The sequence below is a fragment of the Thamnophis elegans genome, chromosome 13 (assembly GCF_009769535.1).
Source record: "Thamnophis elegans isolate rThaEle1 chromosome 13, rThaEle1.pri, whole genome shotgun sequence".
In the NCBI taxonomy this organism is placed as follows: domain Eukaryota; kingdom Metazoa; phylum Chordata; class Lepidosauria; order Squamata; family Colubridae; genus Thamnophis; species Thamnophis elegans.
Window position 1 is genome coordinate 46,233,998 of NC_045553.1, and position 60,948 is coordinate 46,294,945.

General features: G+C 46.3%; 1 protein-coding gene across 1 annotated transcript; it reads right to left on the minus strand.

Moving 5' to 3' along the window:
- Positions 1-26,603: 26,603 nt before the first annotated feature.
- OAF (out at first homolog) lies at positions 26,604-58,641 on the minus strand. The gene is made up of 4 exons (XM_032229308.1): positions 58,008-58,641; positions 35,400-35,534; positions 30,680-30,860; positions 26,604-27,805 (listed from the first exon to the last, which is right to left on the minus strand). The coding sequence occupies exons 1-4, from the start codon at positions 58,251-58,253 to the stop codon at positions 27,531-27,533; spliced, it is 837 nt and encodes a 278-aa protein (XP_032085199.1). The 5' UTR covers positions 58,254-58,641; the 3' UTR covers positions 26,604-27,530.
- Between the last annotated feature and the right edge of the window lie 2,307 nt (positions 58,642-60,948).

Consider the following 60,948-nt stretch of genomic DNA (forward strand, 5'->3'; position numbering starts at 1 on the left):
ATATACCGCTTCATAGGGCTTTCAGCCCTCTCTAAGCGGTTTACAGAGTCAGCATATCGCCCCCAACAACAATCCGGGTCCTCATTTCACCCACCTCGGAAGGATGGAAGGCTGAGTCAACCTTTGAGCCGGTGAGATTTGAACAGCCGAACTGCTGAACTGCAGTCAGCTGAAGTAGCCTGCAGTGCTGCATTTAACCACTGCGCCACTTCGGCTGCAGCACCATCTTAAAAGCTATAATAGACCAGACACCCATGTCATAAGTGAGGGGCAAACTCCCACCAACTCTTTTTCTGTAGCCTCTTTCTTTGTGAAGTCCTTGATGCTCTCTGAGACGAGGTGGCGCAGTGGTTAGGGTGCAGTACTGCAGGCCACTTCAGCTGTTATCCGCAGTTCAGCAGTTCTAATCTCACCGGCTCAAGGTTGACTCAGCCTTCCATCCTTCCGAGGTGGGTGAAATGAGGACCCGGATTGTTGGGGGCGATATGCTGACTCTGTAAACCGCTTAGAGAGGGCTGAAAGCCCTATGAAGCAGTATATAAATCTAACTGCTATTGCTATTGCTATTATTTTGTTGTAGATGTCTCTTTACCCGACTTCGTAACATCATCAGTGTTCCTTGGTTAGAGAATTGTCTGCTCCAACGTCCTACCTGCCAATGACTACTTCAGCTTCAACCACAATAATAGACAGGCAAGCAATAGATACAAACTCAAGGTAAACTGCTCCAAACTTGATTGCAAAAATTACGACTTCAGCAACAGAGTGGTCAACGCCTGGAATGCTCTACCTGACTCTGTTGTTACATCCTCAAACCCCCCACAGCTTCAACCTCAAACTGTCTAGTGTGGACCTCACCCCATTCCTAAGAGGTCCGTAAAGGGGGCGTGCATAAGCGCACCAGCGTGCCCACCATCCCGGTCCTATTGTCCCCATTTATTCATACCCATTTCCTTTCTTCGTGTCCATGTTCATACTCATACCTGTTTTCTTGTACATGTTTGGCAAACTAAATAAAATAAAATAAAATAAACATCTGCAAGTTTCCAGAGAAGTTCAGAGAGCATCAAGGACTCCATAGTTCAACCCTGATCTACCAAAATTCTTTTCTATTAGTAAATTCTGTTTTTTTAAAATATTTGGTCACCAAAGCCATAGTTATCCTAGTAAATTCAAGAGGACGAAGAAGCAATTAAAAAAAAGATTCAAAGGAGAATTTGAATTTTGGCATCCTAGAATGGAAACTTGTTTCTAGTTTCTGAAACCTGGGGGCAAAGCATGCCAATCTAAGGATGAGCTTCCAATCCCCAGCCAGGAGCTTCGTCTCAGAACGTGGGCTGTTGTGGAGAGGCCTTAGGAGGCACCAGAAAAGGTGAAGAGAAATATTTCCTTACCAGGATCTCGGTGACTGCCGTCATTCCTCATCTCTGTGGAATCCGCCACATCACCGTTCATTTTCATTTCTGAAAACGGAACACGGGCAGATGTTAATGACTTGACACAACCGGATCCCATGCCTTCCAGTCCAACGGAGTGAGCAACGGAGCATCGTTAGAGTAATCTGTCTTCAGACTTTCAGATTTCTAATACCTACATGAGCAATCTCTAGAATATTCATAAAGTCATCAACCCTCCTTGCATTGATGCTCCTCTCCTCTCTCTCTCCTCCTACTCTCATGGAACTTGGAGCTTTCCTCCATCCTAACAATGTCCCAGCTGCCCAAAGGCAGGGAGATGACAAAAAGAAGAAACCGAGGAGACGTTTCCCCTCAGGGGGCAAGGAGACAAAAACAGCCCCAGAATTGGCTTGGGTTTCTTAACCAGAAGAGGTGCAGAAAAGCATCTCAGATTATGTAAAGAGGTCCGTCTAAAAATCTGGAGAAGGAAGTACTTCAACAAGGAAGTATCAGGTCCAGGGATGGGATTCAGATGGTTTGCACCAGTTCGGTTCAACCGGATGTTAATTTTGGGTCTGGTTCACCAAACTGATTGTTGCAAGGACCGGCTGGCCATGCCCCACCCTCCCCTCCCCTCCCAGGTGTCTCCACGTGGCCCATTTATCATGCCAGATAAGTGCAAGGCCGGCGCAGAGGCTGGGGAGGGCAAGACATGGACATCCCAGAAGTTTGGAAACATGCCCATTTCCGGCCTCCGGAGGGAAGGATGACTGAGAATCTCCATAGATACATATCTATATTTATATTAAACTAGGAGGAGGAGGAGGAAGAAGAGGAGATGGAAAAGGAAAAGAAAGAGATTCATCCTGAACTAAAGTTGACTAGCAATTATTCTCTCAATATTACTGGTTACCAACTGAGAATAGGAGGAATAGATAATATATATTGCATTAAAACCTTCATGGAACTAGTACATCACATCAAGATTTGTAACGTTATAATTAAAAAGGGGAAAAACCCACGTAGGAACTAAGATTATTCTATTGGGTCCGTAGACCATGTGTGTCCAACCCCCCCCCCCCCCAAGAAAGTGGTCACAATCATACAGTATTTGATCATACGCTGGTGGTCACTATTGGTAGATATTAACTTTTTGACTACTCCATGGAGACCCCTCTGGTGTACTAAATAACAACAACAAAAACTACCCCAAGTCCTACAGCCAAAGTATGGACTCTTTGCTACCAAACTGGATAGAACCATCACAAAATACAAAATTCAGGTAGTCCCCGAACTTAGAACCACAACTGAGCCCAACTTTTATGTTGTTAAGTGAGAAAATTTGTTCATTGAATTTCACCCCATTTTACGACTTTCCTCGCCACATTGGTTAATGGAATCCCTGCAGTTTTTCAAAATGAGCAGCAGCGTTCTTAAGTGAATCGGGTTTCCCCTGTGGACTTCGCTTGTCAGATCAAATAAATATGGGGTGAAGAAATTCCAGATAGCTTATGATTAAGATCAGGAATGATATAAATTGTTTAAAGTTAGCCTAGCAAGGAGGAGCTAAGCTCAATGTAAAGATGCTATCAATTTTCTATTCTTTTTTCCAATTTATTTTAGACTGTTTTTGTTAAAGATTTATACCGTGTATGGGTTCTGGGAAGTTGGGGGAGGGAAGGCTGGGGGGGGTGTTGGGGGACAGGGTGGGAGGGAGGGATGTATATTAGGCTTGACGAGGGGTGTTAGACTTTAATGTAATATGATTGCACATGTATACTGTCTTCTCTTATTTTTTCTTTAAAACTAAGATATGTTAAGTATATTGATATGGAAGCATAAATACCATCACCATAGAATGGAGTTTGCTCAGAAGCTGTAATACACCAAGTGAATGAGAGGAAGAGGGGGAAGCAGAGGAGAGAAGAAAGATAGGAAGAGAGGGATAGGAGAGAGGGTAAGGGGGGAAGATGAGGAGGATAAGGAGGAGTGGAATGAAGAGAGAGGAGAAGGAGAAAGGAAGGGGAAGTAGAGTAGGAAAGGATGATGGAGGGAAGAAAGGAGGTAGGAGAGAGGTAGAAGAAAGAGGTCTATGGAGAGCAGAAGAGTTAATAATGGGTTTTTATCTTTCTGGGCGTTGATGACAAGAGGAACTGATGTAATTACTATTTAATACAATAGGATATTGGCTATGTAATAGTATACATGTGATTAGATGTTATGAAAATGGAAAATAAAAAAAAGTATATTTCAAAAAAAAAAAAAGTTGCCAAAGGGGATCGCCTGGCCTGGGACACGACAACCTCATAAATGTGAGTCAGTTGTCAGGCAGCTAAATGTAAATCAGGTGACCACGGGGATGTTGCAACAGTCATAAGCACGAATAATGGTCATAAGTCCCTTTTTTCTGTACTGTTGTAACTTTGAACGGTCACGAAGCAAACTGTCGTAAGTGGAGGACTACCTGTACAAATAAAAGTAGAACACCTGTGGCCAAAGAAAGCAAAAATAGAAGTACCGATAGCAATAAGTGCCTTGCATACATTCCCAAAGCATCTGGAGCACCAATTTTGTCGGCATTGACAAAATCCCCATCAGTAAATTGCAAGTCCCTTTTTTTCCGTGCTGTTGAAACTTTGAACAGCCACTAAGTAAACTGTTGTAAGTTGAGGACTACCTGTACAAATAGAAGTAGAACACCTGTGGCCAAAGAAAGCAGAAATAGAAGTGCCTTGGGTACAATCCCAAAGCATCTGGAGCACCAATTTTGTCGGCATTGACAAAATCCCCATCAGTCAATTGCAAAAGTCCCTTTTTTTCCGTGCTGTTGTAACTTTGAACAGCCACTAAGTAAACTGTTGTAAGTGGAGGACTACCTGTACAAATAGAAGTAGAACACCTGTGGCCAAAGAAAGCAAAAATAGAAGTGCCTTGGGTACAATCCCAAAGCATCTGGAGCACCAATTTTGTCGGCATTGACAAAATCCCCATCAGTCAATTTTCAGAAGGCAGCTTTCCTTAGAAGAGCTGACAACCTGGGACAAAGCCTTTTAATACCATCAAAGTACAGCATCTGCCTCTCCCAGGTTCTCGGGAAGACTGGGTAGGTGGACAAAAATGACACATCCTGTCTGAACATCTGGCCGACTGTGCAACGTAATTTGCATAAACATCTATTCGTTGATCCCTCTTTTTTATCTCAAACAGAGAGAGAGAGAAAGTAAACACAGAAGGGCAATTTGCATCACTGAATGACACTTTCTTTTCTTTTTCACAGCGGAACACTCTGTTTGCATTACCTGTGGTTTGGCCAGGTGAGGTTTCCTTTGAAAAATAACAAGGCTACCAGTTAAGCTGAGTTCCACAACACACAATTGTTCTTTTCCAGCAGGCTGAAGAAGGAAGTGGTACAGCTTCTGCACCTTACGGGCTCCAGCCCGCAGAGGAAACTGCAATAGCGAAAGATAATGCAAAAGAGGTTTTTGTTTGGGGGGGGAGGGAAGATGCTCAAAGATGCTCCAAAGAACTACAGGTAGCCTTCGACTTGCGCAACCATTTATTGAGCAACTGTTCGAAGCAATTAATCATAACATCAGCTTGGTCCTTCCCTGGAGAACTGGGAACAAGCCACCAAGTTCACGATTTCATGTTGGACTCGCTTGATCACAAATTGTAAACAATTTTAAACAAATTTGCAGAGGAGGGGGGAAATCTGCTTTAAGATGGTGGGCCTTAACCTTTTCAGTCTAAAAAAATTATGTTAGACCTGTTGTGACCCGCCAGCGTAGCTGGAGCAGATTCGGATGGTGAGGAGGTTGGGGAGGGACATGGGCCAGTCCTGGAGTCTTGGGAAGGCTCGGATGAGGGCTCTGTGTCGGAGGCAGAGAGGGGGCCAGGGCCGTATTCCAGTTATCAGCTGCCTTCGGAGTCAGACATCAGTGAGGCAGACGAACAGCTGGAGCCTGTTCCCAGTGTACGCATGTGCAGAGCTGCCAGACGAAGGGAACAGCTAAAGAACAAGGGTCGACTTGGGAGTAAAGCCACAAGTGGACGATGAATGGCCCCTCCCAGAGGAAATAAAAGAGGGGTGAAAGGGGAGTGGAGTTTGCAGGAGACAATTAGTTCGCTTAATTGGTTTGTGACTCTCCAAGATTCCTTGCTAAGTTTTGCAGATATCGGCCTGCCAGCTCTCCAAGCCAGATAAGGTCTGTGACTGTAAATCCTCCTGATGAAAGAAATGTCCTTCTGGGTTCGGCTCCAAGTGGGGAAAAAGACACTGGAGACATGGAAGCTGCTTGGAAAGATGGTTTTAATGGTGGACAGGACCACATGGCTTGAACCCTGAACAGAAAAGGTGATCACATGTTTCAATGTTGGTGGAGAAGAAGAGAAGGGCTGAGGGAGGGGCTTGCTAGGCTTTTTATACCCTGTTCAGTCCCACCTCTCTGTTTCCTGTTCCTGTGTAAGAAATGTATTCTGATTGGTTGTCAGACTCCCATGGGGCCATGCAGGGGCAACTCTCTAGGCTGTATTTTGAATCCAGGTTTGGTTGAGTTCTCAGATGCCATGTGGGGAGTTGGGTAAAGTGCCAATATTATCATGCCTTAATCCCATCCCCCTGGAGCTGAAGGGGAGAACTCTTTGTTATGTAAAAGGGACTAGCTTGGCCTTCTTAATGGCCCATTGACAAAGTGGGGATGGGCAGGAAGCTACAGGCAGCTATTCTGTCTTTTAAAACACGTTTCTTTCTTTTCACATCCAGAGAAATATTCTGCCTTTTCAATATGTCCTAGGATATTTCATTTTTTCTGGGAGAGGGCTGGGTGATCACTTCCCACAATCCCTTGAAAGACTTTGCTGGATGCGAATGAGCAGAATTCACAGTAAGTTAATAAAAGGGGGGCTTTTTTTGTCGGGACAAGGAGTTTGCTTCATGTTCTCGGGAAGCCTCGGTCAGAACAAGCCCTGGGATCGGTCCCAATGTTCCAATAAGCTGCCATTCTTAATCCAAAAACAAGACTGGAGTATTTTCAGTGGCAGAACCTGGTTTGTAGAAGGAGGTTCGCCCTGGGACAGCTGACAACTGTCGGTTTGCCTTTTTCTCCGTAGGGTTTATGCTACTTGGGAATTCTACTTTTTAGGGCCCTGGGTAGAAAGAGGTTTTTCTCTGCCTTCTGTTCTCCCGATTCTTTTATCTAGAGATCTGTGCAAGATTGAAACATCTCCTGCCTAGGTGGAACAGTACTGTAAGAACATACAGTTCTGGTTACCACCTTTAAAGCCCTACATGGCCTAGAACCCGAATACCTACGAGACCGTCTCCTACCGCATACCTCCCTAAGACCGATAAGATCGCACAGGATGGGCCTTCTCCAAGTGCCTTCAGCTGGACAATGCCGGCTGGTGACGCCTCGGAGTAGGGCCTTCTCTGTTGCCACTCCGGCCCTATGGAACGAGCTACCCCCAGGGATCCGGGCCCTACCCACTCTCATAGCCTTCCGAAAAGCTATTAAAACCTGGTTTTTCCGGCAGGCCTGGGGCTGTTGACCTCTTGATTGAGGTCCAGCCCCGCTTAGACTGGGTGCATGTTGTGTTTCTTTTAATTTGTTGTATCTTATTGTTTTAATCCTTTTTAATGAGCCGAGGTGGCGCAGTGGTTAAATGCAGCACTGCAGGCTACTTCAGCTGACTGCAGTTCTGCAGTTCGGCTGTTCAAATCTCACCGGCTCAGGGTTGACTCAGCCTTCCATCCTTCCGAGGTGGGTAAAATGAGGACCCGGATTGTTGTTGGGGGCTGACTCTGTAAACCGCTTAGAGAGGGCTGAAAGCCCTATGAAGCGGTATATAAGTCTAACTGCTATTGCTATTGCTATTAATATTTTTCATTTCTGTAAGCCGCCCGGAGTCCTCCGGGATTGGCCAGCCTATAAATTCAATAAATGAAATATAATGAAATGAAACATCCTGCACCAAAAGAATGCACTCCACGTATGCTCAGAGATTGTGGCTCCGCCGAGACGTGAGCTTTCTGAGCTGAACGGAACAAAGAGTGCTCAGCCCAACTCCGTGTTGTTGGCAGGTGTTTTCCATCCCTTGCCATCTGCCGTGGCATGGAGGGGCAGCCTTTTTTTTTTTTTTTTGAGTGCCCTTTTCCTGATCAGATGCCAATCCCGATAGAATCCCAGCTTGGAAGAGCTAAGTTCTAAGAACACCTGTTCCCAGTTTTCTTCGATTCTTGGCTCCGGCACAAAGAAACCGAGCAGAGATTCCAGATGAGGATGCTCCGGGCAATTGCCAACTTGCCAGTTATAATTAAATTGGATTTAACATCAAACAGGCTGGTTACGGGAAGAGAATCTCGTCACAGGTAGCATCAGCAGCTAACCGCCTTGTGAATTCCTTGGCTGAGCACACCTCCAGGCTTTCAACCGAGGCACATGATTGGCAACGTCATTTAGGAAATGTGTTTGGCACGAGGTTGTCTCTCTAGAAGGATGCCTCCTTCACATTTAGAGTGGTTTTTTTTTTCCCATGGGGGAAGAAATTCAGGCTACTCGCCCTCTTCCCTGCGATGCCAGGGGTCATCCTTGGGCGCCCTCGCTCGCCAGAACTGATCTCTTGGTCTCTGGAAGGGGAACTTGGATTAATTAGCTAACTGAGAAGGAGCAAGCCTTCCAAAACTTGTGCAACACAGTCAGACTCGCTGGTTTCATTACCCCACAAAGCAAGTTTCACCCGTCAGCTTTCCCACACAGCTTCGTTGCTTCAGTTGGACGGCAGAAGGGAAAGCTCGCGCCCCAGCCAACGCGTTGCAGAAGAGAAGAGGGCTTTGAAGTTCTCCACGGCAGGCGTCAGCCCTGCCAAGGTGGCGAGTGGCATTTTGAAACCCCGAAGTAAGTTGCCTCTTCAGCAGAAAGCAGAGCGAAACGGTCAATGCCCCGCGCAGCATTTCTCCACCCTCCCTTTTTGGCTGCGGTCTCTGGAGGCCCTACTGGAGGCTCCTTAAAAGGGACGAGGGATTCCTAGGACAGGAATGGCTCACCTTTTTCTAAGGTGTGCCCAAACTGTGTATGCACGTGCTATTGCATGCATGTGCCCACCCACCTGTGCATGTGTGAGTGACCCCCCACCTGTGCATGCATGAGTGACCCCCACCTTTGCATGTGTGAGTGACCCCCACCTGCGCATGCGTGAGTGACCCCCACCTGCGCATGCATGAACAATCCCCCCACACATGTGTGAGCGACTCCTGTGCATGGGGGGGGGGATTTTCACTCTCCCCAGCCTTCAGAAAAGCGTCCAGAGCTTAGGGAGGGCAAAAAGCAGGCTCCGGGAGGCTGAAAATCAATTGACTGACACATACATGCATGCCAGAGCTATGGGCTGCCGAGGGTGCTGTGCTGGCATATATGGCTCTGAATGCCATCTATGGCATGCATACAATAGATTTGCCATCATGGTCCCTGGATGTCGTGTGAGCTTGTCAAATATTGAACTGTCGTGCAAGGACTTTGATAAGTGTCCAGGGGAATCATTTTGTGGGTCCCATTATTAAATTGAAAAACAGAAACGAACAAACAAACAAAAAAATGAAAAATCCGGTATGCATCCTGAAGCAATTATTGGGTCTCATTCTGCCCAGTATTGGACTAACCTAGCTATCAACTCTTCCATACTCCTAAACCATCGTTACAAAAACTCAATCTTACTGCCGTCACACTAAAGATATTCCACCGTTCTGCAGCATTCATTCAATAAACATTCAGATAACACAGTTGGAAGGACCTCAGAGGTCTTCTAGTCCAAACCCCTGCTCCAGGCAGGAGCTTTACCCTATGCCAGTCAAATGGTGGTCCAATCTCTTCTTAAAAACTTCCAGAGCTGGAGCATTCGCAACCTCTGAAAGCAAGTTGTTCCACTGATTAATTGTTTTCACTGTCAGGAAATTTCTCCTTAGTTCTAGGTTGCTTCTCTCCTTGATTAGTTTCCACCCATTGCTTCTTGTTCTACTTACAATGTACATGAAAATGACACTTAATGTACAGAAGCAACAAGGCCATTTAAATCATCTTTATTTAGTCTGAAGGCCAGGTACAACATAAAATGCTTTACTTTCTACCCTACATTCACGTGAGAAGAACAAGTGTGTGAAAGAGAAGATCCAACTCAAGGAAAGCTATTGGAGGTGATGACACATCTCTCTCACACACAAATAGACAACTTGGTTTGAAACGAAAGAGAATATCTGGGGGATTACCACTCTCTGGAGGTGATTTTGAAACCAATTTCCATTTGCTCAGAAACTCCATTTGCTCAGAAAGAGGAAAAGAGGCTGCAGAGAAATTAGAAGATTCTAATAGCCATTTTTGTGGCCAAGGTGACATTTCTTCATCTAAAAAGGTAACCACTAAAATCTACCATTTCTAACAATGGTGTTGTGTTATCCAGGCTGTAAAATGAATGCATCACAATCACAGCTTCGGGATTGTTTGCAAAAGTGAATCTACAGGGTAACGAATATGCAAAGAAGCCAACAATCAAAAAAATACTCTTGTTCTTCAAACTTCAAACTACCTTCAAACTACAGTCTCTCAGTTCCCTTTGGCTTGGCTAAACAGTAAAAGGGATTATAATTTCTTGCTCTTATTCTTTTTATTCTGGGTTTCCAAAACTTCAACAGAAACTTTCTACAGAATGGAACAAGAGGGAAAGAGAATCTGTCGCTTCTAAACTTTGTGGGACAGCCTAATTACAGCAACCCAAACTGGTTGCAAATGCTAACTTTCATGTTCTGAATTTTTCTCCTCTTCTAATGTCATAAATGGGGTAGAAATGTCCAGGTTATAACTTTGAACATGATCTGTGTTAAGCCATGAAGGTAAAGGTTCCCCTCGCTAGTTGTTCCCGACAAGAATGGAAGCCTTTGAACTCTGGTGCTGGAGAAGACTCCTGTGAGTCCCTTGGACTGCAAGGCCATCCAACCGGTCAGTCCTAGAGGAGATCAACCCTGGCTGCTCTTTAGAGGGCCAGATCCTGAAGAGGAAACTCCAATTCTTTGGTCACCTAATGAGAAGGAAGGAAGCCAAAGAATGGAGGCCTTTGAACTCTGGTGCTGGAGAAGACTCCTGCGAGTCCCTTGGACTGCAAGGCCATCCAACCGGTCAGTCCTAGAGGAGATCCACCCTGACTGCTCTTTCGAGGAAACTCAAAGACTTTGGCCACCTAATGAGAAGTAAGGACTCACTAGAGAAGAGCCTCATGCTGGGAACGATGGAGGGCAAAAGAAGAAGAAGGGGACGGCAGAGAAGGAGGTGGCTGGATGGAGTCACCGAATCAGCCGGTGTGAGCTTCAATGGACTCCAGAGCATGGTAGAGGACAGGAAGGCCTGGAGGAACATTGTCCATGGGGTTGCGATGGGTCGAACACAACTTTGCGACTAACAACAACCCCATGTTTAATCAATATGCAGGTTGGAACTTGAACTCTTGGCTGTCCCATGCTGCAACAGTCTCTCCGGGAGAGAAAAACTGAGGATTAAAATAGATACGGCAGGTTCTGCTTACATTTGCCTAGCTAGACATATTTATTCATGAAGCCCTAATCTACAAGAGTGATGTCTACTCTGAATGATTAGCTGATCCAAAGATAGAGATGGGGACTCCGGTTTGGCTAACCAGGCCATTGTTATGGATACATTTGTTAAACAACATCTGAACAATCTCAAGCAGAGAACTCATGTCGTTCTTCTTATTAGCATTATGACGACGGCACATTGCACAGTCAGACAGATGTTTAGACTGGATTTGGTATTTTAATTCAGCGATCCAGTCCTTTCCAAAGATTTGGGATAGGCAAATGTTTGTTGTTTGACGGCGTGAAAGGTCTCGGCACAGGATGTAGGCTGTTCCAAGACAAGCTCCCTTTTGCAATTGACCGGTAGTGAGTTTGTCAATGCCGAGGATGTTCAAGGGATGCTCCAGATGTTTTTGGATCGCACCCAAGGCGCCTAATCCTACCGGTACTGTCTTTGCTTTCTTTTGTCCCAGTCATTCTATTTCTACTTCCAGGTCTTTGTGTTATTGTTGTTATTATTCCCTCAGCTATGCCTGGCTCCCTACGAGGCTTACAATGTTTACAATTCTTCATTGAAAAACAAGATTATAGCAAGCGTCACATTAATAATGAACTCAATTCAGCCGTCACCTTAGACTGAAGCCCAGGTAAACATTGAAGTGGCGCCTACGATTTACCAGGGAAGGTGCTGAGTGAACAGATGCAGAGGAGGAGACAGAAAAATGACCCCACCATGAGGAAAGCCAGAGGATTTGAACTCCTCCTGGGTCTCCTGGACAACCAGGCATTCATCATTCGATGGGATATGAAGTTCTCAGCAGCTAGACAATTTTCTACCCAAGGAGGAATCCTTCAGATAGCCTAGCTGGGATTTCGTAGCTCAAAACCGTCACTCTGAATTTGTCCTCGGAGCTGTGGCAAATCTTTAAGTCCTTGACCAGATTCAGAATTCGACATCGTTTTCAAGAAGTTCTCAAGAACAATGAAAATGCATTGAGCCATCTTTGCTAGATGTTCGCAACTTAGGAAGGACTTCGTTTGCCTTCTTTCTCTCTCCTTGTCTGTCTGTCTGTCTGTCTGTCTATCTGTCTGTCTGTCTATCTATCTATCTATCTATCTATCTATCTATCTATCTATCTATCTATCTATCTATCATCTAATCTATTTATCTATCATCTTTCTCTCCTCCTCCTGTCTCCCCTTCTCTTTCTCTATCTTTCTCTCTCTCCCCCTTCTTCTCTTTCTCTCTCTAGTTCTCTCTCGCCTCTTTCTCTCCCTCCTTCTCTCCTTCTTTCTTTATTTCTTTCTTTCTTATCTATCTATCTATCTATCTATCTATCTATCTATCTATCTATATCTATCTGTCTATCTATCTATCTATCTGTATCTATCTGTCTATCTATCTATCTATCTATCATCTATCTATCTATCTATCATCTATCTATCTATCTATCTATCTATCTATCTATCTATCTATCTATCTATCATCTTTCTCTCCTCTTCCTGTCTCCCCTTCTCTTTCTCTCTCTCTCCTCCTTCTTTCTCTCTCTTTCTCTCTCTCCCTCTCCTTCTCTTTCTCTCTCTAGTTCTCTACTTCTCTCTTTCTTATCTATCATCTATCTATCTATCTATCTATCTATCTATCTATCTATCTATCTATCTATCTATCTATCTACTTCTCTCTCCTCTTCCTGTCTCCTCTTTCTCTTTTTCTCTCTCTCCCCCTCCTCTTTCTCACTGTTTCTCTCTCTCTCTCTCATTCTCTCTCCTCTCCTTCTCTCTCTCTCTAATCTATCTATCTATCTATCTATCTATCTATCTATCTATCTATCTATCTATCTATCTATCTATCTACCTACCTACCTACCTACCTACCTACCTACCAACCTACCAACCTACCTACCTAGCCTACCTACCTACCAGCTTTCTCTCTCTCTCCTCTGTCTCCTCTGTCTCCCTTTCTGTTTCTCAATTTCTCTCTCTCCTTCTCCTTCTCTCTCTGTTTCTCTCTCTCCTTCTCTTTCTCTCTCCCCTTCTCTCTCCTCTCTCCCTCATTAGCTGTCATCTATCTTAAAACATTGCCAACTGCCAAAAGCCTCACAGGAAACTTACTTTAATGCTGTACTTCCACAATGCCACGTCTTTACTAGACATCAATTCCCTTTTGCTCCTGACTGCACACACTGGCTTTTCTGCGGGGCAAGAAACGTTCTGGAGGATTTCTGACAGCCGCCCTGAAGCGATTTCCCTGCAAGCCCAAAAGTCCTCCAAGTTCCCATATCCTCCAAAGCCCGGTTAGCTCTTTCCTCTCTGTTGTGGAGAAGTAGAAAGGTGAAGGAGGAGGAAAGGAAAGGAGAAGTTGAAAGAGGCGATAAAGAAGGGAAGGTGAAAGAGAAGGAAAGGAGAAGGGGGGTGAGAAAGAAAAGAGAGAAGGGAAAGGTTTAGGGGAGGATGAGGAAGAAAAGAGGAAGGAGGAGGAGGAGATAGATGAGGAGAAAGAGAAGACAGTTAATGAGCAAGAAAAGGAGAATGTGGTAGAAAGAGCGTTGCATTGTTATTTGAGTCTATTTAATTCTGTAATCTCTTATGGAATTGCTAAGCCGGAATAGATGCCAGGAAAAGGGGGGTCTGGGATTCAAATCCTGCCATTTCCCTTGCTTCAAAAAGGACGCGATCTATTGCTAGCCTCACGTTGAATGCTGCTACAGCCCCAGATCTTTTAAAAAAAAGATCACCTTTCCCCTCCGATCCTCTGGATCCGTGCATTTGCACACTCACAACAGTGAGCGATCCACCCTGCAAGACACGCTCCCTCATTTCACTCTTTAAATCCAGGAGGCTTAATAACCAGGCGCCTCATCGCTCCACTTGAGTCCTAGATCCCTAAGACAAGATGCTCTCCATTTATCACTACCGGTAGTAATCCCATTAGTAGCCTTGTTACTGCTCTCCGGGGGCAGAGCTTGCAATGGAGAGAGGGTTCCTGAGCATGTACAAAGGGTGACTGCTTTCCCTTCAGGACAGAGCTAGCTCAACGGTGACTCTCCACTCTCCAACCCAGAGAGTCGAACCGTCCCAAGGCGCAGGTGAAACGGAATTCCCCCACCTGCCGGGAAGCTGATGATGATACCTAGAGGGGATGATTTTACATTTCCCCTTTCAGGCCCCCTCCTCAATTTGTTTCTCCCCCTTGGCTGCCCTGATGGCTTTGAGGCGCCTCGCTTCTGCAGCCCCCTCCCCACTCTTCTTGGCTCATGTCAACTTTCAATCCGATGCGCGATGCTCCTCAAATATCCCAAGGTGGAGAAAGGAATTTGGCAGCCAAATCGGGGTGAAACTGACCCTTAGGTGGTCCCTGGCTGGGGGGGGGGGGCTTCTTCTCCATGGGCAAAACCAGGAGGCAGACCTCCCTCTTTTTCCCCTTCCCCTAAGCGTCCCCCCCTGCTCCCCTGCCCTCACCAGGCCTTACCTGTGTGCGTTAAGTCCAGGTTCACCATCCTGCCGGCGGGAAAGTACCTGTTGCTGCACCCTGGCCAGCCCCCACCCACCGAGGTGGCCCGTGGGGCTGCCAGCTTCCCCCCTCTGCCGAGTTCTTCCTCAGCCTCTTTGACAGCCCTCCAGCTGCGCGGCTCGCACCTCTGGCTCGGCCGTGTTCCTGACTGCACTGAGGCAGGTGAGAACATTACCTGAGCTGCTGCTGCAGCCGCACCCCCGTGACACTTCTCATCCCGGGCAAACTTTTTTTTTTCCATCTATTTTTTTTTTTTAAATATTATGATTATGCCTCCTGGCTGGCGGCCCATGCAAATTGGCCCATTTGCATATTAGTAGCTTCATTTGGGCGGCCTCCCAACCGCCCCAGAGAAAGAGGGTGGGGCAGAGCAGGAGGGAGGGAGGCCTCTGTGTGTGTGTGTGTGTGTTTCTGTTTGTGCACTGTGTTGTGTTTGTGTGCAAGGGTGGTGGTGGTGGGGGGAAGCAGCCAGACCTACAAAGGCCTGTTTACCTGACGGAGCAGGAGGCTTTGAATCTTAAACCTGCCCTTTCAAGAAACGGGCCAGTTTCTCTCCCCTTCTTACATGCATAACTTAGAAGGAGACATCTGGAATGTGGGATCTTTTTAGCCACAGCTGCAAACTCCCAGTTGGTGTGTGTGTGTGTTTGCTCTGGTTCTGTAAGACCCTAAAACCCACCTAGACATATTGGGGGGGGGGGAGGCCTGACCGAGCCAATATAGATGCCCACCTGCCCTGGAGCAGGACTGTGTGGGCTTAGAACGATGTGGTGGGGCGAAATGCATTTTGGATTGCGCCACAGGGTGAATAAGACTCCACGATAGCAATCTCCCCAAAACAGAAAAAGGCCCAGGAAGAAAAGATGGGAGGAGACGGACTTACCAATAGATCTAGGGAGACTTACCGGCAGAGGAAGAAATATTATTATTATTTATTCCATTTATATTCCGCCCATCTCGCGGGGGGGGGGGGGGAAGCACCTCTGGGCAGTTTACGGCATCGTAAAATCAAGCACACCAAGTAGTAAATTATTAAGTCTTAAACGTTAACCAGCAATAGGAAAAACCATCCCTCACTCTGCAGGTGCTTAGCGTGATCCGGGAAAGCAAAAGACTCCGTTGCCTTTAAAGCAATATTTTTTTCAACATTGGCGGCTTTTAACAAGTATGGACTTCAACTCCCATGTTCCTCAGCCACCCATGGGGAATTGACCAGTCGTGTTCACCTCCTTTTAACGGGAGTTCCTGGTCTGGTGCGAACACGGTTGCGGCTAAGGAGTTGAAAAGTGGGTTCACACTTTGGATCCAGTTTTTTGTCTGTGTCTCTTTTGATCTAAGCGGAAAGAAAACATGGCACTGATTTGATGGCAAGGTCAAAGGCTCTGTGATTGTAGAACCTCAAGGAGAAGAGAAATTAAGGCCCTCACTCTCAGCTCAAGAAGGATAACAGGAAGCAGGCCCAGATAGACCAGGGGTGTCCAACCTGAGCAGCTTTAAGACCTGTGGACTTCATGGCTGGTTGGGGAATTCTGGGAGCTGAAGTCCACAAGTCTTAAAGTTACCAAAGTTGGACAACTTTGCTCTTAGACTTTTCATCTGACCCAGAAGACTTTTTGGATGTTCAAACGAATTAGTTAGCTCACTTGGTCTGATAGTAGGACTAGCAGTTGAGTAGGACAATTCCCACCATAAGTATTGTATCTTAAGTCCCATTTTTGGAGAGAGAAAACCAGTGTTGAAAGGGACCTTGGAGGTCTTCTGGTCCAACCTTCTTCTCAAGCAGGAGACCCTATTCTATTTCAGACAACTGGCCGCCCAGTCTCTTCTTCAAAAGCTCCAGTGTTGGAGCACCCACAACTTCTGGAGGCAAGTCATTCCACTGGTTAGTTGTTCTAACTTCTAACTGTCAGGAAATTTCTTCTTAGTTCTAAGTTGCTTCTCTCCTTGATTAGTTTCCATCCGTTGCTTCTTGTCCTGCCTTCAGGTTCTTTGGAGACAGACCTAAATCCCTGCAGAATGATCTGGGAATAAGCCTCTGAAGAAGACCATCCTGATATATTTTTTGCTAAGAGCTTACATTTCCACGGCCTAAAGTTGGCCGTAGGAATGGACAGCTATGGTGGCACCTTCTGGACCTGTATCAAAGGAAGATATGAAGTGTGACCTTCCAACGTTCAGCTTTTCTGGATGACCTTCAAGAGTCTTTCCTAACATCTGACACCACAACAGACATTGGAAATAGCCCAACCTCACCAACACAGGAAGTTGGACCCCTAATCTGTTACTAGCCAACGAAAGGCTAACATTTCCATTGGGGCTTATAGAATTCTTTATTGGCCAAGTGTGGTTGGATACACAAGGAATTTGTCTTTGGTGCATCTGCTCTGTGTGTATCAAAAGACAAGATACATTCATCAAGAACCAAAGAGTACAACACTTAAGTCAGAGGGTACAAATAACCAATCAGGAAACAATAGTAATATAAATTGTAAGGATACAAGCAACAAAGTTACATTCCTGTAGTCATAAGTGGGAGGAGATGGGTGATAATAGAATAGAGTAGAGTAGAGTAGAGTAGAGTAGAGTAGAGTAGAGTAGAGTAGAGTAGAGTAGAGTAGAGTAGAATAGAATAGAATAGAATAGAATAGAATAGAATAGAATTCTTTATTGGCCAAGTGTGATTGGACACACAAGGAATTTGTCTTTGGCTCACATGCTCTCAGTGTACATAAGGAGAATAAAAATACATTCATCAAGAATAAAAAGATACAACACTTAGTGATAATCAAGGTTACTAATAAGCTATCAAATCGTATTAGGAAACAAATAAAAACAATATAAATTGAAAGATGGTAGCAACATGGTTATAGTCATAAGTGGGGAGAAATAGATACTAGGAAGGAAGAGAAGAGGAATATGAATACATTCTTAGTCAATTATTGACAGTGTTGAGGGAATTATTTGTTTAGCAGAGTGATGGCGTTCGGGAAGAAACTGTCTTTGTGTCTAGTTGTCTTGGTGTGCTGTGCTCTATAGCATCATTTCGAGGGTAGGAGTTGAAACAATTTATGTCCAGGATGTGAGGGGTCTGTAGATATTTTCTCAGCCCTCTTTTTGACTCTTGCAGTATCAATATCAGGAAACAATTATTTAGAAAGTAGATTAATAATCAGATAGTGATTGGATGAAACTTTTATCTTCTTATTTAATTATCTCCTCCTTTTGGTCCCTCAGATCTGTACAAGTATTGGGTCAGTAAAAGAGTCTATTTCCTTTAATCTTTAAAACCCAACTGATACATATCTGATATATCAAAGAATAGTTTGAATAGTAATTAATAATTAATTGTAAGTAAGTAATTGTAAGTAGTAAGTAATAATTAATTTGAATAGTTTAGGTCTAGTTAGAAGTCAAGGAATTTGTAATCACCGAATCCCTCTTCTTTTAGCGTATGAAATTATTTTTTGTCTTGTCTATTTCACACATTATATTCTGGGGTCCTTGGTGCTCTCTATCCTTGGCTGTTTTCTTGCAGATATTTCATTACCCAACTGGGTAGCATCATCAGTGCTAGAAAGGATGAGGTTGGTAGCATTGATTTTGAGTACTGATAAAGTTCCCTAGTTCGGTAATGAAATGTCTGCAGGAAGACAACCAGACTCAGAGAGCACCAAGGACACCACAGTTGTCGTCGTCGTCCTCCTCCTCCTCCTCCTCCTCCTCCTCCTCCTCCTCCTCCTCCTCCTCCTCCTCCTCCTCCTCCTCCTCCTCCTCCTCCTCCTCCTCTCTGCACACCCCACTCCCGTCTTAACACTGATGATGTTACATAGTTGGGTAGTGAAATATCTGTAAGAAAATAATCCAGCTCAGAGACTATCAAGGATCCCACAGTCTTTTTCCTCCTCCTCCTCCTCCTCCTCCTCCTCCTCCTCCTCCTCCTCCTCCTCCTCCTCCTCCTCCTCCTCCTCCTCCTCCTCCTCCTCCTTCTCCTCCTCTCTGCCACCCCACTCCCTTCTTAACACTAATGATGTTACCTAGTTGGGGAATGAAATGTCTGTAAGAAAATAATCTCTGAGCACCAATGACTGCCAGTTCAACCCTGAGCTGCATATATTCTATCAATTACCTGTCAACCCTGAGCTACAAATATTGGTACATTATATTCTTTTAGGAAGAACAGGAAACGCAGATTAGACTTTCCAGGTTAACCACTTGACTTGGTGATTTTTAACACTATTTTGTTTGGCCCTTTTGAGATTCAATAGTATATAATTTGCTTTCCTTTATGTTTATAGAAACTCTTGGTGAACCTCCCACGCCTCGTCCCGAGCTGAAGATGCGCAGCTGCTCTGAATTTTATTCATGGGTTTCTGAAAAGTAAGTGCCATCGCTGCTGAAAACTGATCACCTGTCCTTGCACCCAACGGGGAAACGGAGGCACTACATTTCCCCCTCCCCCCCCCTGTGCTTCTCTTAGGGACTGTTCACAACGGACGTATTCTGAAAAGTTGCTGCGGATCAAAGGATTATGGGCACGGAGGGAGCTGCCTAGACTATATTCAAATTATGCAAAGCTGTCTATTTGGGTGAGCTTTATGCAAATCGCCAGGGACCTTCATTTTTGAAATTGGAGATTTCAAAATTTATTTCCTCTAAAGTCAGAGTTTAGGCTATTTGGCGGGGTGGGGTGGGTCGAGTCTGCCTTTGGTGTTCTAGAGTCCCACCGGAAAAATCCATTGTAAGAGTATGCAAACTTTAGAGGCTAAAACAATGCAACAGCTGCCTAAGCTTTTTGACAGAACAACAGAGTTGGAAGGGACCTTGGAGGTCTTCTAGTCAAACCCCCTGCTCAAGCAGAAGACCCTATACCTGTGATGGCGAACCTATGGCACAGGTGCCTAAAGTGGCCTGCAGAGCCATGTCGTCTGGCACGCGTGGCTTTGCCCGTTCCTCTTCTGGGTTTCTAGCGCACATGCGATGATCAGCTGGCATTTATGCATGTGGTGCTGGAAATTGGAAGAGCTGGTCTTCCGTTTTCCTGCGTGAGCATGCAGTCGGCCAGCTGATCATCGTGCGCGCATCTGCGCCAGAAACTGGAAGTTCATTTCCAAGCACAGACATGCGCCCTGGACGGCTCCCTCTTCCGGGTTTCGGGCCAGATGGGTGTGCGTGCGAAGTGCACAAGTATACGCGGGCTCCCTTTTTGGCACTTGGTGCCGAAAAGATTCGTCCTCACTGCCCTGTACCATTTCAGACCATTGGCTGTCCGATCTCTTCTTAAAAGCCTCCAGTGTTGGAGCACTTATAACTTCTGGAGGCAGGCAGTTCCACCGGCTAATTAATTGTGCTCACTGTCAGGAAATTTCTCCGTAGTTTTAGGTTGCTTCTCTCCTTGATTGGTGTTCCCTCCGTTGAAAACGGGATGTGTTTTGGCAGGAAAGCAATCCATTGCGTAACTATCGCCTTTTATCCCCTCTTAGTGAGAAAAAAAAATGGGGAATCGGAATTTGTAGATTCCCCCCATGCGACTTTCCCTTTTCCCATCTGTGTCTAGGACTTCCTTGCTGTAGGATGGATTTAGAGTGCCCCCTCGTGGCCATTTGCAGAATCGCTCCAGGTCCGTATCTCCAGACTCTGCTTTAATCATTAGAAGACTTGTAACAGAATAACAGAGTTGGGGACGCAGTGGCTAAGATGCTGAGCTTGTCGATCAGAAAGGTCGGCAGTTCAGCAGTTCGAATCCCTAGCGCTGCGTAACGGAGTGAGCTCCTGTCACTTGTCCCAGCTTCTGCCCACCTAGCAGTTCGAAAGCATGTAAAAATGCTAGTAGAAAAATAGGAGCCACCTTTGGTGGGAAAGTAACGGTGTTCCGTGCACCTTCGGCATTGAGTCATGCCGGCCACATGACCACGGAGACGTCTTCAGACAGCGCTGGCTCTTGGGCTTTGAAACGGAGATGCGCACCGCTCCCTAGAGTCGGGAATGACTAGCACATATGTGCGTGGGTAAAATTTACCTTTACCTAACAGAGTTGGAAGGGACTTTGAAGGTCTTCTAGTCCAACCCTCCACTTAGGCAGGAAACCCTATACCATTCCAGACAAATGGCTATCCAACATCTTCTTAAAAACTTTCAGTGTTGGAGCATTCACAACTTCTGGAGGCAACTTCTGTTCCACTGATTAATTGTTCTCACTGTCAGGAAATTTCTCCTTAGTTCTAGGTTGCTTCTGTCCTTGACTAGTTTCCATCCATTGCTTCTTCTCCTGCCTCCAGGTGCTTTGGAGAATAGCTTGCCCCCCTCTTCTTAGTGGCAGCCCCTCAAATATTGAAACACTGCTATCATGTTCTGGGCTGCATAAACAGAGGGATAGAATCCAAGATCACGTGATGGGTTAATATCACTTTATAAGGCCTTGGTAAGGCCACACTTGGAATCCTGCATTCAGTTTTGGTCGCCACGATGTAAATAAGATGTGAAGACTTTGGAAAGAGTGCAGAGAAGAGCAACAAAGAGGATTAGGGGACTGGAGGCTGAAACATATGAAGAACGGTTGCAAGAACTGGGTATGCCTAGTCTAATGAAGAGAAGGACCAGGGGAGACATGATAGCAGTCTTCCAAATTCTCAGGGGTTGCCACAAAGAAGAGGGGGTCAACCTATTCTCCAAAACACCTGAGGGTAGAACAAGGAGCAATGGGTGGAAACTAATCAAGGAGAGAAGCAACTTAGAACTGAGGAGAAACTTCCTGACATGTTAGAACAATGAATCAGTGGAACAACTTGCCTCTAGAAGTTGTGAATGCCCCAACACTGGAAGTCTTTAAGAAGATGTTGGATAGCCATTTGTCTGGAACGGTATATGGTTTCCTACCTAGGCAGGGGGTTGGACTAGAAGACCTTCAAAGTCCCTTCCAACTCTGTTATTCTATATTCTATATGTCACCCCTAGAAGTTTTTGTTTTCATGACATGTTGGTTAATTCCTCTGAGAATCCTTAAGCACTGAAAGATTAAACAAAAAAAACTGCTGGATTCACATTCATCCTGCTTTAAGATAAATTTCTTTCTGCTGTTCTAGGATCAAGAGTGGTGCTAGTGAGTGCAAGTGGAATAAACTGATTTTACTGTCATTTCTTTGTCATGAGTCACCCAGAACTCCTGAGAATCAGGCAGTATACAGTACAAGTTGATAAAGTGTTATCATCATAAAGCCAAAAAAAGAGAGCCTTCCTCTAATTGTCTTCCCAGGGACCAAGGGAAGAATAAACTCACTCAGTCATAAAACATTGAGGAAGCCAAGAAAGGGGGAACAAAAACTCAGTGAAACAAGGAGTATATACAAGGAGATAACTATTGCTACTGGGAACTAAGACCAGTTAAAGACAAACCCCATAATTAAGAAGCAACTATGTACATAGAATGCCCTCTTTGTTCTTTCAATGGACTGTTGTTTCTAGTTCCATCTCATTACCCCAAAGAATTCACCCCATAGTTGACCTTCCTGACACATAGGATGATGCTCTTACCAATCAATTTCCCCGCTGGAACCAATTAGGGGTACAACTACATTTGCATGGCATTCTAGAGAAGGATTGTATGGTGATCAATTATTTTTTTATTTTTTAGATTAGTGTCAGTTGCCTCTGGTACCGCAGTACTACGTTTCAACCTCTCTCCAATGTAAAGAAACTTTTGTGATCCCAGGACACTACCATGGTCATAAATATGAGTCAGTGGACATGTTTCGGACCACGTGTTGTGACTCAGCAGATGTCTGCTGTGAGTCTTTTCGGGATACAAGATTCATTATGCAGCTGGGGCTTGTTAGAGGCAGGTTTGGAGATAAAAGGACGGATGCTGCCACGTCGCAGGAGTCAACGTTCCTTCGTGTGTTCCTTGTTTGCTACAACATTGCTTGATTATTAATCGTGATTCATGGAAGATACACTTGGATAAGTGCTTTGGTGTTTCCTGTAACCCTGATTCGGGGAGACTTTGGAAGAAGTGCATTGCTTGTAAGAGTTCTGTCTTGCATTCTTGTCGGAGACTTGTATTTATGTTATTTTTGGGCTCGAAGCCAGTCTGAGCCGAGAACTGATAAAGAAAAGTTCCTTTTTAAGTTTGCCCTTGCGTTTGTTAAGAGCCGTGAAGCGGGGACACAACACCATGAGTATGCCCAATGGTCGCAAGTGTGGGAAAAGGGCCATCAGTCACTTTTTTCCAATGCCGTTGTAACTTTGAACTTTGAACATGATCTGGAGGATTGAAAATCTCCATAGACCTCTTGGCAGTGATTTTGACTTGACTTTATCGATGGCAGTGAAGGAGGATGTGAGTGACATTTCATCACCCTGGACCTTCTCCGATTCCACAATCAGTTAATTAATTAGCTGTGGGGTGGAGTTCAGCCATTGCATTTTCTCTTGACAGGTATGTGAAGCCTAAGAGCAGATGATCCAATGAAAGCAATCGTTACGAGCAACCTTTAAGCCAGTGTTTCTCAACCTTGGCCACTCTAAGACTTATGGACTTCAATTCCCAGAATTCCCCAGCCAGCCATTCTGTGAATCGAAGTCCACAATTCCCAAAATGGCTGGCAAGTGAAGTCCAAATAAATCAGCCAAGATTGAGAAACACTGTGATTTAGGCACTTTTATCAATAAATCAATAAGGCATGCGGTGGCTCAGTGGCTAAGATGCTGAGCTTGTCAATCAGAAAGGTTGGCTGTTCCGTGGTTCGAATCCCTAGCGCCACGTAACAGAGGGAACTCCCGTGACTTGTCTCAGCTTCTGCCAACCTAGCAGTTCGAAAGCACGTAAAAAATGCTAGTAGAAAAATAGGAGCCACCTTTGGTGGGAAGGGAACAGTGTTCCGTGCGCCTTTGGCATTGAGTCATGCCGGCCACATGACCACGGAGACGTCTTTGGACAGTGCTGGTTCTTCAGCTTTGAAACGGAGATGCGCACCACCCCCTAGAGTCGGGAATGACTAGCACATATGTGCGTGGGGAAAATTTACCTTTACCTAACAGAGTTGGAAGGGACTTTGAAGGTCTTCTAGTCCAACCCTCCACTTAGGCAGGAAACCCTATACCATTCCAGACAAATGGAGGGATAGAATCAAGATCATGTGATGGGTTGATACCACTTTATCATGCCTTGGTAAGGCCACACTTGGAATCCTGCATTGGTGAGCTACAAGAAGAGCCGAGGTGGCGCAGTGGTCAGGGTGCAGTACTGCAGGCCACTTCAGCTGACTGTTATCTACAGTTCAGCGGTTCTAATCTCACCAGCTCAAGGTTGACTCAGCCTTCCATTCTTCCGAGGTGGGTGAAATGAGGACCCAGACTGTGGGGGGCGATATGCTGACTCTGTAAACCGCTTAGAGAGGGCTGAAAGCCCTATGAAGCGGTATATAAGTCTAACTGCTATTGCTATTGCTATTGCTACAAAGCCAGCTGTGCTCTGAAGCATGTTCCTTACACTCTGATATCTGCACTGGCAAAGGATTTTGGGAATATTAATCCTCCGATTTTGTAGTTCAACCTTTCCGAAACGTTCAGGGCTTTAACAGGCGTAAAACCAATTTTGAAAATCAAAACAGTGTGATCCAATTTTCCACTGAAGCACATCATCATTATTCAATGAATCAGGGTACTGATGAAAGCCAGAAACTCCGCCATTGATTTACAGAGGTGCCTCTTTCTGGAGATTCTTAGAAAATGTCACGTTTCTGTTATCCCAAGGTGCGAATTTTATGAGCCAGAGAAGTGGGGGGGGGGGGGAAGTGAGATTGGGCTCTAAGGGAAAAGTAATAGATAAAAATGCATGTTCCATAGGTCCCGGTGGTGATTCAAAATTTCTTTTACTACCAATTCTCTGGCCGTGGCTTGGTGGCAGGAGAAGGATATTGCAAAATCTCCATTCCCACCCCATTCTGGGGCCAGCCAGAGGTGGTATTTGCGGGTTCTCCGAACTACTCAAAATTTCCGCTATTGGTTCCCTAGAACCTGTCGGAACCGGCTGAATTTCAACCCTGATATGTCCTCATGAATTCGCACAGCAAAATGGACTTCGCCAATGGATTCAGAGCGCATGGGTATGCTTAGGAAAGCGTTGACTTTTTGAGGCTGCCTTATGCGCATTTCCTGGCAAAATACATGGGGAAATCCCATTGGGGGGAGGAAAATCCACTTAGGCTTAGGGTTACTTCCCCATGAACTCAGACAGCAAAATGGGTTAGGAGCGCATTGGTATTCTTTAGAGATATGTCAGTTTCTTAATTAACTGGCCGACTTTCTCCAGTAATCCTCATTGGTAAGAAATCATGTAAATATGGCACATTTTTAACACCAACAGAAATGATGCTTGATTTCCCATTCATGCTGAGATACAGCTATAAAAATAGTGAAGGAATCACAGTCAGAAATGCACACATTTCAGGGCAATGTTAGGAAAACTCATAAACTCCTCTTTTTTTTTTTTTTGAAAATCAGTTTATTCAGTTTACATATCATAAATAATTTGTTTTGGGAGGGGGAAAAGCCCACCTTTCATTCACGTTTACATTTATTTCATTTACCGCAGTCATTTTTTTTAAGCGCGCCCAAAGAACGCCAATCAAAAACACTTACCGCAAGTGCACAGTTCACTCTCTCTCTCTCTCACATCCACACAATTCCAGGAAATAGACAGATAAATATTATCTTTTAAAATAGGATTCTTAAAGGCGTGAAGGTCAGCGGTCTGAAATGCCCAGATTACAGAGAGAAAGGAGCTTGCAGAAATGGAAGGAAAACGAAGAAAGCATCACAGATCTACTGTTGATCTGAAATAAATCCCTTTAAAAAAAGAAAAGATGCAGGCAGAAATCCAACAGGGAACGTTCTCTGCCCTCAATGCAAAGTTATGGTGACAAGAATGGTCTGTGTTTGAATTTCCGTACATCCAAAAGTGTGGGAACATGTGTGTGTTTCCTGGCTGGGGAAAAAAAACAACAACTTTCCATCACAATTCATTGTCTTTCTTTGCAGCACAGTTATGGAGCTAAGCAACACAACAATACACTAAGCACAAGTCAGCAAAAGGAGGAACAACAAACACACAACCCCCAAAGTGAACTTCATGCTTGGCAGGGTTCCCTCAACACAATGACCCACAAAAGACCCAGGCCGAGTTTATTGCGTTGTAGAACTAGACAATCTTGGTGTCCCAGTTTGACACCATTTTTCTGGGTTTTGTTGAGAGCACCAATGGGGGCACGGAGCTGGTTGGCCCTTAGCGCTGCTATGGGTTTGTGCACATCTGTAGCATGGCTTCGCATGTAGGACTTCAAAGGATGCTACTTTGAGTCTTAACAGAGGGACAAAGAGCCAGGTGTGAACTGACTGTACGCAACGTCACACTTCTGCTGCTTCCCCACTTCGTATCTGGGTACTTCATCCATTTCTGTAACCCAAACATTTTGCTAGTTTTTCTTCAATATTTGGGGCATTCATATTTTGACATATTGTGGTTCCCATTACTTTAATATTCTTCCTTTCTTGATTTCTTTTTCTTTCTTTCTTTCTCTTTTTTTCTTTCCTTCCTTCTCTTTTTCTTTCTTTCCTTCCTTCCTTCTCTTTTTCTTTCTTTCTTTTTCTTTCTTTCTTTTTCTTTCTTTCTTTTTCTTTCTTTCTTTTTCTTTCTTTCCTCCAGTCTGTCTTTCTTTCCTTCGTTCTTTCTCTCTCTTTCCCTCCCTCCATCTCCCTATCTCTTTTTAAATTTTGTATTGTTATGCTTCGTCTTTTTTATCCCCCTGTTTGTACCCCCCTCCCTGACTGAATTGTGAGCCGCCCTGAGTCCCCTTCGGGGGGGGGGGAAAGGGCGGCATATAAATGTAATCAATCAATCAATCAATCAATCAATCAATCAATCTCCCTGTTTCTATCTGTCTGTCCGTCTGTCTCTCTCTTTCACACACACACACACACACTGCATTGCTCTGTCCAATCACAATTTTGCGGGGGAGAGGAGGCACAGAAAGAGATTAGAAAGAGTAAAGGAAGCATTTGGCTTTCTAATCAGGAGGGAAAGGAAGGCCCTGGGCCAGGAAGCGTTTAGGGATCAGTCTTTTTAAATGGATCTGATTGTCTGCAATCTTCAGTCCTTGGAAGGGAGGTGGGTGCAATCTTTTACTAAGGCAGAGCGATAAGGGGAAAAAGGGGAGGGGGGATTGGCACCCTTAAGAGGCCAGAGATCTATATATCAGAGGCATTTTGGCAAACGGCCATCGTCAAAGCTGTCCAGGGATGGCTTTATCCCTTGGATATTGGTCATGGGGCGTAACTGACAGTCGGTTGTAGAAGATCAGCCGTCCTACAGCCTTCTCAAATAATCTCTTCTTCTTGCATAAAATGACGTAGGATATCAGTGGGATGTCCTTCCAGATTCCGACGTCATCATGGCTTTAACTTCCCTCCTTCTGGTGGCTCCAGGTAGCAATGGTAGAACATTCTGGAACTTCACGAGCTTTGTCCAGAACAGTGTTTCTCAACGTTGGCAACTTGAAGATGTCTGGACTTCAAATCCCAGAATTCTGGGACTTGAAGTCCGGACATCTTCAAGTTGCCAAGGTTGAGAAACACTGGTCCAGAAGATTCTTTATCCGTTCTGCTACCTACCTGGGGTCTAATCCTGTCTAGGAGGTTGTCCAGGAAGGACATCCATTTGTCTTTGTCTTCATTCAGGAAAAAAAAAAATAGCAGGCAGAAATCTCATCGCGGTCAAGACGCTTCATTGGTCAAGTCAAGATGGAGAACAGTCTTCATTCTGATGTTCCTCATCTTTCTTCTGACCGCCTGGAAATCCGAAGGTGCCACCTTCCACAGGCGAAGAGGGAGAGGCTCACTCCAAAACATGCTTAGGAGGCATCTCATGGGGGTTCTCCCTCCCTCCTTCCATGCCCTGCCCCTTCTTCCTCTTTTCAGTCCCAAGTGGCCACCTTGGTAGTCCTAATCCAGAGCTCCAGGAAAGAAGGTCGAAGAGAAATCCTGCTCAGCTGTCCTGCTAAGTCTCTTCATCCCACAGGCACAGCTGCTTCTGGGGCACGTAGTAATCAAAGCTGTAGGCCTTCTGGCAGCTGCGGATGCCACACTTGTAAGAGGTCGCCTTTCCAGCCGCATCCCGGCTCTTGCAATACTTCAGCATGCAGGGATACCACTCAATGTTCAAGGCGTAGCTGCAGATACAAGGTTTCCAGCGGTCTGCGCAGAGCCGGCAGTGCTGCAGGCCAGGCAGGTCGGCAGACTGAGGCAGGACCTCAAACATGGAGCCGTCCACCCCTGCAGGAGAGACAGGAAGAAGAGAGGGAGAAAGGTCAATCCCCCCCCAATGCGTTCTGACAAACTCTGTCCTTCTCCTGCAGAAGCTGGGAAGCGCCCGTCACTACTCCACACTACTAATTGTGGGCAAAATGTCTGAACATGCGGGACATCTCATTCCCAAGTTAGGATGGTGCTCCATCCTCAAAACAGACCAGCAATAGTATTTCTGGAATGGTTGAGCCTCGAATGGACGCAAAGATCTCTTTCTGCTAGCAAAACGTTCTGAATGGTCTCCCCACAGGGGCTTTTTCAACTGGGCTTCCTGGTTGACGTTTCGCTTCTCATCCAAGAAGCTTCTTCAGCTCTGGCTTGGAAGCTTGGATGAGAAGCAAAGTGTCTCCCAAGAAAAACCAGGAAGTCCCAAGTTGCCTCTTGAAAAAAAAAATCACCTTCGGGACAGCCATGACCAGGATGGCTGAGAATCTCCATATATAGGAAGCCTCACTGACTCTCTAAAAGGATGTAAAGGACCAGCTGTCTGCAAAGAGTATAAATCCTTCCCTTCCCCACCATCCAGTCAGAGCTGAAGAAGCTTCTTGGATGTGAAGTGAAACATCTTCCAAGAAAAAACAGGAAGTCCAAGTTGCCTCTTGAAAAAAAAATGCACCTTTGGGGCAATCCTGCCCTAAATGATGGAGAATCTGCATAGATTTTATCTATCTATCTATCTATCTATCTATCTATCTATCTATCTATCTATCTATCATCTATCTATCTATCTATCTATCTATCTATCTATCTATCTATCTATATCTATCTATCTATCTATCTATCTATCTATCTATCTATCTATCTATCTATCTATCTATCTATCTATCTATCTATCTATCTATCTATCTATCTATCTATCTATCTATCTATCTATCTATCTATCTATCTATCTATCATCTATCTATCTATCTATCTATCTATCTATCTATCTATCTATCTATCTATCTATCTATCTATCTATCTATCTATCTATCTATCTTATCTCTCTCTCTCTCTCTCTCTATATATATATATATATATATATATATCTATCTATCTATATCTCTATCTATCTATCTATCTATCTATCTATCTATCTATCTATCTATCTCTATATCTATCTATCTATCTATCTATCTATCTATCTCTCTCTCTCTATCTATCTATCTATCTATCTATCTATCTCTATATCTATCTATCTATCTCTATATCTATCTATCTATCTATCTATCTATCTCTATATCTATCTATCTATCTCTATATCTATCTATCTATCTATCTATCTATCTATCTATCTATCTATCTATCTATCTATCTATCTATCTATCTCTATATCTATCTATCTATCTATCTATCTATCTATCTATCTATCTATCTATCTATCTATCTATCTATCTATCTATCTATCTATCATCTCTCTCTCTCTCTCTCTCTATCTCTATCTATCTATCTATCTATCTATCTATCTATCTATCTATCTATCATCTATCTATCTATCTATCTATCATCTCTCTCTCTCTCTCTCTCTATCTCTATCTATCTATCTATCTATCTATCTATCTATCTATCTCTATATCTATCTATCTATCTATCTATCTATCTATCTATCTATCTATCATCTATCTATCTATCTATCTATCTATCATCTCTCTCTCTCTCTCTCTCTATCTCTATCTATCTATCTATCTATCTATCTATCTATCTATCTATCATCTATCTATCTATCTATCTATCTATCATCTCTCTCTCTCTCTCTCTCTATCTCTATCTATCTATCTATCTATCTATCTATCTATCTATCTATATCTATCTATCTATCTATCTATCTATCTATCTAATCTATCTATCTATCTATCTATCTATCTATCTATCTATCTATCTATCTATCTATCTATCTATCTATCTATCTATCTATCTATCTATCTATCTATCTATCTGTTAAATTTCTAGGCCGCCCAATCCCGGAGGACTCCGAGCGGCTTATAAAGAACGAAAAAGAAAAGCAAAATAAAAGAATAATTTAAAAATTCCCAAACATGCATACATTTCTAATCTGGGCTGGACCTTTACAAAAAGGTCAACAGCCCCAGGCCTGCCGGAACAGCCAGGTTTTAACAGCTTTCCAGAAGGCCATGAAGGTGGGTGAGGTCCGGACCTCTAGGGGGGTAGCTGGTTCCACAGGGTCGGAGCAGCCACAGAGAAGGCTCTCCTCCGGGGGGCCCGCCAGCCGACACTGTCCGGCTGACGGCATCCGAAGGAGGCCCACCCTGTGGGATCTTATCGGCCGTTGGGAGGTATGTGGCAGTAGGCGGCCTCGCAGGTACGCTGGTCCTGAGCCATGTAGGGCTTTAAAGGTGATAACCAACACCTTGAATTGCGTCCGGAGACCAATTGGCAGCCAGTGCAGCTCGCGGAGGACAGGTGTGATATGGGTGTATCTTGGTACACCCAAAATCGCTCGCGCGGCTGCATTCTGGACTAGCTGTAGTCTCCGAACACTTTTCAAGGGTGGCCCCATGTAGAGCGCATTGCAATAATCCAGCCTTGAGATGACAAGGGCATTCGGAATGGTCTGTTTTAGAGTCAGGGGTCTTCCTATGGGAATATTTTGCACACTTAATCCTTAAGGAAAGCTTCTCTATTTCTATGAAAGTTTTGAATTAGCCCTTCTATCTTAAGCCCTCAGCTGACGTTCAGCTTCCATTCTCCAGACCTACAAAGCAGCATTTGCTTCAAAAGGGTTAAACATACCAGACAATCGAGTATTGGATTACAAGCAGGCATCATCCCCGCGCGGGAGGCAATACGGCATGGAAGGACCATATCCATATCCTTTTCCTGATGGTCGAAGGACTTCCTTACCTTTCTCCATCCAGAACTTCACATCTTCTTCTCGACTGTAGATGGTCTCCTTGGCCTCCGAACAGATGTTGTATATGTGAGAGCTAAGCTGGGCCCCTTTGCTGAAGTTGACAGCTACGTCCATACGGAGGTGTTCGAGGGGACGGATCTCTTCTGCTTGCCGCACCGTCTGTGGGTTTTTCTGGCAAGGAGAAAAAAAATGGAGGGACATCAGCGTTTCCATTTCCGGGTGTTGATTTTAAACTCAGGGGCTGCTTTGAGTCCTCCATAGCTCTGATCTAGATATGTCCTTGGTGCTGTCTGAGTTTGATTGTTTTCTTGCAGACGTTTCATTACCCAACTAGCTAACATCATCAGTGCTAGAGGGGAGCACAGTAGAGACAAACACCGCTCCCTTCTAACACTGATGATGTTGCCTAGTTGGGTAATGCGATGTCTGCAAGAAAACAACCACACTCCAAATTCTCTTCAGGGGTATTTGGCGCACTCTCAGCTTGTCTGCTTTCTTGCAGACATTTCATTACCCAACTAGGTAACATCATCAGTGCAGGGGAATGGGGTTTGGGGGGAGGGAGAGGAGGAGGACTGTGCAGTCCTTGGTGCTCTCTTTAGCAAGCCTTCTTGCTGACGTTTCATGATCCAACTAGGTAACATCATCAGTACTAGAAGAAAGAGGGGTTTGCTCTCAGTTTATGTACAAGTGGCTTGTCCTGTAGGTGGGAGTGTTGGTTTTTTTTATGGTGTCCTCCCTGAGCTTGGCTGTTTTATAGCAAAGAGCCGAGGTGGCGCAGTGGTTAGGGTGCAGTACTGCAGGCCACTTCAGCTGACTGTTATATGCAGTTCGGTGGTTCAAATCTCACCGGCTCAAGGTTGACTCAGCCTTCCATCCTTCCGAGGTGGGTGAAATGAGGACCCAGACTGTGGGGGCGGATATGCTGACTCTGTAAACCGCTCAGAGAGGGCTGAAAGCCCTATGAAGCGGTATATAAGTCTAACTGCTATTGCTATTGCTATTGCTATTTTTTATTTTATTTTTTCCCTTCTACAACACTTTACAGTCATTACATCAACATTGTTATGTCATCATACCTGTACATGTATATAATATTTCGCTTCTATATTTACACACTTTATACACAGTTATATATATATATATATATATATATATATATATATATATATATATATATATATATATATATATATATATACACACACACACACACACACACACACACACATACACACACACACACACACACATATATAGTTTTTTTGGCTTAATTAATTTTATTCCTGTTTTGCAGCCATTTGTACCAATTGTTCCAAATTTCATAATATTCCAACTCCCAGACTGGGAGCTTTATTGCAAAGCAGCAGCACTAACGTGGATCAGGGATTGGATAAATTTAAAAAAATAAAAGAATACTAACATTAGAGGGGCCACGATTTGCAAACGGGATGGCATTTTTTTTCCCATGGGAAGAGGGTAAAAAGAAACACAAATACTTTCACAGACACTATACTAGAGATGCACTGATACAGGTCTGGAATAAAATTAGAGAAAAACATTACATCAGTGTTTCTCAACCTTGGCAACTTGAAAGATGTCCGGACTTCAACTCCCAGAATTCCCCAGCCAGCGAATGCAGGATTAGACCCCAGGTAGGTAGCAGAACGGATAAAGAATCTTCTGGACCAGTGTTTCTCAACCTTGGCAACTTGAAGATGTCCAGACTTCAACTCCCAGAATTCCCCAGCCAGCGAATGCAGGATTAGACCCCAGGTAGGTAGCAGAACGGATAAAGAATCTTCTGGACCAGTGTTTCTCAACCTTGGCAACTTGAAGATGTCCAGACTTCAACTCCCAGAATTCCCCAGCCAGCATTCGCTGGCTGGGGAATTCTGGGAGTTGAAGTCTGGACATTTTCAAGTTGCCAAGGTTGAGAAACACTGCATTACATGAAAATACCAACATGGCTTTCCACTATGGAAGCCACGACACGTCCCAACACACCAGAGCTTGGCGGTTTTATTGTAGGCATTTCATTACCCAACTAGGTAACATCATCAGTGCTAGTTACCAATAATTGCCAATTATCATCAGGCCAAATTACCACTACCGATTCGCCTGAACCAGTGCAAACCAGGAGAAATACATCTCTGCCCCCCCCCCCATGCATGCGTACACGTCTCCTGTATGCGCCCTTCCCCCCGTGCATGTGCGGCAAAAGCCTGAAAACCAGCCGGCCGACTCTGCATGCCATAGGTTTGCCATCACGGATCTAAGTCACTCCAGGAAGTTTTGCACAGAAGGCGAATCTCCCAAAGGATGCGTTACCATTGGAAGCACAAGATGTATTTTGAATATTATAAGAATATAAGAATAGCAAAAGGAACTTCCGACATCCACTTAAAACATTCTTTTTTCTAAAAAGAAAAAGACGCCTATTATACAATACAATGGCAGAGTTGGAAGGGAACTTGGAGGTCATCTAATCCAACCCCCTGCCTAGGCAGGAAACCCTATACCGTTTCAGACAAATGGCTATCCAACATCTTCTTAAAGACTTGCAGTGTTGGGGCATTCACAACTTCTGGAGGCAACTTCTGTTCCAGTGATTAATTGTTCTCACTGTCAGGAAATTCCTCCTCAGTTCTAAGTTGCTTCTCTCCTTGATTAGTTTCCACCCATTGCTTCTTGTCCCACCTTCCGGTGCTTTGGAGAATAGCTTGACTCCCTCTTCTTTGTGGCAGTCCCTGAGATATTGGAAGACTGCTATCATGTCTCCCCTAGTCCTTCTTTTCAATAAACTAGACATACCTAGTTCCTGCAACTGTTCTTCATATGTTTTAGCCTCCAGTCCCCTAATCCTCTTTCTTGCCCTTCTCTGCACTCTTTCTAGAGTCTCCACATCTTTTCTACATCGTGGTGACCAAAACTGGATGCAGTATTCCAAGTGTGGCCTTACCAAGGCCTTATAAAGTGGTATTAACACTTCACGTGATCTTGATTCTATCCCTCTGTTGATGCAGCCTAGAACTGTGTTGGCTTTTTTGGCAGCTGCTGATATTCATCAAACATTTCCTTTGGGATCCACCAGGGGGCCCCTATTCTTATACATTCTCTTTTTTTAATTGTACGTTTTTCTTCATTTTATATCACAACGTCAACTTTGCAACAGCGATATTCTGGTTGCATCAGCCCTTTTGAAAATATACATGATGTTATATATCCTGATTACATCCATTTTTCTCTTATTCATACGATGTTCAACATAGGGGGGAAAAAATAGCTACAATTAAAATGAATATTCTACCCCAAATTTTATTCCTATTCCAAGTAATCCCGATAAAATTAGGGAAAAACTTTTCTTTGAAGAACCGAATAGAACGATATCGTGTTTCCCCCAAAATAAGACAGGGTCTTATTTTCTTTTGACCCCCGAAATAAGCGCTTGGCCTTATTTTCGGGGAGGCCTTATTATTTTTGAGGTGAAGGAGGCGGCGAGCGGGATCACCTCATGGCTGCTGCTGTGTTGCGCATCGCTGGGCTTGCCGCTTTTTTTGAATTTTTTTTATTGTTTTAAATAAACAAAAACACAAAAAAGAATCATCCTTCATTACACCCTGTCGAAAGCGTGTCGATTGGTTGCAAACAGTTTTCGTGCGTTTCTATCATAATTATTACATATATTTCCTTCCCATTGAATTGTACGTTTTACATCAAAAATCTTCATGTATTTTGCTATCAATACACCGCCATTCTCATTTAACCGAAATGATTTAAACGTGTTTTTTATCTGATATCATTTGCATTCGAAAACACAACCACCCACTGGCATTCATTGACAATCTCAACAAATCTTCTATAGCATTACATCTTATTGCATATTCTAAAAGAGAAAAAATCAATTAATAAAATATCTAAATATTTCCTTCCCGGAAGGAGAGAAGAAAGAGAAGAAAGGGGGGTAGGAAGGAGGGAGGGAAGGAGGGAGGGAAGCAAGGAGGGAAGGAAGGAGGGAAGGAAGGAGAGAAAGAGAGAAGAAAGGAGGGAAGGAAGGAGTGAAGGAAGGAGAGAAGGAGAGAAGGAGAGAAGAAAGGAGGGAGGGAAGGAGGGAATGTAGGAGAGAAGGAAGGGGGGAAGGAAGGAGGAAAGGAAGGGGGAAAGGAAGGAGAGAAGGAGAAAAGAAAGGAGGGAAGGAAGGAAGGAGGGAAGGGGAGTAGGAGAGAAGAAACGAGGGAAGGAAAGAGAGAGGGAGGGAAGAAGAAGTAGGACCGTTTTAAATTAAAAATAAAAAAATATTTCCTTCCCATTGACTAGTACATTTTACATCAAAAATCTTCATGTATTTTACCATCCATTCTCATTTAACTGAAATGATTTAAACGTGCTTTTTATCTGATATCATTTACATTCAAAAACACAACCACCCGCTGGTATTCATTGACAATCTCAACAAATTCTGTAGCAATACATCTTATCACATATTCTAAAAGGAAAAAAAATCAATTAATAAAATATCTAAATATTTCCTTCTTTGGCATTTAGTCATGCCGGCCACATGACCACCGAGACGTCTTCGGACAGCGCTGGCTCTTCGGCTTTGAAACGGAGATGAACACCGCCCCCTAGAGTCAGGAACAACTAGCACGCATGTGTGAGGGGAACCTTTACCTTAGTTGCGATGCGGATGGAAGAGCATCTTCTTCTTACCTGTCTGAGTTTGGCCATGGACTCGCTGGGAATGATTTCGTTGCGATGCAGCCTGGTGACGAAGCAGAGAGCTTGGAATTGGCTCTGCCCCCTTTCCAGTTCCCCGAGGATCAGGGCTCGGAATATCTTCACCTCCTACGAGAGAGAGAGAAAAAAACCCCTTTCTCCATGAGTCTTTGGATTCAGCAGACAAGGAAAGCCAAGCGCTTGGGCCCATCTCAAAGTCTTCCCATTGTGGTGATGGGGCTGGCATGGAAATCTGGACCATTATGCAGCATGGAAGAATACCAGGTGGCAATCCTACCCCAGGAATCCATTTGCCAAACTTGGCATCTGGCGAGAGCCTGGCAAGAGGAAGCTGGCAACTGGTTCTCCTTCTTCTTCTTTTGGGGGGCTTCCTGACCAAGAGAAGTCTAGCTGCAGCTGTAACAGGAAGGAGCTGATAGATGAACAGGACAAGTTTCTGCTAAATGAAGGGAAGGAAGGAAGGAAGGAAGGAAGGAAGGAAAGAAAGAAAGAAAGAAAGAAAGAAAGAAAGAAAGAAAAAAGAAAGAAAGAAGGATGATGGGGAGCAGGAAGGAAGCCAGGAAGGGAGGGATGGAGGAAAGAAAGAAAGAAAAAAAGAAAGAAAGCTAATGGATAGGAAGAAGGAAGGAAGGACAGGAGGGAGGAAGGAAGGACAGAAGGAAAGAGAAAGAAAGAAAGAAAGAAAGAAAGAAAGAAAAAAGAAAGAAAGAAAGAAGGATGATGGGGAGAAGGAAGGAAGCAAGGAAGGGAGGGGTGAAGGAAAGAAAGAAAGAAAAAAAGAAAGAAAGAAGGCTGATGGATAGGAAGAAGGAAGGAAGGACAGGCGGGAGGGAGGAAGGACAGAAGGAAAGAGAAAGAAAGAAAGAAAGAGAAAGAAAGAAAGAAAAGGTAGGTAGGTAGGCAGGCTGGCTGGCTGATGGATAGGAGAAAGGAAGGGTAAATGATCAATAGGAGGGAGGGAGGGAGGGCAGAGAGATGAGAAGAATAAAGAAGAAAGAAAGAAAGAAAGAAGAAGAAAGAAGCATCAGCAGGCAAGTTGCTGCTGATGATAGAGAGAAAAATGATCATAGAGGGAGAAGAGAAAAAAGGAGAAGAAGAATAGAAGAAGAAGAAAAAGAAAGAAGAAAGAAAGAAGAAAGAAGAAGCAATCAGGCAGGCATTGGCTGGCTGATGGATAGAGAGGAAGTAAATCATAGGAGGAGAAAGATAGAAAGGAAAGAGGAAGAAGAAAGAAAGAAAGAAAGAAAGAAAGAAAGAAAGAAAGAAAGAAAGAAAGAAAGAAAGAAAGCAGTCAGGCAGGCAAGTTGGCTGGCTGATGGATAGGAGAAGGAAGGGTAAATGATCAATAGGAGGGAGGGAGGAAGAGAGAAAGGAAGAAAGGGAGGAAAGAAAGAAAGGAAGAAAGAAAGAAAGAAAGAAAGAAAGAAAGAAAGAAAGAAAGAGAAAAGGCTGGCTGGCTGGCTGATGGATAGGAGGAAGGAAGGGTAAATGATCAATAAGAGGGAGGGAGGGACTATGATGGAAGAAAAGAAAAATAAATGTAATTTTCCCTTGCCTGGACTTCCTCCCTCAACCCTGAAAGATACTGTCGAAAGCTATGTAAGCCACAAGATTATTATTATTTAATTCAAAAAGAATCTTGTCTGTTTCCGGTTCCTTCCTTCAGCTCCTCCACAGGCGGAGGGCGGCCTTTGTGGGTTTGCAAGAGTGCAAAGGGAAAAAGAAGCCTCAAAGGCAAAGGAAGGACCCCCTGTGATGTACACGTGAGGAGCTCTTGCGTTGTGTTACAAAACGTCTTTTTTCAGCTGTTGTCCCTCACAAATTCAGACTCTCGGGCGCTTGACCTGTTAAGAGGCCACTGATCTGGAATCCAGGAACCCTCCTCAAGGTTGACGAAGCCCTTCCTGGAGAGGGAGTCCTCCTCCCTCTTCCAGACATTCGTGTCCCAGGGCTGAGTCACTGTCTCCCTTCCCATGAATCACTCCGAGGAGCCACGCAAAAGAGGAAACATCTGGACACCTCGCAGCTGTGACCTGGCAGGCTGCGATGAAGAAGAGACGCAGGAGGCCCAAAGCTTCCAAGCACACAAACACATAAAGTTCCTCGGGCTAAGCTGAAAAAGGCAACATGGATGAAGGACCAAATCCTCTGCTTGCAACTTTTCACCCAGTTGCTCCATCTAGGACAGGGATACAATACAATAGCAGAGTTGGAAGGGACCTTGGAGGTCTTGTAGTCCAACCCCCTGCCTAGGCAGGAAACCCTATGCCGTTCCAGACAAATGGCTATCCAGCATCTTCTTAAAAACTTTCAGTGTTGGGACATTCAAAACTTCTGGAGGCAAGTTGTTCCACTGATTAATTGTTCTCAGTGTCAGGAAATTCCTCCTTAGTTCTAAGTTGCTTCTCTCCTTGATTAGTTTCCACCCATTGCTTCTTGTTCTACCCTCAGGTGCTTTGGAGAATAGCTTGACTCCCTCTTCTTTGGGGCAACCCCTGAGATATTGGAAGATGCTATCATGTCTCCCCTAGTCCTTCTCTTCACTAGACTAGCCATGCCCAGTTCCTGCAACCGTTCTTCATATGTTTTAGCCTCCAGTCCCCTAATCCTCTTTCTTGCTCTTCTCTGCACTCTTTCTAGAGTCTCCACATCTTTTTTATATTGTGGCAACCAAAACTGGATGCAATATTACGGCCCAGGGTACCTGTGTGACCACCTACTGCCACCGGTAGCCTCCCACCGTCCAGTGCGATCCCACAGAGTCGGCCTCCTCAGGGTGCCGTTGGCCAGACAGTGCCGGCTAGTGACCCCCAGGGGGAGAGCCTTCTCTGTGGGAGCCCCTTCCCTCTGGAATGAGCTGCCCCCGGAGCCTCGTATAATCCCCGACCTCCGGTCCTTCCGATGCACCCTAAAAAGTTGGCTTTTCCAGCAAGCCAGCCTGGCTTGAATAGAATGAAATCAATCATGAATTTTAAATTGTTAATTTTAATTTAATCCTAAATTTGATTTAAATTGTCAACTGAAGGTTATTGGATTTCCTATTTAATCTTTTTAAACTTTTGTCTTATGTGTTTTTATGTTGCACGCCGCCCTGAGTCCTTTGGGAGAAGGGCAGCATGTAAGTCCAATAGAACCAAGTCAAACCAATGTCTCAAGTGACATGGCAGTGTGTGCTACTTCGGGCACGCGTGCCACAGGCTCGCCATCACGGATCGGGGACGACTCATCCTTGTCACGTTTCTACAGGTAGTCCTCGGCGTATGACAGTTCACTTAGTGACCGTTTGAAGTCACAACCAAAGGGGTTGGATAGCCGTTTAGTCTGAAACGGGTATAGGGTTTCCTGCCTAAGCAGGGGGTTGGACTAGAGGACCTCCAAGGTCCCTTCCAACTCTGCTATTGTATTACGTCGTATTGACTGATATGACTATTTTTCACACTAAGAGCCGAGGTGGCGCAGTGGTTAAATGCAGCACTGCAGGCCACTTCAGCTGACTGTTATCTGCAGTTCGGCGGTTCAAATCTCACCGGCTCAAGGTTGACTCAGTCTTCCATCCTTCCGAGGTGGGTGAAATGAGGACCCAGACTGTGGGGGGCAATATGCTGACTCTGTAAACTGCTTAGAGAGGGCTGAAAGCCCTATGAAGCGGTATATAAGTCTAACTGCTATTGCTATTGCAGCCAAAGGTACGCCATTTACATTCCACAACTGATTCGCACTTGTGACGGTCGCAGTTCACTTTGGCGACCTTGTGGCAAGCAAAGTCCACGGGCAAGCTGGATTCACTTAACAACCAGGTTGCTCGCCTGCAGCGTCTCGCCTTAACAATTGTGGCAAGGAAGGTTGCAAAATGGAGCAGGAGTCCGTTAGCCGATGCCTCACTTAGTGACATGCATTCAGGCTTCCATTGTGGCCCTGCGTCGTGCGAGCAACCTGTGCTTCCCCGCTAGAGCCTTTGCCCCCCCCCCACCGAAATCCCCCGTGGGTGGAAGACTTCGGAGAGGAAGTGCTGTGTTGCACACCGCTGTGGAAATTTGGAGCTTAGCCCTCCATTCAACTCTGGTATTTCCAGGAAGGGAGAGAAATCCTATCCAGGGACGTCCAAACTTCCCTGCAAACGTCCTCCAGAACTACCAGGCAGGCCTGCATTGCAAGGGAGGCTACGTTGCAACCAGGCGAAGTTCAACAGAGAGCGCTCCGCTCTGCCTTTTCCACCCAACCTCCTCGGACATCTACAGGCAGCCCTCGACTTCACAACACATTCGCTTAGCAAACAATAAAGGGGAATATTTGCAGCTCAGGGGTGGGAGAGGAGGGGTCCTTGGTGCTCTCTGAGCTGGGTGGTTTCCTTGCAGACGTTTCACAACCGAACTAGGTAGCATCATCAGTGCTAGGAGTGGGATGGAGGAGGAGGAGGAGGAGGAGGAGGAAGAGGAGGAGGAGGAGGAGGAGGAAGAAGAAGTGGAAGAGGAGGGGGAGATGTGTGGGATCTTTGGTGCTCTCTGAGCTTGGTGGTTTCCTTGCAGACATTTCACCACCCAACTAGGTAGCATCATCAATGCTAGAAGGGAATTAGATTTGCAGGGAGGAGGAAGAGGAGGAGGAGGAGGAGGAGGAGGAGGAGGAAGAAGAAGAGGAAGAGGAGGGGGAGATGTGTGGGATCTTTGGTGCTCTCTGAGCTTGGTGGTTTCCTTGCAGACAATTCACGACCCAACTAGGTAACATCATCAATGCTAGAAGGGAACTAGATTTGCAGGGAGGAGGAGGAGGAGGACTGTAGGGTCCTTAGTAATTTCTGAGCTTGCTTGTTTTCTTGCAGACATTTCATTACCCAACTAGGTAGCATCATCAGTGCTAGAAGGGAGGGAGGTTTGCAGGCAGGAGGAGGAAGAGGAAAAGAAGAAGAAGGAAGAGGAGGAGGAAAGACTGTGGGGTCCTTGGTGCTCTTTCAACTCGCTTGTTTTCTTGCAGACATTTCATTACCCAATGACATAGCATCATCAATGCTAGAAGGGAGTGAGGAGGAGGAGGAGGAGGAGGGGGAGGGGGAGGAAGAGGAAGTCAGATTCTAGTAGTGTCCTGCAAGAGACTGTAAATTCGGTGCACACACACACAGAGAGAGAAATAACTACACCACCTTTCTTTTCACACAGAGTTATAATTCTGCGCGTCCTAATCCACATTCTGGAAATAAAAGTTTGTCAGCTCTTTAACTGGGACGGGCTCATCCCCAAACCTGGAAAAACGAAAGTCCGGCTTCTCCAACTGACCCTTCGTTCCTTCGCCTGGAAAGAATTCGCAAGAAACCTAATTCCATCTGACATGTGTCAGGAAGGAGGAAGTGCAGCGAACGTACAATATAGGGGGGGGGGAACCCTTTCTCTGCTTCTCCTCACCCCTCCCCACAGATGTCCATATCCAAGCGGATAATGGATCAATTGGGAATGTAATCAAATCATAGTGAATCCCTCTCCACCCTCCCCCAAGTGGGTATTTTTGATGGGCAAGTGGTCCTTTATTAAGCCACCCCCCCCCCCAAAAAAAAATAACCACCTCTCACCACGATGCAAAAAAGATGTGGAGACTCTGGAAAGAGTGCAGAGAAGAGCAACAAAGATGATTAGGGGACTGGAGGCTGAAATATATGAAGAACGGTTGCAGGAACTGGGTAGGTCTAATTTAATGAAAAGAAGGACTAGGGGAGACATGATAGCAGCCTTCCAATATCTCAGGGGCTGCCCCAAAGAAGAGGGAGTCAAGCTATTCTCCAAAGCACCTGGGGGCAGGACAAGAAGCAATGGGTGGAAACTAATCAAGGAGAGAAGCAATTGAGAACTAAGGAGAAATTTCCTGACAGTGAGAACAATTAATCAGTGAAACAACTTGCCTCCAGAAGTTGTGAATGCCCCAACACTGGAAGTCTATTAAGAAGAGACTGGGCAGCCATTTATCTAGAATGGTGTAGGGTTTCCTGCTTGAGCGGGAGGTTGGACTAGATGACCTCCAAGGTCCCTTCCAACTCTGGTGTTCTGTTATTGGGTATGTCTAGTTTAATGAAAAGAAGGCTAGGCTTTCCTGTCTAAGCAGAGGGGTTGGACTAGAAGACCTCCAGAGTCTTTTCCAGCTCTGTTGTTCTCAACCTCTAATCCTTGGGAGAAGACCAAGAGCAGAGAGTGAAGAAGACAACGTGCTTCTCCCACCCAGCGCTAATGTCCCCTGGGGATTGCTACAACTATTCTGGCCTTAAAAGGACAAGGATCCATAAACCGTGTCCCTTCTGGATTCCTCTCATATGAGGGGCCTGGCACTCTCCTTCTCTCCCCTCTCCACAGGACACGCCCCCCCCATCCCACCCGCTGTGCCTCTGCTTTCTTTGCACTGCCTAAAGTGTGTGTGTGTGGGGGGGGCATGTGGCAGGGCCAAGCAACCCAATTTTAAATATTTACAGATTTCTCTCCGTGCGGAGAGATTTATAGGCTGCAGGCATCTGGGCTGGTCCTGGAGTAAACAGGAAGGCTGCAGAGAAACCGTTTGCATGTGGGTGGCTTTTAGCATCTTGTGGAACGTGTGTGTGTGTGTGAGAGAGAGAGAGAGAGAGAGAGATAAAGAGAGAGAGAGGTGGGTGGGAGATGGAGAGAATGAGAGAGAGAGAGAAAGAATGAGAGAGGGGGAGAGGGAGAGAGAATGAGAGAGAGAGAATGAGAGAAAATGAGAGAGAGAGAATGAGAGAAAGAATGAGAGAGAGGGAGAGAATGAGAGAGAATGAGAGAAAGAAAGAGAAAGATGAGAGAGAGAGAAAGAATGAGAGGGAGAGAGAATGAAAGAGAGGGAGAGACAATGAGAGGGAGAGAATGAGACTTAGAGAATGAGAAAGAGAGAATGAGAGAGAGGGAGACAGAATTAGAGAGAGAGAATGAGAGACAAAGAGAGGGAGAGAATGAGAGAGAGAGGGGGAGAGGGAGAGAATGAGAGAATGAAAAAGAGAGAGAGGGAGAGAGAATGAGAGAGAGAGGGAGAGAATGAGAGAGTCTGAGAGAATGAGACAGAGGGAGAGAGAATGAGAGAGAGAGAATGAGAGAAAGAAAGAGAGAGAGAAAGAATGAGAGAGGGAGAGAGAATGAGAGAGAGGGAGAGGGAGGGAGGGATGGACATTTCAAAAAAGGAAGATTCAACAATTCAACCCAATGTTTTGGCCAAGGAAAGGACATAATGCCTGGGGATTTCCGTGAAAATTTCCAGCAGACCCACAAGCCTCAGTATGACATCAGCACCTCCACAGATGTTCCAGCTGATGGCGGTGATGGCTTGTTTTGGGGGACGTTCTCCGCTCGCTTCCTGCAGGGAGTTTTATTGGGAAATCTGGCTTTGGTGACTAGTTCAGGGACACAAACTGTGTAGGCGGGGAAAGGAATCAGCCTCTAATGTTTCCAAACTTGGCATTGAATTGGGTTGCCTGGAACTCAAGGCTGTTTCTGGAATTCAGTTGAAGCGACCACCTGGCCATTTAACCATCTACCCGACCAGGTCTTGATTTTGGGAAAACACAGGTAGATGGCCAGGTGATCGCTTTAACTCAATTCCAGAAACGAACCTGAGGTCTTATCTTTTTTTGGGTCCCAAAATATGTACCAGGACGTATTTTCAGGGGTCTGTGCGTGTCGTATTTTTTCCCATGTATGCAAGGCCCACTTCTTCTGCTTGCCCTCTGCAGGGCCGGAGGCTGTTCAATGCACCACCAACACCAACACCACAAGGAAGGGGGATGGAGCTGCCCCACACCAGCTTATCTCAAGGCCCCCACAGCAGAGGTGGGTTTCTACCGGTTCAACTGAGTAGGTAGTAACTCAGCCTGCCATGCCCCTGAACTGGTTCTATTGGCAGCGCCATAGGTGTCTTCTTGTTTTCTTTTGCAAATGAGCATGTTCAGAAGCATTTTTCCAGTACTGAGCATGTGCGCATGGTGCATCCCTGAGCGAACTGACGGTGGCAGTAGCCAGAACCCATCCCTGCCCCACAGCCAGGACACATCCGCGCACCGCTCAGTCTCCGCTGGGGCTGTGAGCAAGCAGAAGAAGTGGGCTGGCGGTCACATTATCTCCTGCCGCACATGGCTTCGGGTGCCACTGCCACGAGGTAGCTGTCGAGGTGTGGATGGCCTGGCTGGAGGGTCCTGCCAATCCTCGATTGTGTGGGGCAGCTCCACCATCACCCAGTCTTGCCTCATGGCCGCAGCATGGCAAGCAACCAGACGGAATGGGTGGTGGGTCAGCTGTGCAGGATCTTAAGTAGGGCTTATTTCACGGGTAGAGCAATGGTGGGATTCATTTTTTTTTTTACTACCGGTTCTGTGGGCATGGCTTGGTGGGCATGGTGTGGTTTGTTGGGCATGGCAGGGGAAGGATACTGTCAAATCTCCATTCCCACCCCACTCCAGGGGAAGGATACTGCAAAATCCCCATTTCCTCCCAATCAGCTGGGACTCAGGAGGCAGAGAACAGATGGGGGCGGGGCCAGCCAGAGGTGGTATTTACCGGTACTCTAAACTACTCAAAATTTCCACTACCGGTTCTCCAGAACCTGTCAGAAACTACTGAATACCACCTTTGGGGTAGAGCTTATATTAGGCACACGTGTAAAAAGCATGTCAGGCAGGGGCGAAATCCAGAAGATTCTGACAGGTTCTGGAGAACGGGTAGTGGAAATTTTGAGTAGTTCAGAGAACTGGCAAATACCCCTTTCTTGCTAGCCCCAGAGTGGGGAGGGAATGGAGACTTTGCAGTATCCTTCCCCTGCCACGCCCACCAAGACACGCCCACAGAACCGGTAGTTAAAAAAAAAAAGAATTTCGCCACTAATGTTAGGGCTTATTTTGGGGATAGGTCTTATTTTCAGGGAAACAGGGTAGTCATTCACAGAGGGGGGAAAAAACAGCTATCGACACCGTGGGACCAAGTAGCTCACGGCTTCAAATATAGGGCGGGAATCCAGATTCGGCCACAGAGAGCAGTTTATGCAAGTTGGGAACGAGAAGTGGAAGATTGCACAAAACGGGTGTCTAATTTTTGCCCTCTGGGTTTTTCAACTTAGCAGTGTGTGTGTTTGTGTGTGTGTGTTTGTGTGTGTGTGTGAGTGCATTTTGGTGCAGGAAGTCGGAAGGGTTTTGAACATGCTTGCAAAAGGGTGTGTGGGTGTGTACAAGGTCTCAAGAGAGACAGAATACAGAGTATTTAGCGTGGGTAGAAGAGGAATCTAAACTCCATCCTAAGGGCTCCTTACTTATGCAGATTAAATTCACGGCCATAAATCAAGGGAGTCCTTGATTTAACAACCACAATTGGAACAGGAATTCCCATCGTTAAGCAAGGCAGCTCTTAAGGGAGCCCGGTTTTACAACCTTTTCACTGCAGCTGTTAAGCCAATCCGCACGATTGTTAAAACGAATCATGCAGTCGTTAAGCGAATCCAGCTCTCCCTCATCCCACTGAACTGGGTGGTCAGAAGCCAACCATAAAACCACGATCGTATAACCGTGAGTTTGCTGCAACTATTGTGAATGCATGCTGGTTGCCAAGAGCCCAAATTTTGATCACGTGACACTGTGTGTGTGGAGAATGGTCGAAAGTATGAGGATTGGTCATAAGTCACTGTTTTCAGTGCCATTGTAATGTTGAATGGTCGCTAAATGAATGGTTATAAATTGAGGACTATCTGTATAGGCAGGGGTGGGGCTTCAAAAATTTTAGCACAAGGTTCTCTGCCCAATTGCTGGGTGGGCAGGGCCACGGTGGGCGTGGCCTATTTGGCCTCCTGCACCATAGAGGGGAAGGGAGCGTTTTTGCTCTCCCCACATTCTGGAGGCTTCCCTTGAGCCTCCGGGAGGGCGAAAACGGCCTCCCTAGGTTCCAGTTTTCAGCCTTCTCGAACTTCCGGTAGGCATGTTTTTGGCTCTCCCCAAGCCTCCTGCATTTACCTGCATCCAAAACGGGCCACATGGGGACTCCTGGGAGGGGCGTGGTGTGGTGGGCGTGGCCAGCCAGGAGTGGGATTTGGGAGTTCTCCGAATTCTACTGCATTTACCTGCATCCAAAAAAGTCCTGCATTTACCTGCATCCAAAACGGGCCACATGGGGACTCCTGGGAGGGGCGTGGTGTGGCGGGCGTGGCCAGCCAGGAGTGGGATTTGGGAGTTCTCCGAATTGTACAGAATCTTAGCTAGAGGTTCTCCCGAACCCTTGCGAAACCCTAGCAGCCTACTCCCGATAGGTGTTTGGCATGAACGTTGCCATATAACCATAATTTCAAGAAGCAACATTATTTTTTCCGGCTTTCCGATTCCCTGGAACACCTCACCGTGTCCCATAGCGATTTTTCCATTTTCCCACCCGTTCAGAAAGATGTGCCAAGTTCAAATGCATGCCCTTTGCGGAGCCGCTGCAGGTTATAGCAAAAGCCACGTTTTTTTTCCAAAGTGCAGAGGGCAACAGGAAACAGAGACTTTAATAGCCTCGTGATTATATTCGCTAATGTTTAACATGGTTGAACTATTCCTGCAGAGAATCGGGACTTACAACGTCCAGAGAACATTCCTTCCTGAGTGAATGTTTAGAAGGCCTCCATCTTTTGGGAAAAGGCCAGGAATTTCGGGAACATCAAGTCTTTGAAAGAACAGAAGTGGCTTGGTATTGTCACTTCTTTAGGGTGAGGGTATGTGGTTATACAATACAATGGCAGAGTTGGAAGGGACCTTGGAGGTCTTCTAGTCCAACCCACTGCCTAGGCAAGAAACCCTATACCGATCCAGACAAATGGCTATCCAACATCTTCTTAAAGACTTGCAGTGTTGGGGCATTCACAACTTCTGGAGGCAAGTTGTTCCACTGATTAATTGTTCTAAGTGTCAGGAAATTCCTCCTCAGTTCTAAGTTGCTTCTCTTCTTGATTGTGGTGGGTGGATGGAGAAACCTGATATCAGAACAGGTAAGCAGGGAATGGCCTGATGAATACTTACCTGGAAAGAGGGAGAGAGAAGGGGTGAGAGAGAGAGAGAGAGAGAGAGAGAGAGAGAGAGAGAGAGAGAGAGAGAGATGATACCAATAGCTCTTAGACTTATATACCACTTCACAGTGCTTTTACAGCCCTCTCTAAGCAGTTTACATAGTCAGCCTCTTGCCCCCAACAATCTGGGTCCTCATTTTACTGACCTCAGAAGAATGGAAGGCTGAGTCAACCTGGAGCCTGGTGAGATTCGAACTGCCAAATTGCAGGCAGCTGGCAATCAGCAGAAAGTAGCCTGCAGTACTGCAATCTAACCACTGGGCCACTACGGCTCTAAGCCTAGCCCTAATTCCAACTCTGATGATAGAAAGATGATGGATGGATGGATGAAGAGAGAGAGAAATATGATAAGAGAGATAGATGATGGATGGATGGAAAGACAGAGTTGGAAGGGTCCTCGAAGGCCATCTAGTTCAACCCCCTCCCCACAAGCAGGGGACCCTACACCATTTCTGACAAATGGCAGTCCATTTGTCCAAACTCTCTGATCAGTTTCCATCCATTATTCCTTGTCTGGTCTTCCAGTGCTTTGGAAAACAGCTTGATCCCCCTCCTCTCTTTGGCAGCCCCACAAATATTGGAAGATGCTATCGTGTCTCCCCTGGTCCTTCTCTTCACTAGACTAGCCAGGCCCAGTTCCTGCAACCATTCATTGTATGTTTTAGCCTCCAGTCCCCCCCAATCATCCTGGTTGCTCTTCTCTGCACTCTTTCTAGAGTCTCTTCTTTTTTATAGTGTGGCGATGACCAAAACTGGATGCCGTACTCGAGGTGTGGTCTTACTAAGGGTGTATATCTGCAGCATGCGTAGAACTGCGTTGCACCACGGTTACTCCCAGCAGAGGCCTTAGGCTAAAAAAATGCAGGCAAGTGTGACCCCCCCTCCAATGCTTTGGAATTTTAACTACCACTCAAGGGACAGTTTCTACACTTCCCGGCACTTCAGCTGGGGTGTGTGAAGGGGCGGGAGGGGGGGGGTCTCTCTTCTCCAGATGAATGGGGCACTGCAGCCGATGCAATGTAAACAGAGGCCGAAAATCTCCCTCCGGATGCTTTTGGACCATTCTTTCACTTTCCCTGCTTTGACTTAGCCCATCCCCCACCCAAATAAGAGGAGTAAAGTTCTACCTCACATCCACTGGCCATCCTCATTCCATGGAGTTGGGAAATCTATTATTTATGTATTAGATTTTATTCCCGCCCAGATTGTTTTATGAGTAACTCAAGGAGGCAGGGAGCATACACAATTCTTTTTCCTCCTCTTATTTCTCCCCCCCACAACAATAACCCTGTAGGGTAGGTTAGGCTGAGCTGCCTTTCATGCCTAATCTAGGACTAGAACTCACTATCTCCTGGTGATTGGCCCAAAGTCATTCAGCTGGCTTTCACTTCTAAAACAGGACTAGAACTCACCATATCCTGGTGATTGGCCCAAAGTGACCCAGTTGGCTTGCATGTCTAAGACAAAACTAGAACTCACTGTCCCCTGGTGATTGGCACAAAGTCACCCAGTTGGCTTTCATACCTAAGACGAAACTAGAACTCACTGTCCCCCTGGTGATTGGCCCAAAGTCACCCAGTTGGCTTTCATACCTAAGACGAAACTAGAACTCACTGTCCCCTGGTGATTGGCCCAAAGTCACCCACTTGGCTTTCATACCTAAGACAAAACTAGAACTCACTCTCCCCTGGCGATTGGCCCAAAGTCACCCAGTTGGCTTTCATACCTAAGACCAAACTAGAACTCACTGTCTCCTGGCGATTGGCCCGAAATCACCCAGTTGGCTTTCATAACTAAGACAAAAACTACAACTCACTGTCTCCTGGCGATTGGCCCAAGGTCACCCAGTTGGCTTTCATACCTAAGACAAAACTAGAACTCACTGTCTCCTGGCGATTGGCCCAAAGTCACCCAGTTGGCTTTCATACCTAAGACAAAACTAGAACTCACTGTCTCCTGGTGATTGGCCCAAAGTCACCCAGTTGGCTTTCATACCTAAGACAAAAACTACAACTCACTGTCTCCTGGCGATTGGCCCAAGGTTATCTAGCTGGTATTCATGCCTAAAGGGAGGACAAGGACTCCCTCACCTTTCCAGGTGACACCCTTCATCTACCTGTCTTTTCACTGGAGGGTGCCTGATTGTCTGTGTGTTTGTGTGCAAGATGCTAATCAAGGGATTGGTTACCTCTGCCTAGATTGCTGGCTGGGAACCACAGGCATTGTAGTCTCCACACCTCTGCCTAGCACAAGGTCAGGGAATTTCAGCCCAGTCCTGAGCAGCCGGAATCGGCTTCAGGTGTTTTTACCTGGAAGTAGGGCGTAGGATTTTCCCAAAAGCAAAAAAGTTTATTCTTTTCCACTCACAGCCAGCCTTTCCACTACAGCTTTCCATGCCTTAAGTAAGAGAAGTAGGAATTCACTGCTTACACTCAGAGGAAGGGCTCCATCTGCGTGCAGTGAGCAAATAAACAGGGATAAGGATGGCTAGCTGATTGTTGTATTTTCCAACTGTCACTCTTGTGTTTCATAGAGCAGCTTAACGGGGAAAATGTCCTCTATCTAGATGGCTCTCTTGAAAAATGCCTTTTAAAAAAAATTCTTATCATCTCTTCCAGGAAACGAAGGAAGGAGGAGAAACAAACGACAATACTCAAGTAATTGACGATTCGTCACGGGGCAGCTGATTCCCAACATTGCAATTGTGGTTAAGAGTATTCAGTCCTTAACACAGTTTAACCAGTGGTGGGATTCAGCCAGTTCGCTCCACTTCGGGAGAACCGGTTGTTAACTTTCTGAGCAGTTTGTGGAACTGGTTGTTGGGAGAAATCGTTCGGGCAGATAACCGGTTGTTAAATTATTTGAATCCCACCACTGGGTTTAACCCAGGGGTGAAATACAGCAGGTTCTGGAGAACTGGTAGAGGAAATTTTAAGTAGTTCAGAGAACCAGCACATTCCACCTCTGGTCGGCCCCAGAGTGGTGTGGGAATGGGGATTTTGCAATATCCTTCCCCTGGAATGATGAAGCAATGGAGATTTTGCAGTATCCTTCCCCCAGGATTGAGGAGGGAATGGGGATTTTGCAGTATCCTTCCCCTGGAGTGGGGAGGGAATGGGGATTTTGCAGTATCCTTTCCCTGGAGTGGGGAGGGAATGGAGATTTTGCTGTATCCTTCCCCTGGAGTGGTGAAGTAATGGAGATTATGCAGTATCCTTCCCCTGGAGTGGGGAGGGAATGGAGATTTTGCAATATCCTTCCCACAGGAGTGAGGAAGGAATGGGGATTTTGCAGTATCCTCCCCCTGGAGTATGATGGGAATGGAGATTTTGCCATATCCTTCCCCTGGAGTGGTGAAGGAATGGAGATTTTGCAGTATCCTTTCCCTGAAGTGAGGAGGGAATGGGGATTTTACAGTATCCTTTCCCTGGAGTGGGGAGGGAATGGAGATTTTGCAATATCCTTCCCACAGGAGTGAGGAAGGAATGGGGATTTTGCAGTATCCTCCCCCTGGAGTATGATGGGAATGGAGATTTTGCCATATCCTTCCCCTGGAGTGGTGAAGGAATGGAGATTTTGCAGTATCCTTTCCCTGAAGTGAGGAGGGAATGGGGATTTTACAGTATCCTTTCCCTGGAGTGGGGAGGGAATGGGGATTTTACAGTATCCTTCTCCTGGAATGGGGAGGGAATGGGGATTTTGCAGTATCCTTCCCCTGGCACGTCCACCAAGCCAGGCCCACAGAACCAGTGGTAAAAAAAATCAAATTTCAACAATGGTTTATCCATGTCAGAAAAAGTGTTTTCTATCCTTCCAGGCCCTTCTTCCTGCCTGCTCCGTATTCTTCTCATCCCCTTGCAGGATTCTCTGTAGGTGTCCCTCACCCCCGAGTAGCTTTCCCTGTTGGATTCCCTAGGATGCTTCAGGCCCAAAATCAAAGAGGCTTCGAAGCTGTGGAATTCGAGAGAGTTGTGTGTGCAAAATGGAGGCGGGGGTGAGGAATGGAAATATGAAACATCTGGAAAGGCGAGACGTTCCCCAGTTCTCCCCAAAGGTACCCTCCCCCTTTTTTTTGATCTCTCTGCTGAAAGTCAAGATTCAGAGTGTTTGCTCCTGCTTGACTAAAGGCCTTATAGATGTAGTGGTATTGAACTACGATGCTGGAGAAGACTCCTGCATTGAGTCCCTTGGACTGCAAGGCCATCCAACCGGTCAGTCCTAGAGGAGATCAACCCTGACTGCTCTTTAGAAGGCCAGATCTTGAAGAGGAAACTCTGGTGCTGGAGAAGACTCCTGTAAGTCCCTTGGACTGCAAGGCCATCCAACCGGTCAGTCCTAGAGGAGATCAACCTTGACTCCTCTTTAGAAGGCCAGATCTTGAAGAGGAAACTCTGGTGCTGGAGAAGACTCCTGTAAGTCCCTTGGACTGCAAGGCCATCCAACCGGTCAGTCCTAGTGGAGATCAACCCTGACTGCTCTTTAGAAGGCCAGATCCTGAAGAGGAAACTCTGGTGCTGGAGAAGACTCCTGCATTGAGTCCCTTGGACTGCAAGGCCATCCAACCGGTCAGTCCTAGAGGAGATCAACCCTGACTGCTGTTTAGAGGGCCAGATCCTGGAGAGGAAACTCAAGTACTTTGGCCACCTAATGAGAAGGAAGAAGGACTCCCTGGAGAAGAGCCTCATGCTGGGAACGATGGAGAGCAAAAGAAGAAGAAGGGGACAACAGAGAAGGAGGTGGCTGGATGGAGTCACTGAAGCAATAGGTGTGAGCTTAAATGGACTCCAGAGGATGGTAGAGGACAGGGAGGCCTGGAGGAACGTTGTCCATGGGGTCGCGATGGGTCAGACATGACTTTGCAACTAACAACAGCAACAGACGTAGTGGAGAACTGTTGTGGTTACCAGATCTTCAGAAGCCCCATTCCATCTCTGATTTGGCCATGTTCTCTAGGACAGTTGAGAAGAACATAACTGCTATCCATCACAACCTGTCTCAAGAATATTGTCTTCTACATAGTTTGGACTTCAAATCCCAGAATTCCTAGCTTGGATGGACACGCTAGAGATGGAATGAATGGAAATACAACACAGGGTAATAGGGCCACCTTATACCCTTTGATAGCATGGTTAGAAAAGGGGCCAATTTATCTGCACCATATAGCAAGGTTCTCCTCTTACAATGACCAATTTATGCTAGTATTTTTGATGTAGTCTTTATCCTAATTGGCTCCGCAGCCATAGGGACTAGCTGCTTTTGGGCTAGTTTCACCATCCCTTGGTACCTGTCCTCTTATAAGTTAATTCCTGGGTATGTTGGAGGGACGAGGGACGAACCATCACCTACATTCTCCTCCAGTATTCATAATGCATCACAGGAGGTGCAAATGGCATATGATTTTTTTCCCTAAAGATCGCCTTCATCAAGAATTGGGTCCTTCCTTCCTTTTTCTTTCCTTCCTTCCTTCCATCCATCCATCCATCCATCCATTCATCCATTTTTTCTTCCACTTTCCTTCCTTCCACTTTCCTTCCTTCCTTCCAAAACAACAATTTATTATTATAGTCTTAGACCAGCGACTAGAACAAATAAAAGCACTCTGTATATACTCTTAAAACTTCTAGTATAAAATAATAATAAGTAACAACTAAAATCTATAATAAAATCCAGTATCATAGTCTGGTTTCTCTTCAGATCATGTAAATCTTTCACCATTTTCTTCCATATTTCTTCTTTCCTTCCATTTTCCTTCCTTCATCCCTCCATCCCTTCCATTTTCCTTCCTTCCTTCCTCCCTCCCTCCCTTCCCCTCCTACTTTAGAAGTTGCTTTTCCTTCCTTCCTTCCTTCCTTCCTTCCTCCCTCCCTCCCTCCCTCCCTCCCCCCTTCCCCCTCTCCTACTTTAGAAGTTGCTTTGCAGGTAACAAAAAATGAGAAACCCTTCCGGCTGACATTCAAGACCCCCCACCCCTTTCTGTAAAGAAAAAGTAAGTGCGGGGGAGGGGAAGGGTAGAGGCCAGGGCACATCAAAGTTTGCCCTGACACAAATTCTTCCTGAATAGTAATTTCTTCACATTTTGCTACTTAGTAAGTTCTCACCAAGATCCTCCTCCCCCCCACTTCCTCCTCCTCCTCCCCCCCAAAAGGACCTTTGTTCTTGGCTCCAAAAAACAGAAGTCAACTCTTGGTTAAGTCTAAAAAAACGGATCCGCAAATGTCGTATCTGAGCCCACTTTCGCCTGAACTGGGTGTGTTCCCAGGCACTTCGTTCTTAGTCGCAACAACATCTGGCCAGAGGCTGAGGCCATAAAAAAGTAAAGAAAAAACCTCAGGGCTTAAGAGTTACTGCAGAATATTTTCACATGAGGCTGAAGAACAAGGAAAAGAGGAAGAAAAAGCAACCATGGGATTCCTTAGGAGTTGCTCAGATGAACAGAGTTGGAAGGGACCCTGTAGGTCATCTAGTCTAACCCCCCCCCCCCGCTCAAGCAGGAGACCCTACACCATTTCTGACCAATGGCAGTCCAGTCTCTTCTTGAGAGCTTCCAATGATGAAGCTCCCACAACTTCCGAAGGCAACTTCTGCTCCATTGGTTGATTGTTCTCACTGTCAGAATATTCTTCCTTATCTCCAGGTTGAATCTCTCCTTGTTCAGTTTCCATTATTCCTTCTCTGGCCTTTAGGTGCCTTGGAAAACAGCTTGATCCCCTCCTCTCTGTGGCAGCCCCTCAAATATTGGAAGACTGCCCTCCTGTCTTCCCTGGTCCTTCTCTTCCCCAGACTAGCCAGGCCCAGTTCCTGCAACCATTCATCGGATGTTTTAGCCTGCAGTCCCCTAATCATCCTGGTTGCTCTTCTCTGCCCTCTTTCCAGAGTCTCAACATCTGTTTTTGTAGTGTGCCAGTTGCCAAGCACCTGAATTTTGATCATATGACCACAGAGATGCTTCAACAGTCGTAAGTGTGAAAAACAACCCCAAATCACTTTTTTTCAGTGCTGTTGTAACTCCAAATGGACTGTTTTAACTTGAGGACTACAGATACTCATATATTCAAGCAGGGGTCACGTTTATCTTAGCAAAAGTGGGGAGAATTAATACCACTCTATAATGCCTTAATAAGGCCAAACCTACAATACTGCATCCAGTTTTGGTCACCACACTATAAAAAAGATGTTGAGACTCTAGAAAGAGTGCAGAGAAGAGCAAGAAAGAGGATTAGGGGACTGGATGCTAAAACATATGAAGAACGGTTGCAGGAACTGGGCATGGCTAGTCTAGGGAAGAGAAGGACCAGGGGAGACAGGATACCCATGTTCCAATATTTGAGGGGCTGCCACAAAGAAGAGGGAGTGAAGTTATTCTCCAAAGCATCTGAAGGCCAGAGAAGGAAGAATGGATGGAAACTGACCAAGGAGAGATTCAACCTGGAAATAAGGAGGAACTTTCTGACAGTGAGAACAATCAACCCATGGAACAGAAGTTGCCCTTGGAAGTTGTGGGAGCTTCATCCCTGGAGGCTTTCAAGAAGAGGCTGGACTTCCCTCTGTCAGAAATGATGTTCGGGCTCCTGCTTGAGCGGGGGGTTGGACTAGATGACCTACAAGATCCCTTCCAACTCTGTTAATCTGTTAAAGATAAATGTTGAGTTTAGTTGCAATGTGCTTTTCCATAATGGTTTACAGACTTTCTGCCTTACTGAGAAAGTCGGGATTTTTAAGCAAATACACTCAAGAGAAGGCCGTGCGTTACTTCTTAAACTTGCACAAAGAGTGAGCGTGCCTCGCTGGGTTTGAAGCCTTACTAATTGACACGAGGAATAACGGATGGAAACTGACCAAGGAGAGATTCAACCTGGAAATAAGGAGGAATTTCCTGACAGTGAGAACAATCCACCAATGGAAACAGAAGTTGCCTTCGGAAGTTGAGGGAGCTTCATCCCTGGAGGCTTTCAAGAAAAGACTGGACTGCCCTTGGTCAGAAATGGTGTTAGGGTCTCCTGCTTGGGTGGGGGGTTGGACTAGATGACCTCTAAGGTCCCTTCCAATTCTGTTAAGTCTGTCTGAGTGAGAACAGCCCTGCTCTTTAAGGAAAGACCACCAAGGGAAGGCCTCTAGGTCTTAGTAGGACTTCATTCAGAGAGCTGGCCCCATAAGCGACACTTCTGGGATCTTGATAGATGACCCCATTGAACTGAAGAAACCAGAAGCAGCATGCAAATTTCGGGCTGGGCCCAATAAGCCTATTGCCCAAGAGTGGTTTATGGCTTTCACGATTCCCAGAGTCCAGGCCAGCTATCTCGGCTTCTGCTTGTGGTTACCGCAACATGTGACTCAATTTAATTAGGCAGCTGTAGCTCCAGGCCACTCCCAAGTCCTAAAAACTGCCTGATGTCCCAACTTTTAAGCAGAACACAAGATATGGGAGCCATGTGGAGGAATTCTTTTAAAATATTTTTTGGGGGGAGGGGGGAGGGGGCTGAAAAACAAAAGGAAACTTTTGAAGTCCGGGAGCCCTGCTTGTGAAGCCGACTGCAAGGGGGGTGGGGGAGAATGCTGGGATCTAAGCAGAGTTGAAGATGCAATTTTGGAAGAACCCTGGAGGCTGGGGAAGGAGGAGGGGGAGGAGGGGGAGGAAGAGGAGGAGGAGGAGATAGAGAAAAAAGACTGTGGGCTCCTTGATATTCTCTGAGCTGGATTATTTTCTTATAGATGTTTCACTATCCAACTAGGTAACACCATCAGTGTTAGAAGGGAGTGGGGTGTGAAGAGAGGAGGAGGAGGAGGAGGAGGAGGAGGAGGAGGAGGAGGAGGAGGAGGAGGAGGAGGAGGAGGAGGAGGAGGAGGAGGAGGAGGAGAGAAAAAAGACTGAGATCCTTGATAGTCTCTGAGCTGGATTATTTTCTTACAGACGTTTCATTCCCCAACTAGGTAACATCATCAGTATTAAGAAGGGAGTGGGGTGGCAGAGAGGAGGAGGGGGAGGAGGAGGAGGAGGAGGAGGAGGAGATAGAGAAAAAAGACTGTGGGCTCCTTGATAGTCTCTGAACTGGATTATTTTCTTATAGATGTTTCACCAACTAGGTAACACCATCAGTGTTAGAAGGGAGTGGGGTGTGAAGAGAGGAGGAGGAGGAGGAGGAGGAGGAGGAGGAGGAGGAGGAGGAGGAGGAGGAGGAGGAGGAGGAGGAGGAGGAGGAGGAGGAGGAGGAGGAGGAGAAAAAGACTGTGGGATCCTTGATAGTCTCTGAGCTGGATTATTTTCTTAGAGATGTCTCATTACCCAACTAGGTAACATCATCAGTGTTAGAAGGGAGTGGGGTGTGCAGAGAGGAGGAGGAGGAGGAGGAGGAGGGAGGGAGGGAGGGAGGGAGGAGAAAAAGAACTGTGGGGTCCTTGGTGCTCTCTGAGTCTGGTTGCCTTCCTGCAGACATTTCATTACCAAACTAGGTAACATTATCAGTACTCAAAATCAATGCTACGAACCTCATCCCTTCTAGCGCTGATGATGCTACTCAGCTGGGTAATGAAATGTCTCCAAGAAACCAGCCAAGTGCAGAGAGCACCAAGGACCCCAGAATAATGTGTGAAATAGATAGGCCAAAAAATTAAAAAAATAAATAATATGCTAAAAGAAGAGGGGTTTGGTGATTACGAATCCCACTTGGGTTTTCTAAATGTGGATGGAGTTTAACAGGAAGCATGAATACACTGCTAGACTCAAAAAGAGGGGCGTGAAAATATCTACAGACCCTTCGCATCCTGGACATAATTGTTTCAACTCCTACCCTTAAAATGACAATATAGAGCCTGGCACACCAAGATAACAGACACAAGGAGAGTTTTTTCCCCGAATGCCATCACTCTGCTAAACAAATAATTCCCTCCCCACTGTCAAACTAATTCCTAAGGCTGCATTAATATTCCTATTAGTCTTCTCATGGTTCCTATTCACCCATCACCTCCCACTTATGAATGCAGGACTGTAACTTTGATTCTTGTATCCTTACCACTTATATTGATATTGATGGTTTCCTGATCGCTTACAGCAGTGTTTCTCAACCTTGGCAACTTGAAGATGTCGCGGACTTCAACTCCCAGAATTCCCCAGCCAGCATCGCTGGCTGGGGAATTCTGGGAGTTGAAGTCCGCGACATCTTCAAGTTGCCAAGGTTGAGAAACACTGGCTTACAGTATTTGTACCCTGTGACTATCATTAAGTGTTGTACTCTTATGATTCTTGACGAATGCATTTTATTTTTTCTTTGTGCACCCTGAGAGCATCTGCACCAAAGACAAATTCCTTCTGTGTCCAAGCCCCACTTGGCCAATAAAGAAATTCTACGAGAAATACGGGGAAATAAACACGGCTAAAGTCGATCTGCAAACTTCCACCGGCTCTTTTGATGCCAAGCGCGCCAAGGAGATCAGAGCAACTTTCGCTTTTCTGAAGGAAAGCCCCTCCCCTCCCCACTCCCCTCCCCTCCCCCTTCCTCTCCCACGTCTGGAAGTTCCCATTTGTGCAAAAGGCGCCCCCCCCCCCAGCCTTTCCATCCCTCTTTCCCAGCCGCCGACTCTCCGCAAGCTGCATCGCGGGGCCTCGAACCAAACCAGCGGGGGTGCAAAATCCGACTCCGGAGTCTATCGTTCCTAGGGCAAAGTCGAGAGAGCCCCGTCCCCCCCCCCGCCCCCGAAGGCCAAACGGAAGGAGAAACCAGGTTTTATTTAAAAACCCCGGGTGCTTTGCAGCCCAGCTCGTCTCTTTCAGCCCCGAGCCTACCTTGCAGGGTTCTTAGGTGCATCGCCCGCCAGAGGAGAAAACGACCCCAGTCTGGATCTATCGTACTTAGCTGATCAAAGCAGCTCCCCCCCCCCACCGCCATTACCGGAGAGTAAAAGGCTTCCTCGCGACGGAGAGAGAGGGGTAGAGGAGGTTCAGAGGAAGGGGAGGTAGCCGCCTTCTTCCCAATGGCTCCTCGCTTCTTGAATGGGACCCCTTCAGTCCCCCGGCCCGGGAGTCTGGGACCTCCTCCAGCCCCCACTTCCCAGCCCCGACGGCTCCTCGTTTCGTGACTGGGTCCCCTCCAGTCCTTCCCTCCCCCAGGGTAGCTGGGACACCTCCAGCCCCCCCCTTCCCAGCCCCAGATGGCTCCCCGTTTTCTGAATGGGACCCCTCCAGTCCTTCCCCCCCCCAGGGCGTCTGGGACCCCCTCCAGCCCCCCCTCCCAGCCCCAGATGGCTCCCCGTTTCCTGAATGGGACCCTTCCAGTTCTCACCCCCCCAGGGCGCCTGGGACCCCCTCCAGCCCCCCCCCCAGCCCCAGATGGCTCCCCGTTTCCTGAATGGGACCCCTCGAGTCCTTCTCCCCCCCCCCGGGCGCCTGGGACCCCTCCAGCCCCCCCTCCCAGCCCCAGATGGCTCCCCGTTTCCTGAATGGGCCCCCTCCAGCCTCTCCCTCCCTCCTCCCCCGAGGGAAGGGAACCTCTCTACCCCACCCCCCCTTTCCAGCCCCGGACGGCGCCCCCGCACCTGCTTGAAGTCGGCGGCCAGGGTGACGAGGGTCCCGTCGCTTTTGCGGAGCTCCAGGCTGACGCTGTCGGCGCCGCTGTCCCCCTGCAGGCTCTCCTCCGTCACCCGCCCGTCGGGGAGCCGCACTCGCACCCGCAGCTCCGACGGCGCCCCCGCCGCCCCGCTCGGCCCCGACAGCAGCAGCAGCAGCAGCCAGCAGAGGAGCGGGGCGGGCAGCCGGCCGTCCCCGCCGGCCCGAGAGCTCATCCCCGGCCGGCTCGACGGCCAGAGACGGGACTCGGACGCTGCTCCGGCCGAGAACAAAACTTTTCCCGAAGTTGCTGGCTGCTGCTGCCGCCGCCGCCGCCGCCGCCGGGGCTGGGCGGGAGGGCGTGCCGCTCTGGGGACCCGCCCGGGCTGCGGAGGAGACCCGCCTCCTTCGGCTGGCAGCTGCGGGGGCTCCCCCCGGCCCCCTTCCCGGGACGCCCCCAACCCCCTTCCCCTCGCCCCGCTTCGGCCCGTCACTTCCTCCGCTCGCTCGGCCCCGCGGAGAGCAGCCTTAAAGCGGCAGGCAGGCAGGCAGGCAGGCGACCCTCGGGCGGGCCGGAGAGAGGGGGCTGCATGGGCTCCCCCCACCCCCACGCCCCAGCTGGAGAAGAGCCGCCCTCGCCGCACGGGGAGGAGGGAGGGGAGGGGAGTAGCGGAGTGGGGAGGGGAGGGGACGGGGGCTTCCCACGTGGCGCTCTGGCGGCCTGGAGCTCGGGGGGTGGGCTTTGCAGGGGGGGCTTTCCCCAGGTGTCCCCCCCCCCGGCTTGGATTGCTCGGCGTCCCGGTTTTGACTGGCGAGCGCAGCCCCCCCCCCCCCGCGTGCCTGGAAAAGGGGGGAGGATTTACTTATTTATTTATGTCTTTATGTATGTATATGTATGTATGTATGTATGCATTTATTTACTTATGTATGTCTTTATGTATCTATGTATGTAATATATGTATGTATGCATGCATTTTCTTATTTATTTATGTCTATGTATGTATGTATGTATTTACTTACATATTTATTTATTTATGTCTTCATGTATCTATCTATGTATGTAATATATGTATGTATGTATGTATTTATTTATGTCTATGTATGTATGTATTTACTTACTTATTTACTTATTCATTTATGTCTTCATGTAGCTATCTATGTATGTATGTATGTATGTATGTATGTATGTTTGTATGTATGCATTTATTTCTTTATTTATTTACTTATTTATGTCTTCATGTATGTATGTACGTATGCATTTATTTCTTTATTTACTTGTTTATGACTTTATGTATATATGTATTTACTTATTTACGTATGTATGTATGTATCTATTTATTTACTTATTTATTTATGTCTTTATATATCTATGAATGTATGCATTTATTTATTTACTTGTCTGTAAATAAATGGCTAACTGGGAGCTAAAAGGAGAACTGGTCCATTGCTTTCTCTGCCTGCCGTGAATGTTAAGAAACAGAAGTGGACCAACTTCAACCGGACCAGTTTGGCTCCGAAAAAGAGGAGTAGATGAACTGGGAAAAAGGAATGGACTTTCAGCTACAGATTTGTCCTGCTGCTTCCAAGAAGTGCCTGGGGGCACAAAGCTTGCTCTCTGCAGAGAACAGAAAGAGGGATCCTCCTGGGAGCCCAAACATCTTGTTCCATGACACCCTTTTTCATACTTGGTTAGCATTGATAGAAGGTTTGATGAGTCTTCCTCACCAGCAGGATGCTGGTTGTCTGATGGATTCTGCTATCCTAACCATCTAGCTAAGGGTAAAGGTTCCCCTCGCACATATGCGCTAGTCATTCTCGACTCTAGGGGGCGGTGCTCATCTCTGTTGAAAAGCCGAAGAGCCAGCGCTGTCCGAAGATGTCTCCCTGGTCCTGTGGCCGGCATGACTCAACGGCGAAGGCGCACTGAACGCTGTTCCCTTCCCACCAAAGGTGGTTCCTATTCTTCTACTTGCATTTTTTACGTGCTTTCAAACTGCTTGGTTGACAGAAGCTTGGACAAGTAACGGGAGCTCACTCCGTTACGTGGCGCTAGGGATTCGAACCATCGAACTGCCAACCTTTCCGATCGACAAGCTCAGCATCTCAGCCCCTGAGCCACCGCGTAATCTCACTTCTTGTGCTGGGCTTAAAAAACAGCAACAGGCCACAAGAGAAGCCGAGCCTTTGTCCAAGGAATGTGTTTCTTTTCCAAAAAGGAAGGATGAGGATGGGGAGCCAAGTGCAAGAGAGCTGTGGATCAGTGGCAGAGCAGATACTCCAGGATCTCAGCAGGATCTTTCTTCTGAGAAGATGGCCGCATTGTCAAGGGACAGAGATCCTCAGCTTTTGGAGGAAGGTCCTAACCAGATTTTTTTTTCCTTTTGGCATCTCAACTCATACCCATAGCCCTTAGACCTACAGTATATACCTCTTCATAGTGCTTTCCAGCCCTCTCTAAGCGGTTTACAGAGTCAGCCTCTTGCCCCCCAACAATCTCAGTCCTCATTTGACCCACCTCGTAAGGAGGGAAGGCTTAGTCAACTTTGAACTGGTCAGAATTGAACTCCTGGCTGTAGGCAGTTAGCCTGCAATATTGCATTCTAACTACTGAGGAAGGAAGGAAGGAAATAGCAATAGTGCTTAGACTTAATACTGCTTTACAGCCCTCTCTAAGCGGTTTACAGAGTCAGCCTCTTGCCCCCGACAATCTGGGTCCTCATTTGACCCACCTCGGAAGGATGGAAGGCTGAGTCAACTTTGAACTGGTCAGGATCAAACTCCTGGCTATGGGCAGAGTTATCCTGCAATACTGCATTCTAACCACTGGGAAGGGGAAGAATGGGAAGGGAAAGAAGGAAGGTCCTCATTTGACACACCTCAGAAGGAGGGAAGGCTGAGTCAACTTTGAGCCTGGTGAGATTCGAACTGCTG

Coding starts and splice junctions, on each gene's coding strand:
- OAF (XM_032229308.1), bottom strand. CDS start 58,253: ATGAGCTCTCGGGCCGGCGGGGACGGCCGGCTGCCCGCCCCGCTCCTC. Junction 35,535..58,007: donor TGGCCGCCGACTTCAAGCAG/GTGCGGGGGCGC, acceptor TCTCTCTCGTAG/GAGGTGAAGATATTCCGAGC. Junction 27,806..30,679: donor GAAGTTCTGGATGGAGAAAG/GTAAGGAAGTCC, acceptor TCTCTCCTGCAG/GGGTGGACGGCTCCATGTTT.